This window comes from Beta vulgaris, chromosome 7 (assembly GCF_026745355.1).
Source record: "Beta vulgaris subsp. vulgaris cultivar EL10 chromosome 7, EL10.2, whole genome shotgun sequence".
In the NCBI taxonomy this organism is placed as follows: Eukaryota; Viridiplantae; Streptophyta; class Magnoliopsida; order Caryophyllales; family Amaranthaceae; genus Beta; species Beta vulgaris.
In genome coordinates, this window is record NC_079208.1 from 20,745,120 (window position 1) to 20,809,674 (window position 64,555).

General features: G+C 34.8%; 1 protein-coding gene and 1 long non-coding RNA gene across 5 annotated transcripts; both read left to right on the forward strand.

Moving 5' to 3' along the window:
- Nucleotides 1-17,847: 17,847 nt before the first annotated feature.
- LOC104899253 (LEC14B protein) lies at nt 17,848-51,881 on the forward strand. 4 transcript variants are annotated; one of them, XM_010686405.4, is made up of 10 exons: nt 17,849-18,024; nt 18,456-18,993; nt 19,114-19,233; nt 19,366-19,443; nt 22,732-22,908; nt 25,114-25,191; nt 29,872-30,047; nt 39,569-39,727; nt 49,647-49,707; nt 51,379-51,881. In XM_010686405.4, exons 2-10 carry the CDS (start codon nt 18,565-18,567, stop codon nt 51,568-51,570), a joined length of 1,470 nt encoding a protein of 489 aa, XP_010684707.1. In that variant the 5' UTR covers nt 17,849-18,024; nt 18,456-18,564; the 3' UTR covers nt 51,571-51,881. The 4 variants fall into 4 exon arrangements, with proteins under 4 accessions (XP_019106420.1, XP_010684707.1, XP_010684708.1 ...); XM_010686406.4 differs by having other exon boundaries at nt 18,467-18,993; XM_010686407.4 differs by having other exon boundaries at nt 17,850-18,024; nt 18,576-18,993.
- Nucleotides 51,882-56,281: 4,400 nt separating this feature from the next.
- Nucleotides 56,282-58,420, forward strand: LOC125492051 (uncharacterized). Its single transcript, XR_007268501.2, has 3 exons — nt 56,282-56,655; nt 56,733-56,810; nt 58,134-58,420. It is a non-coding gene; the product is annotated as an uncharacterized LOC125492051 (long non-coding RNA).
- Nucleotides 58,421-64,555: the final 6,135 nt, after the last annotated feature.

Genomic DNA, 64,555 nt, shown 5'->3' on the forward strand with positions numbered 1-64,555 from the left:
TTAAAGCATTTTGAAATAAGTGTTATTGGTTTTTCTAGGACTTACGTAAATGGTTTGTGGTTTGAATGAAAGGGGTCGTTGATGATTCCCGAGTTGTATTTATATTTTAATTCCGCTGCATTTTAGTTTTCGAGACAATGTTTTAAGTTATCGTTAACTCTTATTATGCCTTGCGTTCCATCGCGGCGGTAACGCTCCCGAAGTCGATGCGACGTAGCAGTGGTAGACGCGTATGGATTTTGGGGGTGTTACATTATTAAAGTGTAATATTATTTCCACTTAAATTTATTTTCACGACAATGCGATTTTATTTGATAACTATGTTTATTAAAATAATGATTTCATTTATTTTGATTTATTTAACAAGTTTCAATTAAATCATTTACTTGTTTTATTATTCATCTCATTATTTCTAATTGATTAAACTCTTTACTTTTGATGGTGAATATCTTTGTATATATGTCCATCCATTTTTAGCAATCCAAATCCCAAATACAAGTCCATGTCCATATACCTTTTTAGCCCAAAAGAAAAGTTCAAATAAAATAAAGAAAAAAAAAGGTGAAAAGAGTTTCACCATCTTCTTCCCCTCCCTCCTTCTTCGTCTGATTCACACAACAGCTCAGAGGAGCCAAATTGTCAACCATTCACAGCTTGTTAGTAAATAATTGAATTTCAGACCACATTTCAGATATTAGGGGTAACATTTTCAAAAGCTAAACACATAGCCCTCACCTCCACCATTAATGGAGCTTGACCAAAGATCCAAATTTCTGACCAAATCCTCCTATAAATACTGATTTACTCTCACCAAATTACTCAAGCAAACAATCTCAAAAGGTTTGCTTCAATTCATTTCTCTTCAACCTAAAATTCTGATTTTTGGTTTTGAAATTGAAAACTAAAAATATTGAAACTCACCACCAACTCCTCTGTTTCTTTTCTCCGCCGGAAACCACCACCTTCGACCACCCTGAACCACCAATCGAATCACTGAGCCGCGACAACCGCCAGCAAATACCCACCCCCCTTTGCACCTCTGTTGTCGCTACAGCACGCGAACCACCACAAACCAGCCTCCCTCACTCACCACCTGACCCCGACCCTTTTTCCCAGCGCCTGAGCTTCTCCGGCGCGCCACCAAACAACCGGCACCACTAGGCACCAACCCCTGCTTCGAACTCCACCTTCGTGCTTCCCCTGTTTCGCCTCCCCTTCTTTCATTCCTCCTATTCTCTCAGTTTGAATAACTGAGTGTTTTCTTTTAAAAACTCATCTCTTTTCCTTTTCTTTTTAAGTTTAATTGGTTTCAATTATTTTTATTTAGTTTATTTTTAAAGCCAAAACCCATAAACTTCCTAAAGTAGCTTACATTAAGTTAGTTTGTTTTAGTTTCACTTAATCTTTTATAACTTGAAAATGTTTCTTGACTTTCTAAATAAAATAAGCAGTATAATAAACTTAGTTTTCTATGTTTAAAATAATTATTTAAGTTAGTGAAAGTTAAATTGAAATGATTTTGGGAGTACTTAAAATGATTTCATAAATGATTTACTTTGATTTATAACTCTCTTAAAATCATTAAGAATTTCTTTTAAGTTATTTGGATTATTTCAAACGTTTATTTTTATATACGTATATAAAAAGGGGTTATTTAGGAACTAACTTAGATCCCGTTAACATCTATTGTAGACTCCGATTTCGTAGACGAGGAATATCACGAGTGTTAATACGTTCGTGAACTTAACTTTTGGACACGCGTCACGAGGTAATCTCCGATGTCCATCTAAACCTAGAACCCGTAAAACGAATTGTTTACGTGATTATTATGTGCTTATAAAATTTATAAGTATGGACTATAATTATGGATTATCGACCTAATGCGAGTTATGAATTGGAATGACAAAATGGACAACGTTTATGGATTTCGATTATGAATCATGACTATGGAGGATGTACAATATGACAAAGATGTTTATTATACCGTTATTAAAAATCGGTTAATGTCATTTAATAATATTATGATTATTATTATCGTTATATTATTATTATTATTATTATTATTATTATTATTATTATTATTATTATTATTTATATATTGTTGTTGTTATTATTATTATTATTATTATTATTATTATTATTATTATTATTATTATTATTATTATTATTATTATTATTACTATGATTATGATGATGATGATGATTATTATTAATATTGAGATTTTATGAAAGTTGGAATTGGTAAGAACTTGTGATAATGAAATGATTATGAATCTGAAGTGATAAATGAACTCAAGTGACGGTTGTGTTTATGAAATGAGTTATTGAAACCGCTATGAATGGATTGAGATTATGATGGATTGAATATGTTCACACTAGATTGAACAAGATGACGTAAATGTGTATGTGATTTATGTGATGACTTGATTAAAAGATGTTAATCACGTAAAGTGAAATATCGGCGAAAAATGATGAACAGGTTGCCATGTATGAGTGGTTCAACGGTCCCTACAGGTTCTCTGGTTACTTTGCTGATTATTCTGTTACTATCTTCCTTTTATCTTGTTGTGATCCAAGTAGAAGCGGTGTGCACACTAGGGACTCTGTTATTATGGCCATTATGTTATCTGTAGGTGGTTATAGGGGATTGACCCCGGCCTAGAATGTTGAAATAAGTGGTTACAGGGGATTGACCCGGCTTACTGCGTTCTCTTTCCTCTCCTTGAATAACTAGATTAATTGAATTAATGATGTGATTATTCAATGTATATATATGTGTATATGTGCTATGACTTCCAAAACTATTTATTTACTATTTTACAAAGTATTTTCAACTTAAGTATTTTACGGGATGAAGTAGGAATTACTCAGTTTTTCTGATTTTTGGAAGCTTGTCTCTATTGTCTCTTTTCAACGTATTTGTGCAGGTGGGTGATCGATTGGGGGAATAAAAAGGGAGATCATTTAGAGTTGTCATCCACTTAGCATATGATTAGCTTCCGCTGGATCTTAGAAACACTTACTTAATTAGTAATGTTTAACAAACGATTTACTTTGGTTGTAAAGATTAATGAATTTGAGTTTAGTTTGTTTTTAATTTAGCCTTGCATTTATTTCCAAAGAGATAAGTGCGGCGGTAACGCCACCCGTTGAGTCGGACCCTCGTGGATTTATTTTCCCCTAAAACCTGAGTTTTACTAAATGAAGAAGGATTCGGGTCGGCGGGGGTGTTACATACTCTTTCCTCTTGTATTGGTTTCCTCCTTATTGTTTGGATTTTCCCTCGTCATCCGTAGGGATGTTTTAGGTTGGCCTCCATATTAGGGGGCTAGACTAAGTTTTTTACTTATATTAAAAAACATAATCAAATTGTGAAAGTAACTTGTAAAGATATCTAAGTACACTATCAATATCATTATCTAAAGCAAAATCCTAAATCCTACGTGTCAAGCTCACAATTACCGAGCAATTCTAGAGCATTTGGGGAGTAAAACGCTCATCTAGCCTATCCATGTAGGATTGCCTATGTGGCATCCGAAATTTTTAAAATTTTCGAAAATTTTAAAATCTTAATTAGGGGTGATTTGAGGTAATTATCGATGATTGGCGTAAATTGTGGAATAAAAAAGGCAAGGTCGGATTTTAAAATCTCCAATTATGTTTAAATTTGGCCGAAAATTTTGGAGATTCACTCCATATGGAAACAAGCAATTACAATAATCTTGTGCAAGTTGATCACCTAAATCAAAATCATTCCTAATTTGAATGACGTAATTTTAAGGATTGATTCAATCAAGCTTTAATATGGAAATTCGTAATTTAATGATATTTTATTTAAAAAAATTGTGTTTAGAAAGACAACCTTTATTTTGCACTATAAATACCCTAATCATATTTGCATTGCACTACAACATCAAAATTCATAAATCCCAAACACGTTTTCATACATCATTTGAGGAAAATTATGTCAAGCATCATTCACGGTTTGCAACAACATCCAATTTTCTGTAGAAGGTGAATTCGTCGCAACATCAAATGAAAATATCAATTCGTTATTCATGGCTTGCGTGAATAAAATAGTGTATCATATCTCACGTGGTTGTTTAACATTTTTGCATGGGATTGCATTAGAGTTTTTTGTAACAATGTTTGACATTATTTGTTATCTCATTTTTGTCGTGATTGTAACACAGTTTGTTATTAGTTTCATTAGTTTCCTCTATGTCTTTATATATATATTTATATATATATATGATTTCTTTCCCAATCTTATTCCAATAGTTAACTAATTACGAAATTCATGCTAATCTATTTCTTCCAACTACCTTTTTCTAAATAATCTCAGACTTTAATTGTAATAGCCTTGTTTTTAAGCGCGTTTATATAAACGTTAAATATATTTATTAAGTTAATTATGTTCCAAAAATTCTTATTTTATTTGAGTTGTTGAGTATTATTTCTATTTGCCTTGTTATAATGTATTTATTTATTTAATTATATAAGATTATTATTATTATTGTTATTTTATATTTTTGAATTTTTAGTTTAAGTTGAGTGGTATTTGGCCCAAATAGGAAGTCAAAGTCGGTCTTGTTCCCCCCCCCCCCCCCCTTTTTGTCGGTTTAATGAAATAAATCCCGAACCCAATTATTTTCTCCTTCCCTGTAAAACCACAAACCCCCAAAATTGAAACTCCAAACTTGTGAGAACCCAAAACCCCGTGAAACCCCGGCGAACCTGACCCCCCCCTCTCTCTTGTTCGACAGCGCTGCTCGCGGAGCTCATTTCGTGCGCGCCGCCGTCGGCCGTTTTCAGCTCGCCGGAGACTCGTGTTGTACCTCGCAGCCTTGTTCATCTCTCCCCTCGTGTGTGATGTTGTTGTTCGTGTTCGGTGCTGCTTTGCGTCGCACCACGAACCACCGCGAACAGCCGGAGCTTTCTGCTCCCTTGTTTGTCCCTGCTCTGTTGGGTATAAACGATTTTCCTCGTCTTGTTTCTGATTTTCTAATTTGTAAATTTATGCCCAAGTTGTTATTGTTTGTTGTTGCTGCTATGTTTTAGTGGTGTAGTTAGGTTGTTCTGTGGTGGTGATTTATTGTTAATGGGTTATCGAATTGTTGTTGGTTTGTTGTTGTTATTGTTGTTGTCCAGTTCTCTGTCTCCTTCGTTGTGGGCTGTTATGGTGCGATTTTCCACCACGAAAACGCTGTTGTTTCACGTTGTTGCTACTGTCATTTTATGGTGGTGGCTATTGTGATTCTTGAATTATTGTTGCAGCTATTATGTTATTGTTATGTTGTTGTAGTATTGTTGTTGTTGGGTTGTTAGTTCTGTTGTTGTTGTTGTTGGGATTGTTGATGGTATTGATGTGTTGTGGTAATGGTGGTGGTGGTGGAGTTGTTATAGTTGTGCGGGTTGCTGTTGTTGTTGTCTGTTGTTGTTGTTGTTGTTATTTTGTTGTTGTGGTGTTGACGTTGGAGGGGTTATGTTTGATTTTAAGTTTAAGAATTATAAAAATGGGTTTCATTAGGTTTTGTTGTGGAATTTAGTTCGATCAGTGTGGTAGGTTGTTTAAAGAAAGGTTAATTAGATTAGTTTCTTTTATTGAGAATTTGTGAGAATAGTTAGTAATTAGTCTTGTTATTATTTTGAGGTGTTGGAGGATTGTTACGGAATTTAAGAGAGTTGATGGAGTTGTGAAGTTCTCAAAGTTCTTATTGTCGGAGCTAAGGAATTGGATTGCGATTCAGGTAACTTTTATGTTCAGTAAAATGTATTACTTATGCCCATGTGTGTGAATGTCTTTGTTATGTTTTCGTAAATAACGTCGTACTATGGCCATAGATATGAATGTGATGATGAAATGTCATTGATTGATTATGAATATGCAAATGTTTTGCTGGCGTAGTTTATGAACTGAAAATAGAAAGTGGGCAAGGTATGGGTGGAGGATGGTTACTTCTTTTGACCTGATACGGTCGGCTACGCTCCATAACGAACCTTGGGGTTAGTATTGCTGGGCTCCATAACGAGTCTTGGAGGCAGTGTTTGTCCTTTGTCCAAAGCCTGTACTTGCCACTGATTGTTTAAGAGAATGAGCTATGCCAGAGTTGTAACGAATTGAAAATGATTTGAGAAATAAAATGTTTATTACGGGCTGAAGTAAAGGTTACGAGTTTTCCACTCATTTTGGAATTTTGTTTGTTTTGTATTTTCTCCCCTTAATTTGCAGGTTTGATATTCAGAGCTCGGAATTCGAAGTGGAGCAAGATCAAGGTGTCATAGTGGCTTAAGGATTAAGCTTGTATTTTAGATAGTTGGTTTGAGAATAGTTATTGAAAATTTTCGATGTATAATATTTGGGAATATTAGCTGAGTTATTGGTGTATTTAAGGATATTTTTCCGCTGCGATTTTATTAATTAAAATTGGATTCTAGTTTATGGTTGTTGAGTGTGTTTTCGCTAGCAGCTCGGAAGAGCGGGCTGTTACATTAATTATTTTGAAATGAGATCAAAGTTTGTTGGACATCTCCAAAATAATTGAAACGGTCGATTTCCATGTAAATCATAAACACAATGAATCAACAAAGGCAAGAAGAACTACAATTTACATTATATATTTTCGAAAGATGCACCAAAAAATATGGTGTAAATAATAATTCAATTACAATCATAACATCAGGATATTATTTATTGCAAAATCAAGAATGATTCTTCTTATTTACGTGAAGGTGCATGATAGTATTGTAAACTTTCCTATGTTGTAATTTAGGCAACTAATGTACATATGTATAAAATAAGTCAATGTTAATTACGGAATCATCAATATTATTATCTAAAGCAAAATCCTAAATCCTACGTGTCAAGCTCACAATCACCGAGCAATTCTAGAGCTTCACAAACTAAAACTCTCAAATTCGGAGTCCACATGGCAATTCATAATATTGTGGCCGAAATTTATTTGAAAAATGCAAAAAAAAATCGTGATTTATGTTGATTGATTTTTTAAGTTAGGCAATTAATATCATGATATCATATGAGATTTCCAAAAATCAAGCATATCCCATTTATATATTAATGTGATTGACGTTAATTATGGTTATAATTACGTAATTAAAATCTCAAATTGATATACTTTTGGCCGAAATTTATAATTCTCATATTGGTTACGTTTCGAAATTTTAAAATCCCAAAAAAAAATGGCAATGAATTTAAATTATCAACCAATCTTAACTATTGCCAATGTTAATGATAATTTCCAATCAATCACTTAATTTAAATTGATAGTATCCGAAATTTTTAATATTCACCTAAATCATGTGCAAGTTGATCACCTAAATCATTCTTATTTTTATTAGGTTTATATGGCATATTGTTATTAAAGATTAACCATTCATTTATTCCTTAGATGACTACACATCAACATTTATAATCCTCTATATATATATCCATCACATTTCTAAGTATTAGTTGAAGAACTATGATCATTTTAGTATTCATCAAAAAGCATACGATTCTGAAATAATCCAAACTAATATATTTAGAATTAAAGTTTTATCAATTCAGACAATTTTGTTCAAATAAATTCGATTAAGGTCTAATAATGATTAATAAGTTAAAAAAAGGTAGGTTTATTTCAAATGTAATAAATTCGATGATTGTATTATTGAGACATTTAAGTAATCCTATTAATCATACTATATAAGTAAAAACATTTATAAATCCAAACTTGATTTGTAGAAATTTCTTAGATATAATATTTAGATTTACAAAGTTATAATACAACAAGGATTGCAAAAGCTATAAGTGTTAGTTCAAAAACAATTAATTGTCAAGAATATTTTTTATTTTAGATAACATGTGCGATGTTCAGTCAATGAAGTGTACATGGACATCATACGGGTTGATTGATATACTATATCACAAAAGAGAGGGTTGAGAAAGACTACGAAATTCGGGAGCGGTGATGATTACATTAACGAGTGCAAGTAATAGTGCAAGTTATCATTTTATCTTACCTCAACTCTTAGTGAAGTAATGGTTCGACATATTTACCATAAACTTTTCATTATATAGGTTGAACTATATGTTAGAGAATCTAATAAATGGTTCGACATATTAACCATAAACTTTTCACTTCTTGCAACATTATGTGGAATACTAAATGAGTTATTGTCAAAATAAATATCTTAACGTCATACTAGGAAAAAAGGAAGCTTATATTGAGAAAATAATGTGAAAGGTTTTCAAATTACTTTGATAGCTAGCAAGGAAGGAACAATGTACCACATAAATGTCAGTTTTCCTACATATATTCTATATGTTTCGTATAATTATAGAGATTGGCAGAAACTGTAGATAAAGTAGGAGAGACATAAGGAGATCATTTAGGTAAATTTTTTGTATTACACATGACTCAAAATAATTATTTTGAAGTCATGGTAGAATAATGGCAAAACAATCGAGTATATTTTAATCGGTACATTCTATACGATATTCTATGATATTACATATATTATTTTTTCATAAATAAAGTATAATATATTTTATAATTAGAAGCAAAATTGATAATAAATGTAGTCTCTGAATGAAGAAATGGGTTAAGCGAATATTTTTTTCATTAGATAGATTGAACTATACTGTTAGAGAATCTAATAAATGGTTCTACAAATTTCAATAAGAGAACAACTAACCAAAGTGATATACTATACGATATAGTACATTCTGTTTACTATCTATTCCTTATTAAAAACAAAAAAGTTCAATAAATTCAGTCAAATTCATATAAGCTCACATAATATCTAATAAAAACTAATAAGCTCTGGTAAGTTTAGAAAAAATTAGTTCAACAAAAATAAGAAGAAAAAAATATCGACGTACTCATAAAATAAGGTATAATGAATTCGGATAATTTTGTTCACATAAATTCGGTTAAGGTCTAATAATGACTAATAAGTTCAAAAGGGTAGGATTATATCCAAATACAGGAAAATTGTTTGATCATATTATTGAAACATTTAAGCAATCATATTAATCATATTAATCATATTATATAAGTTAAAATATTCATAAATTCAAACTTAACGTGTTGAATTTCCTTAGATATAATATTTAGATTTACAAAATTATAATACAAAAAGGATTGCAAAAATTATAAGTGCTAACAACAGTTAATTGTCAAGAATATCTTTTACTTTAGATAATACGCGTAGTGTTCAGTCAATGAAGTATACACCAATATCAGATGGATTATTTGATACTATATCACAAAATAGAGGGATTGAGCGAGACTACGGAATTCGAAAGTGGTTATAATTGCATGAAGGAGTGCCTGTAATAATACAAATTGTCATTTTATCTGAATTTTTGAATGAAGAAATGGGCTAAGTGAATACTTTTTCATTAGATAGGTTGAACTATAATGTTAGAGAGTCTAATAAATGGTTCTACACATTTAAATAAAAGAAAAATCAAAGTTGTATATTATACGATTGACACGGTACCATTCCGTTTATTTTTTGTTCTTTATTGAAAGCAAAAAACAAGTTAAAAAAATTCTGTAAAATTCATATAAGTTCACATAAAATATAATAAAAATTAATAAGCCCAGGTAAGTCTAGACAAAGTTAGTTCAGCAAAGAGAAGAAGAAGAAGTTTGATGTACTCATAAAATAAGGTATAATAAATTCAGATTTGTTCAAATAAATTCGATTAAGGTCTAATAATAACTAATAAATTAAAAAAGTTACGTTTATTTCCAAATTTAAGAAAATCGATTGATTATGTTATTGAGACATTTATGCAATATTATGATTCATATTATATAAGTTTAAACAGTCATAAATCCAAACTAGATGTGTTGAATTTCCTTAAATATAATATTTAGATTTACAAAGTTATATACAACAAGGATTGCAAAAAGTAAAAGGGTTAGTTCAACAACAATTAGCTGTCACGCATATCTTTATTCAGTCAATGAAGTGTACACCAACATCAGATAGGTTAATTGATACTATAACACAAAAGAGAAGGGTTGAACGAGCCTATGGAATTCGGGAGCGGAAAAAATGGTTACATGAAGGAGTGCTAGTATAAGGATAAATTGTCATTTTATCTGAACCTTTGAATGAAGCAATGGGCTAAGCGAATATGTTTTGATTAGATATATAGGTTGAACTATAATGTTAGAGAATCGAATAAATGTTTCTACAAACTTAAATAAAATAACAACCAAAGTGATACACTATACGATACAATACTAATTTGTTTATTTTTTTAGTCCTTATTAAAAACAAAAAAAAAGTTCAATAAATTCAGTCAAATTCATATAAGTTCACATAAAATCTAACAAAAATTAATATGCTCGGGTAAGTACAGATATAGTTAGTTCAACAAAAATAAGAAGAAAATAAAGTTTGATTTACTCATAAAATAAGGTCTAGCAAATTTAGGTTTATTCAAATACGTTAGGTTAAGGTCTAATAATGATTAATAAGTCAAAAAGGTAGGTCTATTTCCAAATGTAAAAAAACGATTGATTATATTATTTAGACATTCACGCAATCCTATTAATCATACTATATAAGTTTAAACAATCATAAATCCAAACTTGATGTGTTGAATTTCCTTAAATATAATGTTTAGATTATAATACCAATAGTTCTAATACTCCCTTACTTTTTTTTTCATTCTACACACTTTACTTTTTGATATCTTTCTTTTTAATATAACATTGTTGCATCAAACTTTCTCCTCTTTTGGGAGTTATAGGTAAGAACATATATGAAAAAAACAGAGGTATTATTGGTAATTTTTGGTGGGTCATGATTACTTAATAAAGAAATGTATCAAGTAAAAAGAGACTTAACACTATTGAAATTTGTAACAAATAAATGTCTCAAGAAATCCAAAAGCTATAAGTGTTAGTTCAACAACAATTAATTGTCACAAATATCTTTAATTTTATTTTGGATAACATGCACGATGTTCAGTCAATGATGTGTACACCAACATCAAATGGATTAAGGCAATACTATATCGCAAAAGAGAGGAGTTAAGCACGACTAAGAAAAAATGGGTTAAGCGAATATTATTTCATTAGATAGGTTGGACTAGAGTGTTAGAGAATCTAATAAATGGTTCGACAAGCTTAAATAAAAGAACAACCAAAGTGGTACAGTACGATATAGTATATTCTGTTTATTTTATTTTTCCGTATTAAAACAAAAAAATTAATAAATTCGTCAAATTCATATAAGTTCACATAAAATCTAATAAAAATTAATAAGTCTGGGTAAGTTCAGAAAAAGTCAGTTCGGCAAAAATAAGTAAAAAATACAGTTCGACGTACTCATAAAATAATGTTTTTATCAATTTGGATAATTTTGTTCAAATAAATTCGATTAAGGTTTAATAAAGATTAATAAGTTAAAAAGGTAGGTTTATTTCAAATGTAATAAAATCGATGTATATTATTGAGACATTTAAGTAATCTATTAATCATACTATATAAGTTAAAACATTCATAAATCCAAACTTGATTTGTAGAATTTTCTTAGATATGAATTTAAAAGTTATAATACAACAAGGATTGCAAAAGTATAAGTGTTATTCAACAACAATTAATTTCACGAATATTTTTTATTTTAGATAACATGGGCGATGTTCAGTCAATGAAGTGTACATGGACATCATATGGGTTGATTGATACTATATCACAAAAGAAAGGGTTGAGAGAGACTACGAAATTCGGGAGCGGTAATGGTTGCATTAACGAGTGCAAGTAATAGTGCAAGTTGTCATTTTACCGATCTGAACCTCAGCTCTTAATGAAGCAATGAGTTAAGCCAATATTTTTTCATTAGATAGGTTGAACTATAGTGTTAGAGAATCTAATAAATGGTTGACATATTAACCATAAACTTTTCTCTTCTTGCAGCATTTTTGGAATACTAAATGAGCTATTGTCAAAATAAATATCTTAACGTCATACTAGGAAAAAAGGAAGCTTATATTGACAAAATAACGTGAAAGGTTTTCAGATTCCTTTGATAGCTAGCAAGGAAGGAAAATTTACCAATATATGTCAGTTTTCCTACATATATTTATATGTTTCGTATAATTATAGAGGTTGGCGGAAACTGTAGATAAAGTAGGAGAGACATAAGGAGATCATTTGGGTAAATTATTTGTATTACATATGTACTCAAAATAATTATTTTGAAGTCATGGTAGAATAATGACAAAATAATCGAGAATAATATAATCGGTACATTCTATACGATACTCTATGATATTTATCATTTTTTCATAAATAAAGTATAATAATATTTTGAAATTAGGAGCAAAATTGATAATAAATTGGCCTTTATCCATATGAGGCATTAGGAAAGCATATATTTCCTACTTATGTGATATTAAACTAAATCGAACAAATAATAATTTTAATTATATTATTATATAGCGATCTTGCCTTTTTAGTACAAAGATTTTATATTATCTAAAATTATGTTATAATTTATATGATGATTGGGACGTAGTATATTAGTTAATAATAAATTATACTATAATGTTTGAAAATCAAAATGTACTACTTAATGGGAGAATTCAACTCTGGAAGGATGTGTATACGAAGTTCAATCTATATGATAAAATGAGCAAAGTCCGGGAAGGATGTATCATCATATAGATTGAACTTCGTTTATTGAGCAAAGCCAAGTTCCAAATTATGCAAAAAAAAATAATCATAACTTGCTCATGTAGCTTCCGTCAATCAAGGAAATAATTTGATATATGATATAATTGACGTATTGCTTATTGAATAAAAAGGAAACAATCATAAGATAATATAATTTATGTATGTGTTTTAGGTAGTTGGGGTTTACATATCAACATTTATTTTTGAAAATATAACTTTTTTCTGAAATATTCATTTACCGAAATTAAAAAATTATAAAGATCTATCATATGTTGATACGTGATCACAAGCCATTTTGCAAAAAAAGAAAAAAAAGAAGACATTTTTCATTCAGCTTGATTTCTTTGCAACATATATTATATGTCAGTTTAACAATTTTATTAGGGAACTCTTTGAATCTCAACAAGAGAAAAGATAGGCAACAATTAAGCTAAATAAAGTTAGGAGCTAATTAGGTGATCAGTTAAATAAGTATATATTGAGAAAATAATATGAGAGAGTATTATACTTATTTTTCGAAATAAGTTATAAGTCAAAATCGTATAACATATTTAGTGGCGGATCTAGGATTTTACAACTGGTGAGTCACCACCGTCCACAACAAAATATCAATCAATAATCAATGCATGAATTTAGAACTTCATAAAAAGTTTCACTCTAGAAGTAATACTCCGATCCAATTTTCGAGATTTAAACCATATTCATAAAAATATGTGTTTTCATTTAAAAAATCATAATAAAATTTAAGTCGAAGTAATAAAAGATACTCAAAACACGAGTTTTCAAATATAAAACTACAGATTAGCTAATTTAACCAATGGGTATATTGGTACCACAACTTGAAGTTCTTCACCACACCCATTAAACTTTTCTGTTTTATCAATTAAAATCAGTAGAATACATTACTCCTCGCAAATTAACAAAAACCCATAACCAAATTACAAATTAAAATCAACAGAAAAAATTTATGCAAAGTGAATGGGAAAAAGGTAAATGCAGATTATTGCAAACAATGGTGTCCAATGGTTGGCTTAATACAATGGTGGTGCAAGGCAGCAAGATATGAAGGTAAGAGGGATTGTACGTATAGCGGGAAAAAAAGTGGCTCAATGGTTGAGTACGAGATATGGTCCAATTGTGTGATCTAATCTATCCTTTAAATGAAGTAGTAGGCCAAGCAAAAAAATTCAATCAATTTTTTTATAAGATTAATAATGGGTCACGTGATCCACAATGATATTAACTACATCAACTGCTAAACACACTGGTCATAAGTCATTTTCAAAGTAAATAAATACATGATTATAAAACTTAAATTTATAAAAAAAAAAAAAAAAATCCCCATGCAGTTGCATGGGTATAAAATTAAAATCATGACTAAGTGGACAGCTACCAATGAGTGGCCAAATATGATGCATCGGTGGTACAAGAAGGTAGAATAAGACTTCCATAAGTGGGTGCTGAAGCCGGTGTATGGCTGAGTGTTATTGGTGGTGTGAATTGTGATTTTATTTTAGACTCTATGAGAAGCAATAGACAGAGCAGATACTATTTCTATCAACTTTCAAAAAAAAATATATAGGTGGGTCATGTGACCCACCATGGCATTAACTATTCAGCCTGAAGACACGGGTTATAAGTCAGTTTCGAAAATAATCTCAATACATGATTATGAAATCTTAAATCACAAGTTAATATTCACCACCATGACTTTAGGACAAACTTCTTAAAATTTTCAATTTATAAGACAAAACGTTTCCTGTGTAGTATGCACAATGCACGGGAAGTTACTATTATTTTCGGAAGCAATGTCGGAGAAAAAATATTTATCCCAAGAATGACACTAATCCCGTCCGACTTCACTAAATTTTCTATCAGATTTCAGAGACGACTATTTCCTTTAATTAATGATATTTTTTACTACGACCAAATATAAAAGTCAAGGACAAACTTTGTTTCATGTAGGCATATATCATTCTATACCTTTTTTCAGCCATGGACAATTTTATGTTGTCGTTTCTAGAGTTACGAGCAAAAAAGGTCTCAAGATCCTTTTGTTGGATGAAGAACATTGTTTGCATGCAAATACGCCAAAAGTAGTTTATAAGGAAGTGTTCGCAAACATATAAATTGATTTGGAAATTTCATTTGTAATTTTTGTTCATCACCATTCATACTTTATGTTTTATGATTTTGTGTAATATGGGAAGTTAAGTCAATGTTATTATGTGACTTCCTTTAAATATGTAATAAAACAATAAATACTCCCGTGCATTATGCACGGGTCATAATACTAGTTAGCTTGACTAAAGCTTGAAGCGGTGGAGTTAGAGTCGTACTCGAGTATGTTCAAAATAAATTGGTTCCATTGTGAAAATTATTGTAATTTGATAAATCTGTATTTTTTAATAAAAAAACTAATATGAACCCGGTGCACACTAACTTAGTGTGCACCCGATCCATATCACGTGAGTTTATTATACGCTTTTCAGTTTTTGGCGCGTTCGGTTTTTATCTCTCCTTATATTTTCTCTCTCCTCAGATTTGTTCAGATACTGTCTTGTTTCATCTTCTCTCTCGTCATAACCTCCTCCCACTAACTTCTGCATTTTTCTCTCAATTAAAACTTCTTTTCCCTAAGTTCTTCATTTTCTCTCTCTTAAAGTTCAGTTTTGTGTAATCTCTCTCTGCCATAATTTTTTCAGTTTGAGTTCTGGTTAATCTTGAATTTAGCGATGGGAAAGAAGACGATTGGTAACCGAAATGCTCCAAAACGTAGAGGTTTGTGTTCATCGCTTGGTCTTGGTGATCGTGCAAAAGTTCCGGAGGTTACTGGAACTTCTCATACTGATGGTAATTATGTTGTTGATTTTAGTTTTTACTATAATTTCTTATAATTTTTGTAGTTTTGATGTTTTGTAGTTCAATTACTCATCGTTGATTTTTTGTGCGATTTTTATTGTTTGGATGATAAATTTTTGTTGATTTTTGTTCGATTTTTGGAGTTCTGCTTTTTTTTAGGTTTATTTTTAAATTAATATTTTGTAGTTGTGTGATACTTGTGATGATATGATATAGTAGTATGTGTTTTGACATTATAGTGTATTTTCATGATATAGTGTATGTTAAATATGATATAGTCAATAGTGTATTTTCTCATCATATAGTGTATTTTAAAATGATAGTGTTGTTGTGATAGTTCTTTGACAGTGTATATTGACATCAGATTATGTGTTTTTGATATGATATAGTGTATGTTAAAGTGATATAGTGTATGTCAAAATGATATAGTGTATGTTAAAGTGATGTAGTGTATGTTACAATGATATAGTGTATGTCAAAGTGATATAGTGTATATTAAAGTGATATAGTGTATGTTAAAATGATATAGTGTATATTAAAGTGATATAGTGTATGTTACAGTGATATAGTGTATGTTAAAGTGATATAGTGTATGTTAAAATGATATAGTGTATATTGATATGATATAGTGTATGTTACAGTGATATAGTGTATGTTACAATGATATAGTGTATGTTTAAGTGATATAGTGTATGTTATAATGATATAGTGTATGTTACAATGATATAGTGTATGTTTAAGTGATATAGTGTATATTGATATGATATAGTGTATGTTAAAATGATATAGTGTATATTGATATGATATAGTGTATGTTTCACTGATATAGTGTATGTTAAAGTGATATAGTGTATGTTATAATGATATAGTGTATGTTAAAATGATATAGTGTATGTTATAATGATATAGTGTATGTTAAAATGATATATTGTATGTTATAATGATATAGTGTATGTTAAAATGATATAATGTATAATAAAATGATATAGTGTATGTGCTTCTGTTCTAATATAGTGTATTTTGTGATGATATAGTGTATGTTACAATGATATAGTTTATGTGAAAGTGATATAGTGTATAATAAAATGATATAGTGTATGTTAAATTATATAGTGTATTTTGTGATGATATAGTGTATGTTAAAATGATATAGTGTATGTTTAAATGATATAGTGCATGTATAGATTATATAGTGTATTTATTGATATAATGTATGTTAAAATGATATAGCGTATGTTACAATGATATAGTGTATAATAAAATGATATAGTGTATAACAAAATGATATAGTGTATGTTACAATGATATAGTGTATGTTAGAATGATATAGTGTATGTTAAAATCCTATATGGCATAGTGTACGTAGTTTATGATATAGTCTACGTAGTTATGATATAGTGTATTTATGTTTGATATAGTGTATGTTTCTGTAATGCATCTAAGTAAATAATTTATATATTTCCTATTGTGTTCCTATAGAATATAGTGTAACTATGTATGATATAGTGTATCTCTGTATCATATAGTGTAACTACTTACCTGGAATGACAGCTGAATTAGATTCATCACTTGAAACAAATGAAGTAGGAGATTGCTTGCCAAATTGATTTTCTATCTCATCATGAAACAGAACCACATTATCTACATAAAGTTATAGTGTTACTCTTTTGCTTAATGAAAGAAATGAAATTATTGATTTGGATGCTGTTACCTTCAACACTTGGTGTATTATTAAGATCTATTATCAGTGAATCTTGATGCTCATTTTGTATTGAATTGTGATGATGTTCGTCGTCGAGTGCTTCAATGCTGTTCGTCGTCGTCGAGTGATATAGGTTGTCTATATTATATGTTTCAATACTCTGATTGAGATCTATTTGATCAATTAAACCTGAATTTTCCATGAATTTTTCGCAATTGTTGAAGAATCAATTTAGTTTGTAGAAATAATTTCAATGAAGAGAAACAATAATTTGCAGAAATTTAATAGCGATTGAATATATGATTTTTGGAAATATTGAAGAGAGAGAAAGTGGCGGATTTTGGAAGTATTGAAGAGAGAGAAAATCGCACATTTTTGGTAATTAAAAATTAGTAATGTTTAACGGGTCACGTGCCTGGACCTGATCCACACTATCTTTAGTGTGAACCGGGTCCACACAAGTCGGATTGATTTTTTAAATCTTAATTATCATCATACATGTGACTTATTATTAATGATATCTTTTCTTCGAGTAAAAGAAAAGTTGCATTGGTTTATCTACGATTCCAAATGGAAACAATAAAAGAGGATGGATGGAGTATTATGAATTTAGCCGTCATTATCAATTCTTAATTTATTCACATCGGTCATGAGCATGACGTTTGGAGCGAAGAAAAATTCAGCCTGTTTTAATGTTTGCTTTGAGAGTTGAGAGAACTCCACATTCAAGAAGAAGACATCAAAGTTTCTCTTACAGTTTATGTAAGTTTCTTTCCTTGAAATTTTCTATTTTATGTTGGAATGCCTTTACTTCTAGTTCTAGATAATTTTACTTGATTTATAGCTTCAAATAATACTGGTATTATTTATTTATTTATTAATTTAATTCATTTTTTTTAGTATCTTTCTTCTTTTCCCCCTGACGAGGAAATTAACCAGTACTTTTCTGCTTCACCCATATTTCAATCAATCAAATTGGTCACATATATGTTGTCTGCTTCGAATTTTATGTATTTCTAACTTCAAATTACTTCTAAATTTCGAAATTATAACCAAGAGGGTACTTTGCATATATGCTGTAGTAGATAGTGAAGTTGCATAATTATAGCATTCGCAACATATTATTGGGGTATGCAATGAGTGAGAACTTTGACAAAAACTGAACTTTGTTGAGATTTGGGCTGGTAATCAAGTTTTACTGCAGAATCACTGACGTGATCGAATTCTGGTACAAACCCTATTGGCTATATCTCTTGCTAATGATCAGCTTCAGAAATTATAGTGATTCATTGCTGACTTGAAATGTACTTTAGACTGGCCGAGACCATTTGGAGGGAAATGGGTCAATATGTAAGTCAGTTAGAGATAGATTCTGACAAATCAGAGCTCGATGATACTAGCAATGCTGCAAGTCCTAGTTTTGATGGTCAAACACGTGATGAGTGCTTAGACAACGAGATTTCCCAACTGACGAGAATCAAGACGAAACCCAATGAACACTTCAGTCGGATTGTCCCTGGAAAGAGAAAGAAATTTGTATCGCCAGTGGGCATGTTGGCTGGTCGAGAGGCTAATTATTCTGGAAGAGGGAGGTTTACATCTGCTGACCGTTGTCATGTGGCTAGCCGGTATTTGCCTGTTAAAGGTCCATGGCTTGTGGATCAGATGAGCAGTCGAGCATATGTGTCACAGTTTTCCACTGACGGGTCTCTTTTTGTTACTGGATTTCAGGTATATCTTACAACGCTTAAGCATCTTATTAATTTTAGAGTAATTTTGGCTTCCTGTTATCCCAAGTTCAAGTACCCTTTAATTTACAAATTGTAATTTGCTTGCATTTTGGTTGTGTAGGGAAGTCACATTAGAATATACAATGTTAACAAGGGATGGAAAGTTCAAAAAAATATTGTGGCTAAAAGCCTACGTTGGACAATTACTGACACATCCCTTTCACCAGATCAGCAGTACCTTGTGAGTGATTATAATCATTTGTTTGTTGGTAGGTAGACTAGAGCGAGCTATTTGTTTTTAGAATAGTGTGGAGATTCTTCTATGGGCTTTTTGTTTCGCTAGTGTTAATGTGACTGTATGATGCTATTGCAGGTATATTCCAGCATGTCACCCCTTGTACATATTGTTGATATTGGATCTGCTGCTACCGAGTCTCTTGCAAATGTAACTGTATGGGTCTAATTCTTCTATATTCTGCTCTTACGATGCCTGCATTTCCATTGCATATGGATATAGTTCGCAATACTTGTGTTTGGATGTTGATAAATTGTAGTATACAGTACACTGTTGAGATTTGATTTTTAAAGCTGAAGGAAGTGTATACTGTTTCTCATTACGTGCAAACCATTGATAAAGCGGGAGCTTTTGGTGATTGAAATCTGCTTCTACCATGCGAAATTCTGAAGTAGACGATCTCATCTAATCCTCTACAGAAAACTTTTGTGCTTGTGAACTCTAATGAATTTGTATACTTGTATGAGACTTTTTGCTAGTGATGGACCTACTTCAGTAAGCTGGTTCAGTTGAATTTCTATTGTGCTAAGAGAGATTGGTGATGAATTTTTTTTTGGTGGTCTTAGAAGAATATTTGGGCATGCTTTGATTTGAGGAGGTCATGAATAAAGGGGCTAACAGAAAGCAAAATAAAGAGAATGAAGATTAGTAGAGGTGATGTTAGATGAGATGAGATGAGGTAATAATAATCTAAGGAGGGAGTGATGGGGGAAATGATTACCTTATTTTGGTGGTGATATATGCCCTAGAAGTTTGGTTGGAAATCATTCCCCTTTCCTTTTTTCCTCCATACACATAGCTCATTCCATCTACCATTGCCTACACTCATGTTGAGTCTCTTAATTTTTTTTCCCCGGTCTTTAAATACCTTATTTTCTCATTACGTCCAACAAACATGCCCTAAGAGTTAAAAGTAAGTTGTGATGGGCTCGATGAAAAACAAGGTTTTTAGTGATAACTTGGAGTGGCCAATGGCTCACAAAACTATTTAAGAAGAGTTTTTCATTCATATCAAGAGAATTTATGTAGGAGGCCTATGTACTGTACAGGTTAAAGGGAGGTTGAGGATGATTTTAATTGATATTTCGTGATCAGGTCATGATAGTTTCCTTATCCTAAGCTCTCACAATGATGTCCTTAATCCCCTCAAAAATAAAAAGATGTCCTTAATCCCCTCAAAAATAAAAAATGATGTCCTTCTTAAGCCTCAAGCCCTCAACAGAACGAAGTAGCAGAAAACTATTCATCTAGCTCAACTCACCTAGTTTGGATAGGTTTATATTGGTGCAGGTTGCTGGATCACCTTGGGCAGGTCCAGTAGGCTAGCTACAAGTGCTCAGGAAACCATAGACATATAGTCTTCAATGGTAGCTTCATGGCTTCCATGATTCTCATCTATAAGGATTATTAATATGAGATGCACCTTTTATGTGGGATGCTAATGTTATTAACCTTTGTTTCTTTAGATGTCTGGACTGTATCTGAACTTCTCCCAGGCATGCAAATGACTTTAGTAGACTACTCTTCGATCATCAATCTTCCTCACCACCTTTCATCTGGAAGGTAGCTGAAACTAAAACAATACATGGCATATTGGCATGTCATTCTAATGACTGTTGATCTTAAGAGGCCGAGAATGCCTAAACCCTCTTCTCAAGGTCAGCATGTCAAAGCATATTACAAAAAAATACATATCCTGAAATTCTTTAGGGAAAGAACTACTGTGGATTGTGGAAGAGAGGTTAAGAAAACTTGGAATTTTCGATTGAGAGTAGAATGATTGGAGATTTCGAATGAAACAGAATGGATACTAAAACTCTATAATGGGGAAAAGGAGCAAAAGAATGATAAAGCAATTCACTGCGGGGCCTTATTAATGAGATTGTATATAAGAAAAATCATATCAGTATGCAATTACATGGGAAATAAAGAATTACCTTTAAAATTGTGAGATAAGTGAGCGGGTGGAGAGATTATAGTGGCAAATTTTGAGGGTGTGGGTGGAAGTTCTATCATGGTAATATGTCTTCATCTCGAAAATACTACAATTTTGTGTCTTTTTTCCAAATTCAAATGGTAACTCTCTAGTGTTGATATTATCTTCACCATTACTATCTTTATGTAATTAGCATGTGATATTATCTTTATGTAATTATCATATGATAAATATATAACCTGAGATTTTCCTATTAAAACACTTTGATTGTCTTAGAAATAACGAAAACTACCTATGATAAGAAAAATGTGCTAGCCGTTGTTAAGTTAGGTTAGGCTGGGGGTAATAGAGGATATGTTTCTCTTTACCCCCACTTCATTTTCTTCTTTGTTGCTAATTGATCTTGGATTGAAGATGGTGGGTTAGAGAAAAAATATTGAGGGGCTGGGAAATAATGGTCATGTGGTAGTAGTCTAAGCGTTCCATGGCAATGTTGTGTAAGGGTCATGTTTAGTGCAACATGCTGTTAATATTGGTCGTACAGGTTAAATTAGGGTGTGAGTCCAAGGATTGGAGGTCAAGTTAGACAAGGGAGGGTGCAATACAATGCAAAAACTTGTGCTTGGTGCTGAGGATGGGCCATAGACATTTGGCTCAAGAAAGGGAGGTAGTTAAGTGGAAATGATGGGTAGAGGGTGAAAGAAAGAAGATTTAGGATTGTGAAATCTGCTTAATAGTGGGTCGACACTGGGAATGGAGTCTGGAATAGAGCGGGGAAGCCATATTATATTTTTTCTTCTACGTGGTAACTTAAGGGTATGATTAGTAGAATCTGGGTCAACGAAGGACCTAGCAACAACATTTTAGTGAAATACTAGTTTTAGGCACTTGCCTTTCTGTGATGCACTGGTCACTTGGCATTGGAATTCTCAAATTAGGTATGGACAATTCTAATTAGGTTATAAGAACTATTGTTCGTAAATTGTGAGAATATTGAAGATTAAACTGACATTCACATAGCTTTGAGTTTATGAAGCTGTATATGACACTGTGAACCTTTACAGTTCTTGAAAAAATGTTAGGACATGTCTTCTTGTGCAATTGGCATTGGAATTCTCAAATTAGGTATGGACAATTCTAATTAGGTTATAAGAACTATTGTTCGTAAATTGTGAGAATATTGAAGATTAAACTGACATTCACATAGCTTTGAGTTTATGAAGCTGTATATGACACTGTGAACCTTTACAGTTCTTGAAAAAATGTCAGGACATGTCTTCTTGTGCAATTGGGTACATTTCGGAAGGTTGTCATATATTGAGTGAAGGAGATATATGTGGGATGAGTACTTCTAGAAGAAAATCATATTCGACAAAGAAAAGAAAGGACTATCTATATGAAAAAAAAGAATGTGATTGCTCTTGTCATATCTTGTATTGCTGCCTTGACATGCATATGCTCATTTTAAGTGAAAACTATTATATCTGGTGTATAATTTTGTTGTGCAGGACATTCATGATGGTTTGGATTTCTCACAATATGGTGAATCTTCATATCCTTTTGGTATTTTCTGTATAAAATTCTCGACCGATGGTAGAGAACTTGTGGCTGGAACTAGTGATGATGCAATATACGTTTATGATCTTGAGGCTAATAAGCTTTCCCTCAGAATATCAGCTCATACAGTATGCACTCCTCTTTTTTCTTTTTTTCCCCTCACTGTTGCTGTTTATAATTTTCCACTTTGTTAATCTTACTTCAGCCATCATTTTTTTGCTTTCTTTTAGTCGTTCCACTTGCTCCTCGACAGTTTCCAATACTCATCTTTAACCATTTGCATGTTTTTTATTTCTTTGAAAAATTGATATTCCAAAACTTCGCACCAGGACGGATCTGGCAAAATCACACATGATAAAATATAGGGAAAATAGGTAAGAAAAATCCCAACTGTGATTCTTCCATTTTTGCTAATCCGAACAATGAGTTATTCCAATATAATCCCGGGGATGTCTTCCAAAAAAAACTCTGGCGACATGAGGAAACACCTTTAGAAGGTCAATATATGACGTATTGACGTGTCTTGATCCTGTAAGTCTAATTTATTCCTTCTCTCTTCTCCTCTCTCTCGTCTCCCTTGCCAGCAACTCCTGCATTGTTGTTATAGAGATATAGGCACATAGCCTAATCTAACCTAGCCAATTCCACCACCCCAACACCTACACCACAATTCCACTGCCTTAGCTCCTTGCCCAACCATTCACATCATCTTCCTCAAACTCCTTAACTTTTTCCCGCTAGCGCTTCAGTGTTTTGATGAGTACAACTGTACAAGGAGATCATTTGTCATCATGTCTTCGTGGTTTCTATGTCTGCCCGAGGAAGAAGAACTTTTAAAAAAGGTTTCATCACAATCATCAAATCTAGCCCTAAGCTAGGAAACCTTAAGTTCTCATAGATGGGAGAGGTGCTGTCATGTGCACCAGGTGACTGGGTGTCAGAGAAGCTAAAAGACATCTAATTTGGTGCGATAACTGTTGTGCTCAAAATTGACTTCTGAACAACCTTGCTCATAATCTGAATGTTAGGTAATTCAAGTAGATAAATGAATTCAAACAAAACTCTTTACTTTTTGGTAAAAGATCGGAATCGAGACAAATGTGAGCGTAACTCCTATAAGATTCACATATAGGCTCAACAAGCACAGGGGTGATATTGACAATGCAAATTTGTTTTAAAGTTGCTTTGATATCATAATTTGTGTCAGAGAATTCGTACAGGGAGAGGGAAATAGCTAGGACCGAATAAATACAGGTTAAGCAAGGAAGTGATTCATTTACAACATTCAGTCACCCTCTTTGTATGGAGACTGGTGAGTCCTAGCTTCTCGAAAGTTGTGGAAAGTGGTTATATTCATATACAACTAATACAAGCTACACGAATCTTCCCTCTTGCTCTAGCGCTTACCATGCTCATACAAAGAGTCGGTTTGACTGGATCAAATGGTTTTCATCCTCCCAAGTTCGAACAGTTTGCTTCTATCATTCCATTGATATCATAATAAAGCATTTCCTTTTCTTGCTACTATTAAAGCCTCCGCCTTGTCCTCCGCTAATTGATAAAAGTTTAAGTAATCCTCCACCCTAATATTCAAAATCAACCTATCGAGCTTGTGTCATATCGAAGATTAGCATGTCTACCTTTTGAACTTCCAACTCAAACCCTAAGAGATCTAAATTCTGACGAAGGCTTCCAATCGGTAAGAGATTGTGTGAATCTCACTCATTGTAATTTGGCTTGATTTTTAGTGAGCTTGTCGAGTTGTACAAATCCGAATCAGTTCTTAGAGGCGTGTCTGCCCTGTTTTTGAGCTAGCGCATGTAATCGTGTATGCTCTATGGTCTCTTTATATCCTACGATCTGTTGCTCCACCTAATTGACCGCTGTGTATCGGTTGCAGCAATATGCTCTGATCCACTTTTCACATGAGGTTGAGTTCCACTAATCAGTAAAGGAAGACGATGACAAAAGAATGCAAGGAGAAGATTCATCCTACTTTAAAACTAGTACTATCTGCTTGATTGTTTGGAAGAGTGATAAAAACAGGGAGTTGGATAATACAAGTTTATGACACATTGCTTTATGATGTTTAAGGTAGAAATATTTATTGATTTTACCATCTCTTTTCTACAAAAAAAAAAAGAAGGAAAAAATGACTTTTTTTAAAATCAAGTCAATAGACTTTTATATCTAAGAGAGTTATTCAGAAGAAATTGTACAACTTTTGTTTGTTGGATGTTTGGACTCGCTCCACAAATATTTTATTAAAGGGGTGCTTGCTTGTGAATCCAAAATTACATTATCCTTTCTTTAATAACTTCTTCGTTGTGCAGTCAGATGTGAACACTGTTTGTTTTGCGGATGAAAGTGGCCATCTCATAATTTCTGGAAGTGATGACAATCTCTGTAAGGTAAACGATGTGCATTCTTTATTTCTTTATTTCTTTATTTCTTTATTTTTTTGAAAAGTAAATTACAAGTATCAGGATTCAGGCCCACCCTATCTTAAGGGATACAACCTACTAATGATGCAACACTTGTAAAGTAAGAAATAAAACGAAAAAAATTGGCGCAACAAACAAACTTTATGGGCTGATTGATGTGAATCTAAGAGGTAGTTGTGATTGGCTTAAGTTCACCCTAATCTAAATTAGGTAAAATGACATCTGGAATGCATTGGCCCAATCCAAACAACCCCTTTAGTAACCGAATCTGCCAAGCAACCAACCTTAAACCCTACAAATACATCATGGTTCGAAAATACGGTTTTGGTCACTATTGCGTTTCGTGGGAACGAAACAGATACATTTTGACACGGATTGCATCACAGTTTATCATACTGTTATTTGCATAATATCCCTTCCGGTTTTTTACCAGTTTACCCATTTCTTTGCGCACAAAGTTCTAGGTGAAATAGGTATGTGGTTATAGAAGGGAAGGGAAAATATTATTTATTACATATTGTGTTGAAGTTAATTGAGCCAACATAAGTAAAGTGAGAAGGTAAAGATAATAATTTAAATTTAGTAGGACCATTTGAAAAAAAAAGAAGTGGGTAAACTAATAAGTGATTACCCAAAAAAGAAAGTGGGTAAACTAATAAAAACTAGAGTGAGTATATTGTAAAATTAACTTGTTTAGCATTTGTTTTTTCCACGTAAAACCACCATAGATCTCATGGTTGTTGTTTGCTTGCCTCTTATATTTTTTTAGTTGTTTTATGTCATTATTGGAGGGAGGTGTGGGAGCCCACTGTGGAAAAAAATTCAGAATAGTAGTATCTTGATACGGAAAACGCGGGTGAAGTTGCCTTATCACGGTTGGTTCAGCCAAAATATGCCTTATTTAAATCCAGTGGTTGAAACGGTCAAATTCAGTTCGCCGAACTTTGTTCCAATTCGGTCGAACTGAATTGATTCGGTCGTATTTTCGAACCAGGAATTGCAGAACAATATGCCTTATGATTAGGGATGACAATCTAGTCCGGATCCAACCCTAGTTCGATTTATGTGAAGGAAAAAATCTGAGCCGATTCCGACTCCGAGTTGGAGGAGGGTCGGAGTCGGATCTCATAAAAAAGCCCGACATCCGAATCCGAATATGACTTTAAGACATTTAATCCGTCTTCTATTTATATAAATGTATTATGTATGTAAAGTTTGACTCCGACTTTAAGACAATTGTATTATATAAGATTTTTCCATTGAATAAATGAGTGTTAAAAATAATAGTAATATTTAGATTATTTGTACGATATAAGATTTTATGATTATTAATAAATTAGTAATGATTAGATTATTGTATTATAAAAGGTTTTTCTATTAAAAAAGATGGGGAGAGAAAAAGTTGTGTCGGAGTTGGATGTTAGGATTTTAAGTCAGGGCGGACTCGGATGTTAAAAAGTCGGATGTCGGAGTCGGATTTAAAACCCGACTTCTTGGACACTCAGAGTCGGATTATGCATTACCCGGTCCAAGTTCGACCTGTTGCCATCCCTAATGATAAACCTCGAACAGGTTGATACATCTAAGAAAATTTTGTAGATAATAAGTCGTGTTTGTGACTTTGTGTATATAACAATAATGTTTGTGTATAAACAAATAATGTTTGTGCTGTATTCTCCTTTAATTTGCTACTTCACAAATACAAACGACACAAAAACGATTTGCTTACACACAAACACTATTTGTTATATACAAAAATACTATGTCACACAGACTCTTTTGTTAGATATATCTACCTGTTAGAGGTTTATCACACGTGGGGGGTTGTGGGAGGAGATCTTTTTAGTCTCCTCACTCATATGACTCAGCACCCCATTGGTGATTTCATATCACCTGATAGGATGCTAGTGTCTTTTTCGTTAAGAGGGCAAGCACTTTCCCTTTTACCTAGGTTAGATTAGGTTTTTAGAGTGTGCTTGCTGATATCAAATAGGTCTCAACTTCATAACTAAACCATTCTTCAATGTCAAAATTACTAATAATCAAAGAAAACATAGAACATAAATAAGTTCAAGTATAGTCAAGTTAACATACATGTATCGAACAAATTTCCCTCCCCATCTTAACATGATTCTGATTCCTAACTTGGCTATTTAAAACAATATAATTCCTGTACCAGTCTTCGCCGTTAGTTACCTGGGCAACACGAGAAGTGCAGTACAATGGTCTAATCTAGGCCTCCTCTTCTTGAACGGAATCTTCCTCCTCGTACTCGTCCTCTAAGCAAGGCAACAATGACTTTTAGCAAGCCAAAATGATGAGGATAATGGTGAAATTATAAGTGGAAAAGTGATGAGAATAATCTGATTACATGGAATAACAAAGCGAGAACTTCCCTATCTTAAATGCTCTGAAAAGGGTGAAATTATGAAGGAAGTATGACTGATTTTTGCTGTTATACATCAGCTCTTAGGAGGATTATAATGAGGAGGTTACAAGCTCAGTAAGTAGGCTTAATTTTAAATTACATAGGGGGTTAAAAGGAGAGGTTACAAGGGATTCAAAAAGCCATCTTATGCTTCAAAAATTCTGATTTCCTGGACAGCAAAATAAGACGGAGTCTTCATGCCCAAAAAGTTGTTACGATGGTCCAACACGTGATTAGTCGATAAAACAAAAATACCTAGCTAAATCGCGCAATTTCTAAATACTAGAAAAATATATAAGTCTAACTAAATTAATTATATAAATATAATATTTATAAAATGGAAAAATATATACGATGTAATATTTAAAGAATAAAATATTCTAACTTTAACAAAAAAATAATAATAAAGGGAAAATAAGCCGAGTCTTCATGCCTAAAAAGTTGTTACGATGGTCCAACATGCGATTAATCGATAAAAGAAAAATACCTAGCTAAATCGCGCAATTTTTAAATACTACAAAAATATATAAGTCTAACTAAATAAATTATATATATATAATATTTATTAAGTGGAAAAATATATATACGAAATAATATTGTAAAGAATAAAATATTCTAATTCTCGCGAAAAGATAATAATAAAGGGAAAATAATGCGAAAAGTTCAAGGGAGAAATTTCAGGGTTCTACATATTGAGTGAAAGCTACCAAGAATGCCTCATCTGTCCCTTGTTCTTTGGCACTGTGCTTGGTTTTTCGGGATCTCTGAGGTGTCCACAATTTGTTCTCATCCAACTGTTTTGGGTACATGGGACTCCCAAAGGCTGGTGAACCCATGCTTCATAGGTTTACTTAGGTAAACCCATCCTTAATAATACCCTTAACTAGAAATTTCACATAAATATCGCCTTATGGAGCCATGCAACTTTGCAACTTTGATAAAATTTTCGACACTTGACATCGACTCAACTTGCACGGAGAAGAGTAAGATGCTTTCACCTTTTTGATTTGAGGAGATAGAGTAGTCCTACTTGCAAGGTGCCGAGGTGATATTCTTATCCTTTCAGTTTGAGCCTACTTTGAAGTCGGGCCCATTCAAAAATATATTAAGTGCTCATATAACAGATTTTACCACTAGACGTTAAATTGGGGCCTTGTCTAGCTAATGGTAGTTAACTTTTTATCGGAAAGCTCTTTCTCGAGCCGCAAAAGAACTTTCATAGTCTTAAGAAGTTTAAGGCCCATAGCTGCCTCATACACTTCCAACTTTTTTTTGGATATCATTCATTTTCCTGAGAAAAGGTACTGATCTACTTGTAAATCATGGCCATATTGCAGTTTCTAAATTTTTAATATACCATCTTCCCTCATATTACTGAAGACCTGTTCAAATTCCCGCTAGTTTCCAGTGATGTTCCTCATTGCTTAAAAAGGTTTCCTGATGAAACGAAGCCTATTATGTAGGGATGGGAGAATGCTTACCCCAAAAATCTCCCTAATCTTGCAAAAGTTGCATGTGTTTCTAAGGTTTCACCTGGAATGGTTTACCAACAACTTTAATTGGAAATATGATAACATGGAGAGAGAGGTTGGTGGATCAATATTGAGTGTGATGGCTTCTTTTAATAGGATTAGTTTTCTTTTTATTTGATTTCGTTTAAAATTTAACGTATGTGAAGTACGATGTGCTCTATGTTAGTTACCCAAAGAAACACAGTTCTCCTAACACTTGAATCAACATCTATGTATGATGTGTAAGGTCTTGGAGGCAACAAATAATTAACCCCAATATCCCGAATCTTACAATTGCATATTAATTGGCGCTGCATCCAATATAAAATGCATGGAAATAATTGTTTTAAAACTTTCTCTGTTCCTTAAAATTTCCCATTTCTAATTTGGGCACTATTCACAATTAAAGAAAATCCTCAAAAGAATTTTCCAATATATAAGAAATAATATAGTCATGTAGGGTCTTGTTTGATTAGTCTCATACTCTCATTGTATGCATTAGGAAAAGTAAACATTTATAATTGTTACTAATATATAATCAAAGATATTAATGATACAAAATGTGCATTGGCAAACGTGCATTGGGCAAATGGGAGATTTATTAGGGGACATAGGGGGTATTAGTCTAATAATAGATCATTGAATCATTGATCACGATGTGCCACATTTTTTTCTACCCAATGAACTATGAGATATGAGTATTTGTAGGTGTGGGACAGACGATGCTTCATTGCTAGAGGGAAGCCGGCTGGCGTAATGCTAGGGCATTTAGAAGGAATAACATATATTGACAGCCGAGGGGATGGGCGTTATTTCATCTCAAATGGCAAAGATCAGTGCATAAAGCTGTGGGATGTTAGAAAGATGTCCTCTAATGTCACTTGGTATGTAAGCTATGCTTTCATTTTCTCTCTTAAGAATTGCAATTTAAACACGTCAAGTATGCGTGCATGTTAGAACTTCTCTAGGATCAACTATTCCATCATTGCATAGATCCCTCAAAAAATAGTATTTAACTTCAATGTGCTTACTTCTTTTGAAAGCTCATTTAATATTTTTCTCATCCATATGGCTTGGCAAGCACAAGTTGTAGCTGCAACAAACTTTGTTTCCGTACTAGATAAAGTAACAATACGCTGCCTTTTAGGCGACCAAGATATGGCACTAGTACCGAACATAAAGACATAATTAGAAGTACTCCTGTCATCTTGATCTCTTGTGTAATTGCTATCAGTATAACCAGTCATGTTGGACTTATTGCTTTTCTTATAATATGATCCAAAATCTCTGAGTTCCTTGCAGATAGCGAAAGATTCTTTAGCACCTAACAAATGTAATTCCGTTGCATTTTCCATGTATCTACTAATTAGGCTTACAGAATATTGTATCTCTATTAATTTGTGTCTAAAGCGTACAACTTTCTTCCCATTAATGTCTCTATTTAGCTTCATTCCACATTCGATTGGAGTATTTACAAGACTACAATCCTTCATCTGAAATTTCTTCAATATATCCCATGTATTTCTTGTGAGAAAGAAATATTCCTTCAACGCATAGATTCCTCCACAGTTAGGGAAATTTGCTTCAAAGATTGATGTTTTAAGTACATGTCTTGCACAAAATCGCTCGACAAAAATCTCTTCTTCATATGCCTTTGAGTGCTTCCCAAGACTTTGGCTTCCCTACTCTCCTCCTTTTCCCCTTGAGATTTTCGTACCACATGCTACTATTGCCAGTGAGTTTAAGGACAACCAGATTGAATCTCTTTCGATCATCAAAGTCCTTATAATCAAAGACTCTTTCCATCCTTTGCATCCACTCCAAAAACTTCTCGAGTTTCATGGAACCATCAAAGTCCGGTAAATCTAGCCTCAACCCCCTATCATCATCTTCCTCCTTTGTTGCGTGGCCTCAAAGGCCTTGTTCCTTCCTTCTCTTCATCTACTACTATGGTGTATGGACCTTATGCTCCTAACAAGACTAGGATACCCTCCACGATGCTCCAAGAGTTTTACCACACAATTGAGCCTTTGCTGCAATTCCTTAATCTCTGTTTCTCTTCTCAAGTTGTTGGCTGCTCTAAGGAGAGTCCCCTAGGCATCCTGACATTATTTTCCCCCTCATGGCGTGGAGACTCGTCCCCCGTGATGAAAAACGCACCAACAAACTCACTTATAGCCTTAAAAAACTAGGCTTGCTGAACCTTGCGGCTGGTTTGGTTCTTGATGAACCTTGTGGATCTTGGACAACTTTTCTCCGCCAATCAATACTCAAAGTGAGTATTGATGCAACTTTGCAAATTTTTTGAAATCTTGGAAGAAAGACACGTTCTTGAACGCTTCTTGATCGTTTCTTGGTGATGGATGATGAAAAGGCTGATGGTTGTATATGAACGTTTGATGATTGTGGCTGGATGTTTTATGCAAGCTCTGATACCAAGATGATGTATTTGGTCTAGGAGATCAAATACTTGTGTGGAATTCATGTGTAACAAAGAACAAACAATCGATGGAATATGGTAGGATGCAATGACGATGGTTCGAACTAGTGCCGGATAGAACTTAGTTTAGGCTTCGTATAAAGATTCTAATCAAGGAATTAAACTAAGTGTTTGAAAGCATAAAGAAATTAATCACCAACTTTGAGAGGATTTTGATGAATACTCAATATATTGGACAAAACAAGAAATCAATATTATTCAACTACTAAATAATCGAACTACAACTTATTCTATTTAAGCAAAACACAATCCTATCAGGCTTAGGACAAGTCCCTAAGTCATTTATACAATCCAACACTCCAAACAAGATAAACATAACTATAAAAGATAAATATAAACGAATCCTAGTAAACTTCAAACTAGAAAGCAAGTAAAAGATATGCAGAGTCCTAGTCCAACTCAACTAACACAGTGTGTAATGTAGAACGCAATACATGGCACTGTGCCTACACAATGCATGTCTACGTAGGTGCAGCTCCTTCTCCCATGTATGTGATCATGCACACTAACACTTTTAAGCTAGCGAACCCTAGGCATCCATCATAGAAACAACCCCACTAGTAGCAAGAGCCAACAATTGAGCATCTTCCAATGGATCACCTTGTGTTCAAAATATGAGCGCTCCAATTCATTGGCCAAAACGTTTTTGGCATTCACCCTCTTGCCGATTAACTTCTCACCATATTTAGACACATCATGTTTTTCCTTTTTGATACACCATTTTGCTGTGGTGCATATGCTGTTGTAGGCTCTCTTCGAATACCATGCTTTTTGCAAAAAGCTTCAAATTCATTCCAGCAATACTCACTTTCACGATTTGTTTGGAGGGTCTTGATAGTCTTTTCCAGATTCATTTTTAACAAGAGTTTGAAAGCCTTTAAACATAAAGAAAACTTCTGATTTTTTTTTCCAGAAAATAAACATTCTTGAAAAATTATTAAAGGTAATCACATATCTCTTACATCCATTTGAAGATGGGTCAATAGGACCACCAATGTCCGAGTGTACTAATTCCAAAACAAATTTTGCTCTCCTAGACTTGCCTTTTGGAAAGGAAAATTTGTTAGTAAATACCATACTTTGGGCACATTTTCAAAATAAATACCTACACTGTTTAAAATTTATATATATATACCAAGGTTGACTAAGTTAGTAGGAATCACTACCACTTAACGGTATGTTGCAAAAAAAAACGTTAGTTTTGCCGCGTTAGTGCCACGTGAAATAACATTTTTGCCCTCCCCCACCCACGCTGCCCCTACCACATGCAACAACCACGCTTGCTACCGTTGCCACAACCACCTTCACCCACTCACCCAAAAATCGACCCACCCACAACCAACAACAGAACCACCACCACCTCCACCTATGAAGCACAAGTACGCCTCTTGAGAGCCGAATCCCTTACCCGGTACGGGGACGGCTAGGATTCGTCCCCAAAACGAACTCAAAAACCTGGGTACATTGGATGCTCTTGGGTACGGCCAGGCGAAATTTGGGTACGTCTTGGGTATGGTTGGGGCTTGTGAAAGACGTACCCAGCCTTGTAAAACTCAGATCTAGGGTTTTCTACAATTTCCCCCAATTCTATTATCAGCCTTTCTCATTCTCATAGAAGCTGCGCAACCTCTTTCTCTCCTTCTTCTTCACCGGCAAGCATAGTCTCATCTTCACCGGCAGCCTTGTTATTTGTAGCCATGCTCGACCTTTTCAGGTTTTACCGTTTATTTTTTCATTTTTGAATGTGGGGAAGGGGAAGGGTTAAAGTTAAAAGAGCACGTGAGAGTTAGAAGAGTGTTATAGACAGCTGTGTTCTCCTTGGCAGAAGAGTGGTGTAGTTACTGTAGTACAGGTACAATACAGCTGTCCAGCATATTTTAAAAAAATAAATAAAGTTGTTTCTCTTGCTGTTTATCTTTCTCTGACTTACAGTTTTGTTTTTTTACTATATGGAATTATTTACTTATCTTTTACAGCCCTATATATAAGTTTATATTCTAGGAACGAAAACTTATCTTTCATATTGTAATATGTATGTCTTTTAATATTTTTTTTTAAAAATTAAACTGAAATTTATGTAGGAAAAATTTAACGTAATATCTTCATTAAAATATATTACATTTATTTTTTGCCGAATCCAAGCCGTACCCGTTTTCAGAAATTTTAATTTTGCCGTTTTACGTCCCCGTCCCCATACCCGTATCCGTCCCCGTCTCCGTATTGGTGCTACTTAGACCTCCACACACTCAAAAATCATTCCGCCCCACCACCCTAACCAACTACAAAACCACCACCCCACCGCCCTAACCAACTACAAAACCACCACGACCTCCACCCACCAAAAAAACGACCTACCCCACAATACTAACCAGCTATAGAACCACCACCACCACCTCATAATGGTGGTTAGGAAAGATAAGGGGATCGCAAGGCTAGTGAGTTTTGTGGGGTTTTTGGCGGTAGTGGTGGACAGGTGGGGGAGGAAATCAATGGAAGGTAAGAAGGTAATTTCACATGCCTTCCTAGAATATAAACTTATATATAGGGCTGTAAAAGATAAGTAAATAATTCCATTTAGTAAATAAATAAAACGGCAAGCATACTCTCATCTTCACCAGCAGCCTTGTTATTTGTAGCCATGCTCGACCTTTTCTGGTTTCCGTTTATTTTTTCATTTTTGAATGTGGGGAAGGGGAAGGGGAAGGGGAAGGGTTAAACTTAAAAGAGCACGTGAGAGTTAGAAGAGTGTTATAGACAGCTTTATTCTCCTTGGCAGAAGAGTGGTGTAGTTACTGTAGTACAGGGACAATACAGCTGTCCAGCATATTTTAAAAAAATAAATAAAGTTGTTTCTCTTGCTGTTTATCTTTCTCTGACTTACAGCTTTATTTTTTTACTAAATGGAATTATTTACAGCCCTATATATAAGTTTATATTCTAGGAAGGAAAACTTATCTTTCATATTGTAATATGTATGTCTTTTAATATTTTTTTTTTTTAAAATTAAACTGAAATTTATGTAGGAAAAATTTAACGTAATATTTTCATTAAAATATATTACATTTATTTTTTGCCAAATCCAAGCCGTACCCGTTTTCAGAAATTTTAATTTTGCCATTTTACGTCCCTGTCCCCGTACCCGTATCCGTCTCCGTATCCGTATTGGTGCTACTTAGACCTCGACACACTCAAAAATCGTTCCGCCCCACCACCCTAACCAACTACAAAACCACCACCCCACCGCCCTAACCAACTACAAAACCACCACAACCTCCACCCACCAAAAAACGACCTACCCCACAATACTAACCAACTATAGAACCATCACCACCTCATAATGGTGGTTAGGAGAGATAAGGGGATCGCAAGGCTAGTGAGTTTTGTGGGGTTTTTTGCGGTAGTGGTGGACTGGTGGGGGAGGAAATCAATGGAAGGTAAGAAGGTAATTTCACATGCCTTCCTAGAATATAAACTTATATATAGGGCTGTAAAAGATAAGTAAATAATTCCATTTAGTAAAAAAATAAAACGGCAAGCATACTCTCATCTTCACCGGCAGCCTTGTTATTTGTAGCCATGCTCGACCTTTTCTGGTTTACCGTTTATTTTTTCATTTTTGAATGTGGGGAAGGGGAAGGGGAAGGGGAAGGGGAAGGGGAAGGGTTAAAGTTAAAAGAGCACGTGAGAGTTAGAAGAGTGTTATAGACAGCTTTATTCTCCTTGGCAGAAGAGTGGTGGAGTTACTGTAGTACAGGTACAATACAGCTGTCCATCATATTTTGAAAAAATAAATGAAGTTGTTTCTCTTGCTGTTTATCTTTCTCCGACTTACAGTTTTATTTTTTTACTAAATGGAATTATTTACTTATCTTTTACAGCCCTATATATAAGTTTATATTCTGGGAAGGAAAACTTATCTTTCATATTGTGATATGTATGTCTTTTAATATTTTTTTTGTAAAAATTAAACTGAAATTTATGTAGGAAAAATTTAACGTAATATCTTCATTAAAATATATTACATTTATTTTTTGCCGAATCCAAGCCGTACCCGTTTTCAGAAATTTTAATTTTGCCGTTTTACGTCCCCGTATCCGTCCCCGTATCCGTATTGGTGCTACTTAGACCTCCACACACTCAAAAATCATACCGCCCCACCACCCTAACCAACTACAAATTATTTTTTGCCGAATCCAAGCCGTACCCGTTTTCAGAAATTTTAATTTTGCCGTTTTACGTCCCCGTATCCGTCCCCGTATCCGTATTGGTGCTACTTAGACCTCCACATACTCAAAAATCATACCGCCCCACCACCCTAACCAACTACAAAACCACCACCCCACCGCCCTAACCAACTACAAAACCACCACCACCTCCACCCACCAAAAAACGACCTACCCCACAATACTAACCAACTATAGAACCACCACCACCACCTCATAATGGTGGTTAGGAAAGATAAGGGGTTCGCAAGGCTAGTGAGTTTTGTGGGGTTTTTGGCGGTAGTGGTGGACAGGTGGGGGAGGAAATCAATGGAAGGTAAGAAGGTAATTTCACATGCCATTAACGAAGCAAACTAACGGTTTCGCGAAAATCTATTAAGTGGTAGTGATTCCAAAAGAAATGGCAAAAAAATGGTATTTATATAAAATTTTAGACAAGCTAGGTATTTATTTCAAAAAGGTGCCCAAAATGTGGTATTTATTAACAAATTTCCTTTTGGAAATTGAGAACAATGTTGTTTGCTAACAACGCATTCTTCACAAATTGAAGAGGAAGCTTTGATATGAGGAAGTCCTATGGGCATCTCTCTTTGTTGAAGCATCTTTAGTTCGCTGAAACTTAGATATCCATAGCGAAAATGCAAAAGCCATGTTGGATTTTTCAATTTATCCAATAAGAAAGAATGAATACCTTCACTTCAAAGGAAAAAACTTATTAGAGCTCATCGGTATTATTGCAATAATAATGCCTCTAGTTGGCAACTAAATTTTACAAGCACCTTTCGGTATGGTTATTTTATAACCATTTTCTTGTAATTGTCCCACACTCAATAAAAACTTTTAAGGTCTAAAACATACATTATATTTGAAATTGTTTCAATTAAACCATTTTTGGTTTTTATCTTATCACCTTTGTCAACAACTTTTACCGTAGAGCAGTCACCAAACGTTACATTAGATTGAAACTCTTCATTTAAATGTGAAAAAGATGACTTACACAAATTATATATAAAAAGATGAAAAGTAACTTGGCTCTGATACCACTGATATGTAAAATTTTGTAGAATAACGTAATATAATATGGAAGAGAAATAAATCTTATTAAATTATCTTTACACAAATTATATCATAATTATATAGTAACATTACAAACTATAAATGAATGCAGAGCCTAGCATTAAGGCTCCTATATCTTATCACTAACAAATTACAAATTTTTCATTATAAGAATTTACTTAAAATAACTCCAACAGGGTGTCCTACTATCAAAATAATTCAGCCAACATTAGAAATCTCACTCATCAATCAAGTGGTAATTGGCCTTTCATCATTTGTTACATGCCAGACTGATTTCGCATACGGAGGGACCCGTAGTATTTTAACTCTGGCAAATTTCGGAAGGGTATATCACTTACTAGGCTTGTTTGTGATTGTTTCTTTTTTCAGCTTCCATATTCTTTTCTTTTATAATATGAAACTAAATGCAGAGATATGAAACCAGAAAAAGTCGTTTCGTGCTATTTTTGTAAATAGTTTTCAAAAATAAGCATGATCTGGACAAGTTTGCATTTTATTTCAATATATGACATATCATGAGTTATAAAATCGTAAAACTAAAAACTAGCATTAACACCAAACAGGATCCTTTTATCTTTCTTTTTGCTTCCAGGTTTCTATTATATTGATAACTAAAAACAAAGGAAAAAATGAATGGGAATAATCCGACCTTTGGTTAGTCTTCTTATAGCAATCCCACGATTAACTCAATAAAATCCCACCTTATACCTTATATTCTTACTTTGGATCATGACCTGCTGGTAACCTGCTATTGCAGGTTTAATGATTCACGGGCTAATGACCCCCTATTAACATTTTTCCTTTCATATATTTTTCCTTTTAATCCCCCCATTATATTCCCCTTCCCCCTACTTCTCTAGTTAATTTTGTTGTTATGTTCTCTCTAAAGTTAATAAAACGTTTTTCCTCTTCTTAAATTCTTCTCAACTCTGAATTTGGTAATGGACGGTGGTTTCCATGGATGTAGAGATTCGGGCTCATCTTCAAACACAATGCCTGCAAGGTGGTGGAAATCACGCAGAACACTTGAACAGACAAAAACCTACTTTAATTTCCAGTGAAGCATTTACAAAAATAATGAAAAATTAAGGGTTAGAAATTACACTTACAATTATATCCACACTTTGCGTTATTGTTGTGATCTTCTTCTAAAGAGATTAATTTTCTGAAGTTGGGTTGTCATTGTTTTTCTATTGTCCAGGGTATTAGTTATAGTTGCACACCAAATGTTTGTGAAAATGCGTGAGGGAAAGAGAAAGAAAAAGATAAATTAGAGAAAGGGGTCTTGGGATTGGGTTAGGATGAGGGAAGAATTTGGTGGGAGATGGAATGAGGGAAGAAAGGGGTTTTTAGGTAGGAATCTGGAATTACCAAAATTGATTTTCAAGGTTAATTAATCTATGCTATACTGATCTTGGAAGTGTGGGTTATCTTAATTCTGCCAAAGTTTGTATGTTTAGAGAGAGAGAATGAGAAAGATGAAGAGTGAGACAATATAATGGTGATTGACAGAATAATGGAGGAAAATCAATTTGGCTTGGAGGGGCTCAAGGTTTAAGTTTGTTATTAGCCTAATCAATGCACCTAAGACGGAAAGCAAGGGATGGGGCGTGGTTTCCGGTACAACAAGTGATAGGTTAACTTAGCCGAGTCTAAGAAGATAAGGGACTTTATTGAGTTAATCCAAAGGTGAGATTGTTATAAGAAGACCACCCAAAGGTCGGATTATTCCCATCAATTTCTTCAAAACAAAATGATGGAAACAAGAAAATGGTTATCCCGAACGGGCCTTAAGTAAGTTGTAACTTATTAACCAATACAAAAAAAAATCCCCTATAACTGATCATACATGGATGGTATAGAGGGGATTAAGTTCCGAAATCCTTTAAACTGGGAATTATTTGTGTCTTCATCTATATTAAGGGAAAAATATCTAGCTCAAATTTTGAGCGTGCTTTTATAAAGAAGCAAAGAGAGGTACTTTTAGTAGTTGTAATTGTGCAAATTAAAGGAAAAAACAATGAAGTGATAGGAGGCAAAGAAACCAACATACTCGAAGGCACAATCTTGAACAAAAACTTGATTATGGGGAATATGGATGATCGTCCGAGTTACATAGTTTTGAAGTGGAGCTCCCATATTTTGTGTGGATATGCCTATTCAGATACTAGGGAAGCAATTTAGGGTATATAAGATGAGAAATCACAAGGTTTTTATTACTGCTTTTATCGAGGCATGTTGGATAGATATTAAAGTGAATCCTCTTATGGTTCTGATGAGGTTTTTGAGACTGAAATCATGGGAAAGAGTGTAGATTTTATGGTTTCATCATCATCTCAATATGACTAACACAGGAAACTCATAGCATGTTCATACAATAATCTAGTATAGCTATACTTAAATGTGACGGTTACTATAATGATCATACAATATGATAACAGTGAAAGATTCCTTTTATTTTATGCCTCTTTTGTTGTACTCTTTTGTGTTTTCTCTTGAAGAACCAATTTCCCAGATTTTATGCATGTGGATATAATGTTGATGTCTGGTTATTGCACTTGAACTTGTCTACAGCAAAATATTGACAGACACTATCTATCTACAGTGATCACATATCTAGGACTTATGAGTGGGATTACAGATGGATGGACTATCCGCAGCAAGCAAAGAATGTAAGACATCCAAATGATCAATCAGTAGCGACATATGAAGGACATTCAGTATTGCGTACGCTTATTCGTTGCTATTTTTCTCCAGAATCTAGGTGAGTTTGGGCAAACTTTCCCTTTTAAGCTATGTTCCGAACTATCTGTTCTCTTCTCATTGTTATGACCAACTAGAGGATATATCCTTTTTTTTTTTTGCTGAATAGTATAAACGATTTTTTTTATTAAATACCCTTGACAAATTAAAACATTCACAATATACCCTGAATGTTCCAAATATTCATCATATACCACTGACTTTTCGAAAACATTCACCATCTACCCTCGACAAATTAAAAAATTCACAATATACCCTCAATGTTCCAAATATTCATCATAAAGGTCTCGGTGATGGAACGTCTAACCTGCTCGTTTTCTTTATGCAAGTAACCCCACATAAAAATATTAGACAGCCACGTCGTGCACCACCTAGAACTTCTCATAAATCTCTATTACATAAGGGAAGGGAGGAGCAATGGTGTCCTCTTTTGAAATGCCTATTTTGCCCCCCTTCCCTTTCTAAATTACAAAAGGATTGTCAAAATCAAAATCGGCACTCAAGAAAACTACCGAAAATTAATTTACAACACTCACTCACAAATCACTTAAAGAAGAAACTTTACAAATCACTCATACAACTGAGAAAATTACATTATAAAAAATCACGCAAATCAGTCAAATAATCAAGAAATTTTATTAAAACTTAAAATTAACATACAAACTAAAACTAATAACCTAGAACGTCAATACATACAAAAACATTTAAAAAAATTTACTTACAAATCACTATTCTCAAAAACCATTCATAATTAATGTGGGCCATGATAAAGAAATAGAGGTGTATTTGTAGTGAAATCAGAATTTAGAAGTTAGACAAGAAAAAAAATTATTTACTTTTTTTATAGTGTTTTCTATATATAATAAAAAATTTACATATATTTGGAACTATCTTTTTCTATTATATAATTGCGATTAATTATCAAGGTAAAAAGGTTTATGTAAAATATCATTCAAGAATTAAAGTACATCATATCTCTATTATATAAGAGAAGGGGGAGCTATGGTGTTTCCAAACGAAGAGACTATGTTACCCCCTTCCCATTTTAAATTACAAATTCACTTATTAATCAAATGGGGCTTCAAACATAAATACCAAAAATATAATTATAACAATCAGTCACAAACTACTAGTTCTGAAAAAATTGACTTGAAATCAAAGTGTCCACTTTCTTTACAATTTATAAAGTATTGTACTTAATTCAAAAATCAACTAAAAAATTATATTATTAGAAATCATATATAAATTCAATAAAATTTCTATTTTGTTCATAGAATTTAACTTTGAAAAGTAAAAAAAAAAACAAAAAAAATGGTGAGAGACTTAAGTGATAGAAACTAAACCAATCAAATTTTGCAACTAAAAACAATTATACTTCGTATGTCTAATATTCAAATTTTGACTCTTATGTCGAAAAAAATCGAGTTTTCTGTTTCGAAAAAAAATTCAAGTACGCATCGCGTGCAAAAAATTCTAGTCTCACATAGCAAAAGAAAAGATTTCTTTTAGTTTTTGCTCAAAAATGTCTGTATGAGATGGTAGATCGGGAATGGTGGTATTAGTGGAGTACTGCGGAACAACTAAGAAGGCCGGCAATTGCAAGGCAAATTCTTGAAACAACGATACACATGTGTTGATGGATACATCTTTGCCTTAAATGCATTGATGATCTTTTTCTTTCTTGATTGTGATTGGTAAATGTGGAATCTGATTTTTTTGCTCAAAATTAAATTTTGGGTAATTAATTAGATATGTGGTTCTCTAATTTCGGCCATAGTATGATTGAGCTTTAAGTTTTGGGTATTTGTTTTAGGCATTTATTTTTGTTTGTTGATAAAGTATGATACTTTGTTCTTAGTTGTGATTGGCCCAAAGTTGAGGGTCTTTTTGTTGGATTAGATATCTAATTAATAGCATGATTGAGCTTTTTGTTTTGGATTTTTGTTCTAACGATTTAGTTTTGGTTGTTTAATGGTGGTGGTGATCAGGGAATTAAAACACGGCCGTTCTGTAACGGATTTTGGAATTGTCGTTCCGCGACATCCCGTTACGAAACGCCATAATAAAATTCACATACTTCTCGCCGCATTGTCCATCCCTTAACGCGAACTCGCCGCGTTAGAACGCTTTTATCCCCGTTACATCCGTTCTTTTTAAAATTGGCTAAATTCTTTTTATGATTTATTTATATAGTTTATGAAACATGATACTCTATTAGATTTGATTATATTATGTTGTAATAATGCTTCATAAACTAAAAAAAATGCAAATAAGGTTGAAACACATTTATGTGATTTTTTTTATAAAATTCACGCCGCGTTGGCCGCAAAACCTTCTATTTCCCCATTACAAGTCGTTCCCGCGACAACGTGAGCGTTCCCGCGATAATGTGAGTGTTATTGCGACCACGTTTTTTCCCTTGTTACAAGCCGTTCCTACGACAACGTGAGCGTTCCCGCGACTGCGTTTTTCCCCCTTTTTGGTGATATGGATTGGTGGTGGTGGTGATTCAATGAGGCAGGGACGAGCGGAGAGAGTGGCCTGTGGTCTGAGGTGGAGAGGGCTGGGTCGAGATGGAAAGAAGAAGGAAGAGTGTTGTGGAGAAAGAGAGAGAATAAGGGGTCCAATGGGCCCTTGGGTTAATTAGGTATGTTTCTAATATATGCTAAAGGAATTGAGAGGTCTATGATGAGTTTTGAAGACAATGAAAGTACACGGGGAAAAAAAATATATATGTGTATATGGTGAGAAATTTGTTAGGATTTTATATGTAGTTGAAAGTTTTCAAATTGATCCATTAACATTCATAGATAGTTGCTGCGAACTTGCACGATAAAGATAATATAATACCTTCATTAACTAAAAAGTATTCTATCAAAACTAATCAACTTAAATAGTTGAAAAATGAAGTCACAAAATTGAATTATCAAGAAATATCCTTGTTCAAGTTTCAGAAGTGATCTTGAATCAAGAAATATCCTTGTTCTTGTTCGACTATATCATTGGTTTTCATTCGATTCTTGGATTGCATAAGTTCAAGATTCTAATTCATACTTGGTTATTAAGCTTATTGGTATAGTAATCATATCAAGTGGATTGCATAAGTTCAAGATTCTAATTTATACTTGGTTATTAAGCTTATTGGTTTAGTAATCATATCAAGTGGTATCAGTTTTCCAGGGAGGAGAGGAGAGGATAGAAAGGGTCACTTTGATCAAACAAAGATCCAAGGGCTAACTTCGAGTGTTACTTGTTAAAGGCTTGATCTTTTTCTACAAAGATCCAACCTTTTCGTTGCAAAGTAGTACTAACAAGAGTTTAGAGTGGTTTTTACATCTAAGATTTAATCTTTCACGTCCAAGATTCCATTTTTCACGTCCAAGATTCAATCTTTAAGATCAAGAAAGTTGAAACAAGCATAAGAGAGCACATAGCCATGGAGTTCGAGATGGACAAGCTTGCCAAAGCTATGCAAGCCCTCACTAAGTTACAATCCGACTCACAAATCCGACTCAATGAGAACACTACCATGATCAATAGGATTTGTAGTAACATGAATAGGTTGGAGACACGCATGGATGCCATTGCAACTATCATACAAAAGAAACTCGATCCGAATAGTGCCACATTCATAGGCGCCAATTCAGATGAAGATGGAGAAGAACGTGAAGAAAGATCATCCAAGACTATATACAATGATGATCATGGCCTAAAGATGGATGATTACACAGGAGATAGTAATCTAGAAGACTTGTTGGAGTGGATGTGCCAACTTGAGAAGGTGTGTGATTATTGAGGCTTTGATGAAAAGAAAAGATTCAATATTGCCTCCATAAGACTCACGGAATATGCTGGAATTTGGCTTGAGAGTTTGAAAGCACAACGAGCTAAAAAAGGGAAGGAAAAGCTTTCTAGTTTGGCAAAGTTGAAAGAAAAGCTTAAAGAGAAGTTCTTGCCTAGTGACTATGAGCAAAAGCAGTTCCTAAGACTCTCTACTCTAAGCCAAGGCATGCTTAGTGTGCATGAGTGCACGATGGAATTCGACAAACTAGGGCTTATATGTGACATAGAGGAGAAAGAATAGCGGAATATTGCAAGATAACCGCCACATTGCCAAGAAGGTGGAAACTTATCATTCCTTTGAAGATGTGACAAAGTTGGCTAAGAAGTTCGAAGAACATGAGAAGGAAGAGAAGCCTAAGAGTTCATACACACCTAAGTATGATGCTAATGCAAGGCCAAGGCAGTAGCTTCGTACTCAAAGTGGTATGAAGGACCCAAGAACCTCACCTAACCTAAAGAAGACACAAGAGTTGAGAAGCCTAAGGTCCTTGTCCCAAAAGAGAAGTTTGAGGAGATGAGGAAGTGTTTCAAGTGTCAAGGAAGAATGACATATAGTAAGCAATTGTCCTAACAAAAGAGCCCTCACCATGAGACAATACTTAGCTTTGCAAGAAGAAGATGTCTATGAGTTCGATCCTAAAGAGGAGCAAAACCTAGGGGAAGAAAAGGAGGAAGATGCTTTTGATGAGGATGATTCAAGGTTAGTAGGGGTCATAAGGCGCACCTTACATGTCGACCATACACCTAGCACAGAGTAAAGGGAAAATCTTTTCCACACTAGATGCAAGATAGGTGATTATACATGTAATGTGATAATAGATAGTGGTTATTGCATTAATGTTATTGCATCTTAGGTGGTGTCAAAGCTAAGGTTAGCTACAAGGGCACACTCTAGACCATACAAGTTGAGTTAGTTGGATGATAGCATTGGCATGAGAGTCAAGAAACAAGCTTTAATTGCATTCTCTATAGGGGGTTATAAGGATGAATTATGGGGTGATGTCCTACCTATGAGTGCATGTCATCTATTGCTTGAAAGACCATAGCAATTTGATAGAAAGGTCATCCATGAAGGGGACTCTAATGTGTATTATGTGTTGGTTGGCTCCAAAAGGGTACATTCGCACCCTCTAGCCCGTTATTCAGTAGCACCAAAACAACCACCTAAGACACCAAGTTACTTCCTATCTTCAAGGGAGTTCGAACAAGAGGTGGAGGAAGAAGGTTGTGCTTATGCCTTGATTATAAGACATGCTGCCACAAGTGTCAAGACTACTAGCAATGAGAAGCTCGAAGCCTTGATGAAGGAGTTTGAGGATGTGTTTCCAAAGGAGCTACCACAAGGACTACCACCATTGAGAGGCATAGAACATGCCATAGACCTTGTACCTGGTGCCCTTTTGCGTGTGATCCAGTTGCAATGCCAAATTGAGGACTTGATTGACAAGGGATATGTAAGGGAGAGCATGAGTCCATATGCTGTGCTAGCCTTGCTAGTGCCTAAGAAAGATGGCACATGGAGGATGTGCATTGATAGTAGGGCACTAAACAACATCACAGTCAAGTATAGGTTTCTTATGCCTAGATTGGAGGACATGTTGGACGAATTACATGGGGCCTCAATCTTCTATAAGATTGATCTTCGAAGTGGCTACCACCAAATGAGAATTAGAGAAGGTGATGAGTGGATGGTGATGCACTTTGGCTTATGCAATGCACCAAGCTCGTTCATGAGGTTGATGAATGAGGTACTTCGTCCTTTCCTTAACAAGTTTGTGGTTGTTTACTTAGATGATATACTTATCTATAGCCAAAGTGTGGAAGAACACTTGTTGCACTTGCGTAGCTTATTCATGAAGCTTAGAGAGCAACAACTCTATGGTAAGTTGGAGACGTGTGAATTTCTAGTACCTAGAGTGACTTTTTTGGGGTACATTGTTTCACAAGAAGGAGTTCAAGAAGGTGAAGGCTATTTCTTCTTGGCTAGCACCCAAGAATGTCTGTGGTTGTAGAAGCTTTCATGGACTAGCATCATTTTACAGGAGGTTTGTTCGAAACTTTTATCCTATCATGGCACCTATCACAGAGTATTGAAGAAAGAAGAGTTTACTTGGACTTCCTCAGCACATCTGTCGAAGGTAAGCTGTGTTGTGCGCCAGTTTTAGCACTACTTGATTTCCACAAGTTGTTTGAGGTGGAGTGTAATGCAAGTGGTGTAGGAATTTGTGCTATTCTCTTACAAGAGAAACGTCCAATTTCATATTTTAGTAAGAAACTGAGTGGTGCTAAGCTCAATTACTTTAACTATGATAGAGAATTCTATGCTATTGTACGTGCTTTGGATCACTAGTCACACTACTTCAGACCAAAGCCTTTCATACTTCATTCTGATCATGAAGCCTTAAAGTACATCCATGGACAACAGAAAGCTCAACCATAGACATGCTAAATGGGTGGAGTTTCTCCAATCTTTCACATATTCCTCAATACAAGGTAAGTCCAATGTGGTGGCAGATGCACTATCTAGGCGTTCCTACTTGTTGACTATTGTGGATGCACAAGTGTTTAGGTTTGAACACTTGAAGGAGTTATATAAGGAGGATGCTGATTTTGGGGAGAAACTAGCTCATCGAGAGGGTCTATATGTGGTTCATGAGGGTTTCCTATTTAAAGGAAACAAATTGTGTGTGCCTAAGTGTGGAGTGAGAGGTCTACTTGTGAGGGAGGTGCATAGTGGAGGTGTGGCTGGTCATTTTGGAGTGCCAAGAGTAACTTTCATAAGGGTCTCTATACATATTTACCAGTGCCTAACCAACCTTGGGACAGTGTAAGCATGGATTTCATAATAGTGTTGCCTCGTACTCAAAGAGGGAAAGATGCCATAATGGAAGTTGTGGATCGTTTCCCTATGGTGGCTGACTTTGTTCCTATGCATAAGACTAATGATGCAACACATGTAGTGGACTTGTACTTTCGAGAGATCATTAGACTATATGCCATTCCAAGGAGCATTGTGTCTTATAAGGATTCTAAATTTCTAAGTCACTTTTGGAGGTGTTTGTGGCGCATGGTTGGTACTAAGTTGCTCTTTAGTACTAGTCATCACCCTCAAACAACTGAGGTCATCAATCGAACTTTGGGGTCTTTATTAAAAAGGCTTGGTTAGTAAGACACAAAAGGATTGGTCATCAAGCTAGTTCATGCAAAGTTTGCTTATAATAGGGCACACTCATCTATTACATCTCATTCTCCATTTGAGGTAGTTTATGGTGTTAATCCTTTGCTTCCTCTTGAATTTATTGCTGTGTCTTAGCATGATATATATACGGATGCAAAAAAGAGGTTCGAAGCATTCAACTGGACTTCTGAGCAAGTGAAGGCTAGGATTGAGAAGATGAACATCCAATACAAGACAAGAGCTAACAAAGGGTGCAAGCAGCATAGATTCAAAGTTGGTGATCTTGTATGGATACAATTGAGGAAGAAAAGGTTCCCCACCAAAAGGAAGAACAAGCTAATGCCTCGAGCAGATGGTCCATTTGAGGTCATTGGAGTCATTGGAAATAGTGCTTACACGATAGACTTACTAAGTTTGGGAATGTAAGTGCTACCTTCAATGTAGGGGATTTGTCTCCTTACTATGATGATGAGAATTTGAGGGCAAATTCTTTTGTGGAGGGGGAGAATGATGCGGATGCAAAGACAATTGTTCTACATGAGCCTATTGACTTGATCTTTGATACTCTAGGGTTTGAAATCAAGTGAAAGAATCAAGTCTTGGCATGTGTGGTGACTTGGCTAGTGGAAGAAGGCGTGGGAATGGAGTAAAGAAGAATCCTAGTTATGTTAGGATTTATTCTTGCTTGCTACATAGAATCCTAGTTTTGTTAGGATTGCTATGTTATTATATATATATCTAGTAGATAGATTTTATAGTTAATTAGGATAAACATGTGATAAACATGTTAGAACAGCCGTGTGATTAGAGGATAGGATTAGCTTAATTCTTATCTTGTTGTTAGCTTAAATCTTGTCTAGTTTTGTTATGTTTATCTTAGTCGAAATTGTAGCCTATATAAAAGGCGTTCCATTCATTAATAAAACTTAGATTTTGTTTTGTGTTTTAAACATACTTGTGATTATTGTTTTGTTTGAGCGATAAGCTAATCAAACCATTAAAGACTTTTCACGAGTGTTAAGTTTTTAGTGCTAAACATTAATTTGAGGAGTGTTATTAAGAGTGTTTAGATTCTTTTGTTGAAGTTTCAGGAGTGATCTTGAATTAAGAAATATCCTTGTTCTTGTTCGACTATATCATTGGTTCTCACTCGATTCTTGGATTGCATAAGTTCAAGATTCTAATTCATACTTGGTTATTAAGCTTATTAGTTTATTAATCATATCAACTGCACAACCTTCGCGGACTACTAGCTTGACCATCGCATAACATTCGCATACCACCAGCGCCCTGCATGACCTCCAGACGCCAGCCCCCACTGCACGACCACCAACCACCTTCTCTTTCTCTTTCGATCTCCTCCTTTCTTTATGGTTAGTTCGTCAACCATCAGCCACCAGCACCTTCTTTTTCATCAACCTACTACCACGAGAGAGAAGGAAATCGGGTTTTCAGAACGAGCTACCCAAATTTTCCTGATGAGGTGAGCTATAAAACAGGATAGAAAAGATGTTACTTAGAGGAAGGAGGGTGGTCGTGTTCAAGGGATAGAGAAGAAGAGAGGTGAGAAAAGTGGGTTTGCAAAGTAGTTAAAAATATGGATAGATTCGTTTTGGAGCCGGATACATAGGATCTGCAATATCTGGATATGGGTCCCAATTTTTCTTACATGTCGGGTCGAGGGTGGATTCGGATCCAGCCTCTAAACGTATCTAGATCCTTAAAGGATCCGGTGTCCAGATCTATTTTCATCCCAAGCCGCGATCGTGGAAATGATTGAAGTTTCGTGGGTATGGAACAAATACATTCAATGTGGATCGCGTTGCGATTTTTCGCCAGCAAATTTGGTATTATTGTCTTTTTTAGGTGTTTTACTAAATATACCCAATATTATGATAGTAGAATAATAGATTGTCAATTGGTAATGTTTAATAAAAAATTTGTATCTCCTACTTTATCATACTACTATTTTCAGCGTATTTATTATTTTAAAATAAGAGTTGTTTTTTCTCGTCTAAACCACTATAGATCCTAGGATTGTTGTTTGCTTCCTCTTCTTTCTATGTGTTTCTTTTTATGTCAATTTATGCCATTACGAGGGTTGGTGTAGGGAGCAATGGGTAGCATAAATATCTTTGAAAATAAGTATGAAAAGTAGATTCTTGATACGATAAATACAGGCGATGCACACTTCCCACAGTTCGTTAGGCCAAAATTTGGACTTATTTAATTCCACCGGTTTGAAGTGGTTATATTCAATTCTCCAAAGTCAAAAAGACAATATAGGCGAACCAAATTGATTTGCCCGTTTTTCTAACCATGGATATCAGAGAGAAAAATGATACATCTATAATTTCTATATAAAATATGAATGCAATTAAATTAATACGTGCTATATATATATATATATAAAATAACGAACTAAAAATTTAATATGCTTTAATTATTTCTCCTATTAATTTTCCTTTTCTTTTATATTGTTTACATTCCTACTTTTACTCCGTACATTACAGATGATACAGTATTTGTATATGTCTAGTTTAGCATTTTCTTTTAAGGAGCTGGGTTCATTGGGAAAGCTTGGTTAAAACATCGTATTCATTTTGCTATTATCATATACTTCATTCTAAAATAAGTGAAACATTTCTCTCAAAAAGCTCACATAAAAGTGAGAAATGTTTCACTTATTTCATAACGAAAGAAGTATATGTTTTCCTTTTGTCAAAGTTTTCCTGTGTTCAATTATGGTAAAATTCTATGTAGACATTATATTTTGACTTGCATAATTTGACATTGAAATTTGCCTTCCACATTACTGATATTGGTTAGACATGTGAAATTGTGAATATTGGCATTGTCACACGCATCTGACATGTAAATATTGGCATTCTCTTTTCAGTGTTGGACAGAAGTACATCTACACAGGTTCAAATGATGGCAGTGTGTATATATACGATTTGGTACGTCATTTAACTATCATCTTGGCCCTATTTTATAAGTTGCTCCCTGGTAACCTTATTGACTTGGCTGAGATAACTTGGGTGAAGTGAACAGGTTCGAATAATGGCAGTGTGTATAAATGAACATGCAGCAAAATTTTAATGACGATAGTTACCTGGTCGAATAAATTAGAATGGCTCAATTAACTTCCCATGCCTCCTGTTTCTAGTGAAGCTATGAGCAATCAACTTATATAAATTCAAGGGTCGGATGAAAATAGTCTCTCTACATTACTTGGGGTTAAGCTACATACTTTTAACCCTCACTTATCAGTGTAGGTAAAATCTCATTAGAGGGATTGTCATTATGGTGTACATTGTAGGAAAAATGTTCAATGTGATAGTAAAGAGTCTCTTGTGTACCAGTCCAGCAGAGGCACCTTACTGGGAGCTTTTATGGTGTTGAGAACATTTTATTCTGATATTGAATGGCGAATAATACAGTAATGATTTTGCGTGCACTGTTTTGTTTCTGGGGTTTAGGATTTATGTCAACCTTGCCTACTTTTCTGGAAAAAACCAACTATAAATATCCTACAAGTCTTTTTTCATTTCTCGAGAGAGGCGAACCTCCTTCTTCTTCCTCGTGCAAGTGAGTAGTTAGTAGGTCAATCCGCTCTTAGCCTTTGCTTTCGCCCCCCCATTCGTGAACCAGCTCTTTGCTTGTGTTGAAGAAAAGGAAACCCCAACGACCAAGTACTCCATAGAAAAGCATTTCTTTAAAAATGAAACAAACCTCATTCTCTTGTTCCCTCCCGAAAAACAGCAGGTCTCCTCTTTGCTTAGCCGTGGGCCATCCAGGATCACTCAGCTCGTCGTGAATTAAGGAATGCGCCAATTCAGGAATTTCCGAATGTAAAATCATGCAATACTTGGTATTCTCTTCAATCGGAGAAGAAAGTCTATTTCGTACACCTGTCTATGGACGGAGTAAAAAGTGGAGTCTTGGTCAGAGCAAGTTGCCCTATTTTATTACTAGACATAATGGGGAGACTGGTCGTAGATTCAAATCCTACTTGGGGAGAATCTATAGTTCTCAACTACTCTACTGATCCAAAAGATGTGGAGTTTTAACTCTGGGTTACGCTGCTTGATAATCCGATCGAAAAGAAATCAGTGGGGCCATGCCGGTACGACTCCCAAAAATTCTGGTTCCGGCCACCCATCCATATTTTTTCCTTCCCTCTGGCACAGGAAGGGGCACTGTTAAAGCGGACACTCTTTCACGTACTGAGAGAGTGTCCGCAAGGCAGGCCGCATAAACATCCATAAGCCCGAAGAGATGAATAAGCTGGTGGGTGGAGCACCATGTAGGATTTCATAGGAAGATCTGTGATCTAGAAGTGGTGTAGGTTGGTTATTGATAACAATAACAGCCGTATGAAAAGCTTCTGAATGATATTTATAAAGTTTCAGTTCCAGGTAACCTTTTAATGGTGGTAGTAGTAAATGAATTGTCCTTAACAATATGGTGGTCTATTGCTCACTCTTCACAGGTTGCCTAATCTTCTAACAATATGGTGGTCTAAAAGATTAGGCAATTTACTACTAACTTGTTGCCTAACAATATGGTGGTCTAAAAGATTAGGCAACTCCTTAACAATATGGTGGTCTATTGTTCACTCTTCACAGGTAACCGGAGTAGTAGTAGCAAAGCTCGACCATCATATGTCTGCTGTGAGAGACTGCAGTTGGCACCCTAGTTACCCAATGATTGTTAGCTCATCTTGGGACGGGAGTGTTGCAAAGTGGGAGTTTCCTGGAAGTGATGAAATGCCTGCAACTTCGAGGGGCGAAAGAGGAGAATGGAGAGGTTACATGTGATTGAAAGTTCCATCAGTGCTCATCGTTCATCTGATTTATAGTGCTATACCCATCTCTTGTTCAACATAAAGTACACAAATATTCGTGAGTTATAAATTGTGTAAAGAAAGATGCTTGATTCCTTGAACGTAAGACACACCAAATAAGATGATTATGGTATGATTCCAGCTTCTTGTAGTATAATCCTCATGATTTCATGTATATTGTAAATGAGTATTTATTGCAATAGTATTATCTTTTGTGAGTGGAGGTTTTCGGTGGCCATCCTTTGAAGACAATGGTCATCGAAAACACTAGTTATTCTTGATTTACATGTTGGTTTGAGTGCACGCCTAATCTAGTCATCGAAAACACTAGTTATTGTTGAGTGCGCACCTAATTCTATGCTTCAGATATAGATAGAATCCATCTTTCCTACCTTCTTTCTATTCTCTCTTTTTAAAATTGATCATATCAGATCACATGTTCAATATTCAAATTCTAACGTTAATTTATATGGGGAATTTAGATATTTCTATTACATACGTCTAAGGGGAGTTATAGTATCCCTCTTTGAAAATATTTTTTAACCCTTCATTCAATAAAAAACGTGACTTATTAAAATTTCGAGCTTTTTATCAATTATAGTCCTTAATTTAAAATTTGTATATGAAAGGAAGTTCAAAGTAGCTAAAATGAACTTTTATAAAAATATATGTAGTGAAAGAAAAAATTTATGATTGAAGACCAAACTAACATATTGAAGCAATTTTCAAATCAATACAAAATCAAAGACAAAATTTTAATTTTATCTAAATTTTGAAATAAAATAACAATACCAACATCCATTAGTAAGTAATAAAAATAACAAGAAAATAACTTCTTTATCAAGTAATTTTTATATTTTGTATTTACACCACATAATATTTAATAAAAATTAATGATGATTATAAATTACACTCCTTTAAAATTACATTTAGATGAAATTTAATAATAATTGCCAAAATAATTCACGCACGCATCGCGTCCAGAAAAAAATATATAATCCAAGTTAAGAACATGTTATGTTATCGTATGACTTTGACTTTTCCACACCATTAAATTATACATACTAAAAATAAAATAAAAATAAGTGTGTTAAGACTTGAATACATAATTTCTCAGTTGAAACACATATGCACTAACCAAATAATCTATAATCTCATCTAAGTCTAGGGTTGTTTAGAGTGCGGTCCGGACCGCATCAAACCGCAACCCAAATCGTTTTTTCGCGGTTTGGATTAGTTTGCGGTTTTTAAATTGCGGTTTGGGTTATGATTTACCGCAAACCGCGGTTTGTGGTTTGGGTTGAGATTTAATTTTTGTAAACCAAAACCGCACCGCAAACGGCAATTTTATATATTTTTGTTTTAAAAAAAAAAATTAAATGCACTTGACAAGGTAGCATACAAGTATAAAATCGCACCGCAAACGGCAATTTTATATGTTTTTGTTTTAAAAAAAAAAATTAAATGCACTTGACAAGGTAGCATACAAGTATAAAACTGAAAAAAAGAAGTTTGAGGTAAAGAACTTTAACACTTTTGATAAATCATTATTTATGTTTAATTATGAAATCAACTTCATATTTATTTAGACTCGTATGAACAATTTTTTTTCACTCTTAGATTACAAAATTAATATCGCGGAGGAAAAAATGGTTAAACCGCAAACCGTTTTGTGCAGTTCGTTTTGAGTTGGTTTGGGCAAAAATGCGGTGCGTTTTGGGTTGAAAAAATATGAAACCGTATATTTGCGGTTTGGGTTGGGTTACATCCCAAACCGCACGAACTCAAACCGCGAACACTCCTATGTAAGTCTGTAGGAAAGAAAATACAAAGATAATATAATATTTTTGTTTTTAAAACAGTTAAATACAAATACATATATTAGTATTCATTAATCTAAAGCTAATAATAGTGTATCCTACCTTTCAATATTCTTATACTAGAATTTTTTGCACACGATGCGTGCTTGAATTTTTTTCGAAACATAAACTCGATTTTCTTCGGCATAAGAGTTAAAATTTGACATTAGACATACGAAGTATAATTGTATTTAGTTTCAAATTTGATTGGTTTAGTTTATGTCACTTAAGTCTCCCACCATTTTTTTTTTTAACTTTTCAAAGTTGAATTCTATGAACAAAATAGAAATTTTATTGAATTTATTTATGATTTCTAATATTATGATTTTTAAGTCGATTTTTGAATTAAGTACAGTACTTCATAAATTGTAAAGAAAGTGGACACTTTGATTTCAAATCATTTTTTTCATAGGTTATAGTTTGTAAGCGAATTTTTAACTTTTTGTAAAGTTTCCTCATTTTAGTGATTTGCATAACGTAAATTATGCAATTTTATGATTTTAGTTGACTTGTGAGTGATTGTTATAATTATATTACTGGTATTTTTGTTTGAAGCCCCCTTTGATTTGTAAGGGAATTTGTAATTTAGAATGGGAAGGGGGTAACATAATCTCTTCATTCGAGAGCACCATAGCTCCACCCTTCCCTTATATAATAGAGATATGTTGTACTTTAATTCTTGAATGATATTTTACATAAATCTTTTTACCTTGATAATTAATCGCTATTATATAATAGAAAAAGATAGGTCCAAATATATGTAGAAGTTTCATTATATATAGGAAACACTATAAAAAAGTAAATAATTTGTTTCCTTGTCTAACTTCTAAATTCTGATTTGACTACGAATGCACCTCTATTTTTTATCATGACCCACCATTAATTGTGAATGGTACTTGAGAATAGTGATTTGTAAGTAAATTTTTGTAAATGCTTTTGTCTGTATTGACGTTCTAGGTTATTAGTTTTAGTTTGTATGTTAATTTTAAGTTTTAATAAAGTTTCTTGATTATTTGAGTGATTTGCGTGATTTTTATAACGTGATTTTCTCAATTGTATGACTGATTTGTAAAGTTTCTTCTTATAAGTGATTTGTGAGTGATTTATGAGTGAGTGTTTTAAATTAATTTTCGGTAGTTTATTTTCTTTGATTGCCAATTTTGATTTTGACATTCCTTTTGTAATTTAGAAAACGAAGGGGGGCAAAATAGGCATTTCAAAAAAGGAGACCATTGCTTCCCCCTTCCCTTATATAATAGAGATTAGAAAAAAAACCTTTTAAACTTTTATAACCTCCCAATTAACATCATTACAGTAGTTAATTGCATATGTTATATACTTACATATAACTGAAATTTCAAAAACAAGATTTTATAACTTGTAGTTAATTATACATTTATATACTCTCTTGAAAAGTCAAGTGTTATTTTGATCAATAATTAAAATTTAAAAGGAACTAGATGTTATTTACGAGCACACTCCAGTTAAATGATTTATTTAGCATTTCATATTCACATTGGTAAGTGATTTGGGCCATCGCACGAGTCAACAACTAGTTGCATCTTTATATGTGGAAATAATTATTACTTCATATGTGCTTTAATATACTTTCTATTTGCTTTTTTCAAAGTCTAATCTTGTTATCTCAATCATAAATTCTCACCAAAATACGACAAAGTATATGAGAATTTGTTGGATTTATCTCAATATATGTATTAAAAAAAAATATATATATTCTTTTGTAGTTTTTGCATTAATGTATAATCATTAATGCATGCATAATCATAGATGTGTTTAGAACACAAGAAAAATAGGTGAAGAGTCTCTCACGAGAAGAAGGGAGTATATTCCCAACAGTGGATTTGTGTTTGATTAAATATTTGTGTTAGTGCCAAAATAGTTGACAAACTATTCCAGCGGTTTTGTAGGAGATCTTTTACTTTTAATGTATACTCCTTCTGTTTTATAAAAATTTTCCTTGTTACCGTTCCTACAGATATTAAGGAGGATCTATTTGTGTGGGGTGTGGGGTTGGTAAAGTACGAGAGAGAAAGGGGTTAAGATAAATAAAAAAATAAAAAGGAGTTAAAGTAGGAGAGAGAAATGAAGTAAAATTGAATTAATAATGTAATGATAGACCATATGATAGGAATATGTGAGGGTAAAAAGAAAAAAAAATTCCAAATAAGGAATAAAGTAAAAGAGAGAATATCTTTTGAAACACACTTAAACGAAAAGAGGGAAGATCTTTAGGAAACGGAGAGAGTAATTAGGTACCGACTTAAGCTCAATATTAAAATGACATTGGATCACGTTTTTTTCATACAATCACTAATTTAATCTATTCCAAGACCAAAATAATCTATTTGTTGACTAGTTTAAACCATTTGTGTAACAGCTGGTAAATAATAAAGGATTAGTATATTACTAAGTAACTAAAATCGTGAAATTTAAATGTGATCGTACGTAGGTATTACGTATGATAAGTTGTGTGTAAAAATAATTTGTGCTTGTGTGTAATTAGGGCTTAGAGGGAATTATATAAAGATAATTATATTATCAAGTTACGTGTGAACACTTAGGATCGATATATTATTTTAAGAAGTTGAGGACTATTGGAAGATAGAAATTTTGTTAAACTATTATGCAAATTAACGGTTACGCTTAATAGAATGAACTTTAGAATTCCATTTAGGGTATGAGGTTAGGTATATCAAGTAAATTTTATGATAAGGATTATAATAAGAACAATTGTAGGGTCTTAGAATACTAACATATGGTATATTATAAGATTTGGAGTCATATTAAGACAAATGAGAAGAGCTGGAAAATTCTGAAATGCACCTAGTAGAATGGAGCCCCATTAAACCACTTAATTGTGTCGATCAAGGCTGGGATTATACACCTATACCTCCCTCACATACACCTCCATACTTCACATAATTTTCATCACTTAATTCCCACAAAAACCCACTGCCCAAAACTCTTTCTCTCTCTTCCCCTTACACGCCATTTCTGGCGGTACAAGCAGAGGAGGATACTGCTTGTGTTTTCTCGAAATTTTCCTCAATAACTCTAGCATGCAAGACCTGATCTTCATTATATACATATAGGAGCATACTGGGTAGCCAAGAAATCATTCGTTCAAGGTCAAGAAGCTCAAGAAAAATAGACATCTTCCTCAACCAGAAAAACAGTAGGTATGTTGATTTGTTTGGGTAAATTGAAGTACTTTCCCTAAGTCAATCTTTATGAATTTTTGTGTGGATATAAATAGGTGTTTAAGGATTCCAAGGAGGTAAAAATCTCGTCCAAAGGAGAAGGAGAAGTCGGATTATTGCTGTTAGAAGTGAAGGTACACATAAAACACTCCATTTGGAAACCTAGTTTATACAAAATTTGGTAAAATTATTGAGAACGATTTTAAGGAGGATTTTCTTGGTTTTAGGTGATTAATATCTACTTTATATTAGTCTTAGATAAGGATTAATCATTGCATGTTAATAAATCAAGTGGAAAATTATGTTCTTTCACTACACTAGAACTAGTTATTTGATTTTTGTTGTTTTTCATGAAATTTTGTGTGTGATTGGAATTTGAAGCATTTTGGGAAGATGTTGGTTGATGAAACAGTAGGTTAAGTGATGATTAAGAGGTTGCATGTGTAGGTATTCATGAGGAAAAAAGTACATCTTATTTGATAGTTGATTTTTACAATCAAAGATGACTAAACTACCTTAATTTTCTATGTTCTTATGAAATTATGTTTAGTAAATGACAAGTAGAAGTTTTAAAGGAGTATTTCAAAGGTTTTTATCACTAAGCTATTGTATTTTAGTATGAGAACTTGTTTAAAGTTCTTTCTCATTCAATAACACATCAAAGTAGGAAAATTTCACCTTTAAAACCGCATTTAGAACGAATGAACGTATGTTAGTTTTGTTTGAGAATTTGAATGAATAATTTTCTTTACGAATGATGGAAGTTCCAGTAGGTTTATGTTTGAGGAACTTAGATTATTAAGTTGATATTCAAATTGGGATTCAAACTAAATACATCCTTATTTTCGGAATCTAAAACACTCTTTTTACTTAAGATAACTCAAGTTCTTTACTAGAGGGACCATGTGATCGGATCTTGATTTTTACTAAGAATTGTTGCACCTCCAAACTATCACTTAACTACTGTCATAACCATCTTCAACCATTCTTATTAAAGTAATAAACAGTTTTCTTTTAATCACCGAACATTGGTGACTTGTTTCGAAATTGTGATAAATGGTTTTGAACTCTTTTGCGTATAGAAGAGGAATGTGTGTATGTGTAAGGACATGTCCTATTAAAGCTTGCAAGCGAGTAAAAAGTAGGAGTTTAACTCCGAATTGTGTGGAGGTTTGCACTTAGGTGCACCTCAATGTGTGAACTCTTCTTCTTACGCATAACTAGGGAAACCGTTTTGACTTTGTGTGTGTATTGAGAAGTTTGTGATTATCTTTTAAAAATTAAATTGTGGAAATTCATGATGAGATGGTGTTTTTAAAACATGGATTTTGCAAAGTAAATTTGGATTGCGAATACATTTTATTCTCAACCACCATAATTATCTTTGGGTTGATATGTGTACCAGCGTAAGCTGATTTTTTTCTTTTTGTTCTATGAACCTGTCCTGGTGGGGGCAGATTTTTGTGCAGGAAATAGCAAACTAAGGTAATCCGAGGGAAGAGCGAATATGAAGTCATGTCCCTACTATCATAGCAGATGCAAGCTTGAACATGATCACCTTTTGCGATTTACTTCTGTTATGAATACTGTTTAACTTATGATTAAAATCTTATTTTGGTTTGTAATAACTAACCTAATTTCATTGGTGATGAATGTTTAATTTAAGTGTAGCTCGTAGAGTCAACTCAACCATATTAATGGGTTGACTCCAGCAGGTGACAGCCTCCGTAACGTTTGATTATGATTTTGCTTCCACCATTGCTAGAAGTATAGTTTTAACTAATATTTAACATAAGCTAGGACGGGGGCTGTTACAATTTGGTAAGGTTGTTATGATGTAGTTTGAAATTCAAAGAGAAACACAAGCAAGAAAAAGAAAAGGGACGACTAGGTTGGTGCAAGACGTCTAGGGATAGAGTTGGGTTACAGTAAGATGTAATTTAATCTATTTTGTAACTAATTAAATCTATTCCAAGACCAAATTAATCTATTTATTGACTAGTTTAAACCATTTGGTAAGGTTGTTATGCTGTAGTTTGAAATTCAAAGAGAAACAAAAGCAAGAAAAAGAAAAGGGAGGACTATGTTGGTGCAAGATGTCTAGGGATAGAATTCGGTTAGAGTAAGATGGAATAGACTTATAGGAGAATATAAGTTTGGATTTGTTTATTTTAAAATAAGACCGCCAACTCTAATAATTTATGTTGTTCAAATTTCTTATTGTCAAAGTTGTGAGTTAATACACGAAATCATTACATCATTATAAGAGAATAGAATACAATTTGTAGAATCTCTATATGATCAATAATTCTAGATGGAAAAAGTAATTCAACACTATATACCAAATTATTTGTTACGTAATACGTTAGTTTGAGTTATTTTAATTAACAGATGCTTGGTCCCCTAGAAAAAATAAATAACAAATGCTTGGTTGGTAAACTCTTAAAGAGTAATATCCGAAATTTAGGATCGTGTCATATTTTTATCAGTATTTTTCTGGAGTTTCTTATCATATACCAAGCTAGGTTTCGACCCTTGCATAATGCACGATAACTTTTTAGTATAATAAGAATGTTTATATATCCACTATATCGACAATATATAAACGATTTTTATATCTACTCAATCAAAAACTTTTTGTTTAAAAAATACACCTTTATATTTATTATAAAGAAGTTTAACAGATACATGATACGTATATGTTTTGAAAGACTTTTTGTAAAGCGATGGGATTAAGCCCTGCCTATCCCCAGGGTACGGATTTTGTGAGCTTTAGGCATTCGACCGCCATTCTTTCAAATATAATTCTCACTTTGCCTTTTGTTGTTTTGCAGTCATAGCCCGTCAAGAACTCGTCGAAGAGATGCAGAAGCGACTGAGAGAGTACAGGAGCAACTTCGACAGAAGGTGTCGAAGGGAGATATGCGGGTGCCTCGACCCCCAAAGGCAACGTATTGCTTATTCTTGCTTCATTGTTCTTTGCTATGCTTCCTTTGCTGACTCGTTCTCTTTGCAGGATCCTTCGAAGAGGCCTAAGATCCGCCATCCTACCGCTTCTACCATCGTCACCCCTCGAGGGCGGGTGAGAGGAGAGAAGTTGCTAAGGAGGATGCTCCGAGATCGAAGGGGAGGTCTGTTGAGTAGCAAGAGGCAGGTAAGATATGTCTCTCTCGAGGGGATGACTCTCCAGCTCCTAAGAAGAGAAAGACTTCGAATCCGAAGCCTGACAACCGGGTTTTTACTGAAAAGACCGCTATCCAGAAGGCCGCTCTTTTCGATTCGGTGGTGAAACGCTTCATCTCGAGGCCAGACATAAAAGCCATACGTGAAATTTCTGAGGAAGAGGAAGTCGAACAGCTTCATTCTTCCTAGATTGGTGAAAGTTAACATTTTTATGTTGTTGATTTTTCTATGCGATCTGGGACTAATTTTTTTTCTTCTTTCAACACTCGATTTAGATGGTTGTGATGAGCCATCGTCACACTGCAGGCTTCCACAAGCTTCGAGATGGGTTGAAAGCTCAAAATGAGCTAGCCACTGAACGATGTCTGGAGATCGAGCAGCTCAAAAAGGACTTCAAGGTGGAGAGAAAGTTATGGGCTGAAGAGAAGGCCGCCTTGGAGAAGAAACTCTAGGACACTGTGAGCCAACTGGACATCATTACCTAAGCCTTGAGTGGATTTTAGGATGATGGTGAAGAGGAAGTCCCTGAGACCTCGGGTAGCGAGACCTCGAGCAGCTCTGCTTAGTTTTTGTAATTAGTGGGTCCTCCACCTTTTTGCTTCTTTTGGCTGTATTTACCTAAGCCTTGATTGGCTTTTAGGATGTAACCTTTTTACTTGAATAAAATAGATTCTTTTGGACCATCTTCTCTTGATTTGTTCTTTTACATCCGGTCACTCGATATGCGGTATGCTCGAGACATAGAGTCCCTTCGAGGAGCTTTGGCACCCCTTTTTGGGCCATAGCTCATGCAGGCGCGTCGCGCGTGATGCGCTCTTCTGGACATTGACACGTGGATCCCATTATAGGATTGGGCATTAATGCCTTTCTGGGGAACTATAATTTACTTGCTTATAAGTACGGACAAAAGCCCCGCAAAACTCATAATCTCTTTTTCCTCTTTTGTCTCTCTTTAACTTAACTTTCATCCCTTCCTTTTTAACCTCGATTGACGATGTCTCAACCTTTGATCATCGCTGAAGCCCTTCGAGCGGCCAAGCGTCGCCAACTTGCCAAATCCAGTTCTATCTCATATTTTGCCTCGAAGGCAGCAACGGGGGCTTCGATCGTGAAGCTCGAGGCTGATTCCTCAACGGAGGGGGGGGGGGAAGGTGTCCCCAAGTACCTTGGCTCCAAAGCCTGAGCCAAAGGAGGTTAAGGTCGAGGACCCACCGGTGGCTGCTACCTCGAGTGTCGTGGTTGCCAAGGTCCCAAAGAAGAGGCAGTGGACTGAGGAGACCACCAGGATACCCTTCTCAGCCCTCTCGAGGGCCGAGATGGCCACGAGGCTTGACAAGGCCTCGAAACCTAATGACTTAGGTGGATGGGAAGTCGTGTCTAACTTCTGATGGGCAGGAGGTCGAGGCCGTTAAGGCGACCCCGACCGAGGTAAGATTGTTCTCTTTTCCTTGCTTTGGGTAGTTTGTTTGTTTAATGATGCTAACTTTCTCTTTTTGTGACAATTGTCGATCCGGGTGTTAGCTCTGGCTCGAAGGTCTAAGCCGGGGATAGCCGCCAGAACTTCATCGGGGGAGATGTCTTGGGACGAAAAGGACAACTCTCGTTAGTCGGGTGTGCCTGGCCGAGATGCGGCTCTCAGAGGCTCAAGAGGCAATGGGAAAGGCTAACAAGGCCTTTGAAGAGAAGGTGGCGGAGCTCAAACATGCTGTCGAGGTCGCCACAGCTTAGAGGGAGTCATCCAGCAAGAGGCGGAGGGAGGCCCTCAAGGACTGTAAGAAGGCCGACTAGGCGACTAGTGAGCGGAGAATGCTCGACAGAATACTGAGGAGTTCATTGCTAAGGCTCGAGAGTGCCGAGAGGCAATAATCGATGACTGGAAAGCTTCTGCCGAGGGGAGGACTTCCTCGAGGACGCCTCCCTGCAGGCTTCCGAGATAGGCCAGGCCGAGGCGCTATAGAAGGTACAATAAGTCCTCGAGAGGATCGCTCCTAGCCTCTTTTGGGCTGAAGTCGAGGAAAGCGTCAAGGCACTTTCCCGCGAAGGAGGGGATGGTGAAGCTCCTCAAGTCGAGGGTCAGGTTCCTCCACGTACCAAACTCGAGGGATGAACCTCTTCCTTCTTTTCTTCCGGCTCCTCCTTTTTCTCTTCCTTCTCTTCTTCGGGCTCTTCTTTCTTTTCTTATGTATCCTACTAGGGTTGATGTTAAACCCTTAAGTTTTCTTGTTTGATCCAGGTCCTTTCTTGAACTTGTAATGTAGTGCCTTCGATAGCTTGTACCATGATTAATGGAATAAAACTCAATTCTTTGCTCTGATTGTTGTTTTCAAGTTTGTGGCTTCGAGCTTTTACATTTTGTATTTCTGAATTCGAAACGTATGTTAATGAGCAAATTCGAGGGCCGTTTAATAAAATAAGCAACATTTACAAAGGCTAATTCAACCACTGCTATGAACTAGAACAAAAAATAAGGCAAGTGACTCTTACAAAGCTCTAAGAATTGATGCAATGAGAGTTAGTGCCGTACAAAATTTTACAAAAGGAGTTATCTTCATGCAGTATGCCCCCGAGCTCGAGGGATAAACTTTCAGACATAGAACTTACGGAGGCTATCCGTATTCCATGGTCGAGGAAGAGCATGTTCGTCTCGGTCCTCAAGGCGATAGGTGCCGGGGCGGACCACCGAGGTGACTCGATATGGGCCTTCCTAGTTAGGCTGCAATTTACCCAACTTAGGCTCTCGGCCAGTTGCTTCGAACTTCCTTAACACCCAATCATCGACCTGGAAGGGTCGATGTTTGACTCAACGGTTGAACAGCCGAGTAAGTTTGAGCTTGTAAGAGATGGCCTTTAAAAGAGCCATGCCTCGAGTTTCTAGGAGGAGGTCGAGGTTGATTTTCTTCTCTTCCTCATTAAGGTCGTGGTCATAGAATGTGATCCGGGGTGATGGGATGCCCACCTCGACAGGTAGGACAACTTCGATATCGTACACCAAGTTGAATGGCGAGTGACCCGTCACTTCTCGAACAGTCGTCCTCGTTGACTATAAAATGCCAGGAAGTTCATCGATCCATGAACCCTTGGCCCCTTCGAGCATTGTTTTCAGCCCTTTGAAGACCACTTTGTTTGCTGCTTCAGCTTGTCCGTTTAGTCTGGGATCGATTAACAACGGAGAATCTAGTTTCGATGCTGAACTTGGAGCAGTAGTCTCGAGTGGGGCCGCTGTTAGATTGTCGACCATTATCTGATATAAGGACTCGGGGGACCCCAAATCGAGTGATTAAATGCTGCTAGATGAACTACTGAACCTGTTTGTCAGTGATTGAAGCCAGAGGTGCTGCCTCGACCCACTTTGTAAAGTAGTCGACTACCATCAGCAGGAACCTTCGCTGCCCTGAAGCCAGGGGGGAAGGTCCAAGAACGGAAAGGGGGGGGGGGCTGGATGGTGGTCAATGAGCTTGCAGCTTGGTGAGGAAGATTAGCATGCATCTGACAATCTTTGCATCTTTCGACCATCTTCAAGGCATCCTCTCTCATGGTGGGCCAGTAATACCCTGCTGGAAGAGTTTTCGCAATGATAGTTCGAGCACCTTTGTGACTTCCACATGCCCCCTTATGTATTTCTCGTAGAACATAATCTCCTTCTTGGGGGCCGAGGAAGCGGAGAAGTTAATGAGTAAATGACTTTTTGTATAACAGTCCCTCGTGGTACGTGAACCATCGAGCCCGCCTTCGAACTCTATCTGCCTCGAGTTCATCTTCGGGGAGGATGCCATCTCGAGAGAAGGATATGATCTTGTCCATCCAAGTAGGACTTCTGTCAAGAGTGGCTACCCCCCTTTGGATGTTGGGTGCCTTTAAAACTTCTCACATGATGGGTCGAGGTGAAAGGTCCTCTGCTGAGCTTGTTAGTCTCGACAGTGCATCCGCTTGTTGATTCTCAGATCGAGGTATGTGAGTGATGGTGAAGAGCACTAGGCTCGAAATTTCTTCCTTCACCTTCCTCAAGTACATCTTCATGCTGTCCTCTTTAGCTTCGAACTCCTCTGTTACCTGCCCAACGATGAATTAGGAATCGGAGTGAGCTTTAAGCTTTCAAGCGCCAGCCGTTTTGCATAGTTGGATGCCGAGGAGTAGTGCTTCATATTCGGCCTCATTTTTGGAGGCGGCGAAATCGAACTTTATGGCGTATTCTGTTCTGTTCTTATGTGGGTCTAAAATCAAGAGCCCGATGCCACATCCGGCTTTAGACAACGACCCATCGACAAGCAAATCCCAAGAACCCTCCTCTGTTGGTTCGGGTCGGGAGGTGTATTCTGCTATAAAGTCGGCCAGGGCCACCGCCTTGATGGCACGTCGTGGCTGGAATTCGACGCCAAAGTCTGAGATTTGGTTAGACCAGTCAGTTACCCTGCTAGATCGGTTCTTTCGCAAAACGCTAGTAAGTAGCCCCTGCGTTCTTGAGACCGAAGGGGATTACTTTGTAGCAATACACGCCAGAACTTTGATAAGTGACATTTATGTCACTTCTAGGGGTAGATTTTAGCGTATTTTTATAGTTTATTTTCATTTATTTTAACTTTTAAGCCTTTAATTCTTATTTTTCTCTTTATGGCTTAATTAGATTAATTAGTTATTTTTACTAGTTTTTAGTTCTTATTTTATTATTTTTATATCTCGTATCTCCCCTCGTGTTTTG

Coding starts and splice junctions, on each gene's coding strand:
- LOC104899253 (XM_010686405.4), top strand. CDS start 18,565: ATGTACTTTAGACTGGCCGAGACCATTTGGAGGGAAATGGGTCAATAT. Junction 19,444..22,731: donor AGTCTCTTGCAAATGTAACT/GTATGGGTCTAA, acceptor TTTGTTGTGCAG/GACATTCATGATGGTTTGGA. Junction 30,048..39,568: donor ATGTCCTCTAATGTCACTTG/GTATGTAAGCTA, acceptor ATCTATCTACAG/TGATCACATATCTAGGACTT.